Source organism: Callorhinus ursinus, unplaced genomic scaffold (genome assembly GCF_003265705.2).
Source record: "Callorhinus ursinus isolate GAN/ISIS: 27379988/994484 unplaced genomic scaffold, GSC_fseal_2.0 scaffold18, whole genome shotgun sequence".
In the NCBI taxonomy this organism is placed as follows: Eukaryota; Metazoa; Chordata; class Mammalia; order Carnivora; family Otariidae; genus Callorhinus; species Callorhinus ursinus.
The window spans coordinates 11,837,746-11,900,734 of NW_027397080.1; the positions used below are offsets into that span (position 1 = coordinate 11,837,746).

At 50.7% G+C, this 62,989-nt stretch overlaps 1 protein-coding gene across 2 annotated transcripts; it reads left to right on the forward strand.

Annotated features, from left to right (window-relative positions):
• The first annotated feature begins 31,425 nt into the window (after positions 1–31,425).
• TRIM62 (tripartite motif containing 62) lies at positions 31,426–60,148 on the forward strand. Of its 2 annotated transcripts, none has more exons than XM_025856724.2 (6): positions 31,426–31,516; positions 32,060–32,494; positions 43,633–43,728; positions 47,981–48,237; positions 49,002–49,117; positions 57,830–60,148. In XM_025856724.2, the coding sequence occupies exons 2-6, from the start codon at positions 32,087–32,089 to the stop codon at positions 58,378–58,380; spliced, it is 1,428 nt and encodes a 475-aa protein (XP_025712509.1). In that variant the 5' UTR covers positions 31,426–31,516; positions 32,060–32,086; the 3' UTR covers positions 58,381–60,148. The 2 variants fall into 2 exon arrangements, with proteins under 2 accessions (XP_025712509.1, XP_025712511.1); XM_025856726.2 differs by having other exon boundaries at positions 31,428–31,516; positions 32,083–32,494.
• Positions 60,149–62,989: the final 2,841 nt, after the last annotated feature.

Below are 62,989 nucleotides of genomic sequence, written 5' to 3' on the forward strand. Positions count from 1 at the left end.
GATCCTGAAGGGCACTGAATGCCATCACAATAAGTTTGGGTTTTATCCAGTGGGCAATGGGGACCCGAGCTGTATGGCCCTGGACAAGTCACTTTACCTGACTGTACTTCAGTTTCCTTATCCATAAATTGAGAGTAAAAGAACCTACTTTACATGCCTGTAGTTACTGAGTGGAAGAGATGAGACAATGCATTTGTAGTAGGAACCTCACAAATGTTAGTTTCCAGTCTCCACCACCCCTCAAACTAGGAGCCAAAATGTGGAAGTGCCACTGAACAACGAGATAAATGCCACAGGAGCCAGGGGCTCCATGCATGCCAATCAGGAGGCTTTGAGCAGCAAGGAACAGAAACTCCAATTAAATATGCTTTAATCCATAAGGAATTCATTTTCATACTTAACAAGGGAGAGAAGTTCTACAGTTTGGAAATTCAGTGGCTCAATGATGTCTTCAAAGAGGTGTCAACCTCCTTCCCATGTTGGTAATGTCTTGCCTCATAGTCACAAGATGGATGCAGCAGTGCCTGCCATCATGCATAGACATGATAATATTTACTGAAGAAGGCATTTCCTCCTAGGCATCTTTAAAGGTAGAAAACTTTTATTGAAAGCCTCCCTATCAGGCTTCCCCTCAGGTCCCATTGGCCAGGATTGGATCACATACTCTTCACTAAACCAATCCTGGCAAAGGGAATATAATCATCATGATTGGCCTAAGCCAGGGCTAAGAAGGGGCTTGTTCCCTGAGTGCTTGGCCTCAGTGTGACAGGACCCAAATAAAACAAGCCTTTCCTGGGGTGCCTGGTGGCTCATTCAGTTAAGCATCTGCCTTTAGCTCAGGTCATGATCCCAGGGTCCTGGGATTGAGCCCAGCATCAGGCTCCCTGCTCAAGTGGGGAGTCTGTTTCTCCCTCTCCTGCTCCCCCATGCTTGTGTGAGCTTTCTCTCTCTGTCAAATAAATAAATTAAACAACAACAACAACAACAACAAACAACAACAAGCCTTTCCGGCAAGGAAAAAGGGGGAAGAGATTTGGCCAGACCATTAGCATTATTTGTGACTCCAAGGACCTGGGTCCAAGCTCTGGGCAATAAAGATAATCCCATTTCCATACCTGCTTGGATTCAGGTGCTAAGATCCTTCTATGATCCCTGAGATCAGGACAGACTGAGCCCAATGCCCTGAGCCTTAGAAACTGCCTCAGTAGGGCTGGGGGAGCTGAGCTGCATGCCCTGTGTCCCTTGGGTTCAGCTCAGTGCCTCTGGCAGGATCAATCGTTCACTTAGCAATCCACAAATATTAATTGGGCACATACTTTGTAGTGGGGACAAACAATAAGCAAAACTCGACATGGACCCTGCCCTCACAGAGCTTACCCCCTCGCTGGAGAGGCAATGGGATAACTAGACAGGTGTGTGTGCGGCGACATCTGTGATCAGTCGTGGACAGACAGGCACTGATGCCATGAGAAGGAATAGCAGGGAGACTTGACCCAGGCAGGGAGGCGGAGGGCTTTGGATTGGTAAGTGTCATTTTGAGCCCGGGCTTCGCCATTTACTGGCTGTGTGACTCTTCAAAGGCAATTTGCTTGACATCTCTTTGCCCTGCTCTCATTGGAAACCAGCAAAAATAATGGTACCTGTGCCCTGGGATTGGTAGGCTGACGAAGTGAAATAAGGTGGCCTCTTGGACCATCCTCCAGTAACTGGGAAACCTCCCGCTCTCAACTGTCCAGTAGAGCACAGCAGCCGAGGTTTCTGGCTCAAGCCAGAGGGCACGTGCTGGGAGCCCGGCTCTGCTCCTTCTGGCTGTGTGACAATGAGCAATTGCATCATCTCTTTGTGCCTTGGTTTCCCTGTCTGCAAAATGGAGCCAATAACAAATAGAGCTGTGGTAAAGCTTAACTACAAAGCTCTTGGCACAGGACGGACATAATGTAAGCTCAATTAATGTTAGTGAAAGCTATTATTATTGTGTTGTTGTTTTGGAATTAAAACATAAAAGCACACATGAAAACGTGGTTGGGTTAGGGATCTTCAGGCTAGCGACTGCAAAGTCATTCTTCTCGCTGCTATTTCAATAATAAAGGTGTTTGTCATCGCAAAACATGTACAGCCAGGAATGTTAAACGTCCCTGAGCGTCCCTGGGCTTGATGGCATCTCGATTTTCCTCCGGAGTGCCGGTCTGTCCATTTCTATCTGTAACACACCTTGAGGAGCCACCATTGTTAGGATAAACAAAGCGAGACCCAGCCGGCGGCCGCAGCGTCGGCTGCCAGGCTGCTTTCGGCTGTCTAACCAATCGCAAGCGGCAGGATGCAAATTGCGTTGCCTAATTGATCCATCAAGCTCTGCACGGTGCTGGTTATGCGCGTGCAAACACTTAGCACCGGGCCCAGCGGACCGTTAGTGCTTGGGGAGCACTAGCGACTGTTTTTAATATCAGGCATCCCCCTAGATGGCGGGAGCCTCGGACTCCTGTAAGCTGGAGTGAGCCCTCCCCAGTTCGGCTTTCCCTTCGCTTTGTAACACCACGGAAGCTTCTTTAGCTCACCGTGGTGAGTTGGAACCACACCTACTTCAGGGGGAGGTGGTGAGGGTTACAGGAGTTAGCGCCTGTGATGCGGCTTGGCGTCTTCCTCTTCGGAATGGTGCCTGGTACAGCAGAAGCCCCCACAGCACCTGCAAGAGGGGTAGCTAACACTGGGCAGGGAGCAGGTTCACTTTCCAGATACAATCCTCACCACCTACCAGCGAGGGAGGCGTTAATATCATTCCCATTTTACAGGTGAGGCACCTGAGGGCATAGGTTAAATAGCATGCTCTAAGTTAGCCAGCAAATTTGGAACGTTATGGGCTCTGCTTGTCGGTTTTTTTCAAAGTCGGGTGTTCCTCTGGAGAGTCAGCAGAAGCACGGCTATCTGTAAAACAAAACAAAAGAAAACATAATAGCTTGTGCACAGGAGAAAAGACCCGCAGGAAAACACATCAAAATGTAAATAGTGGGGCGCCTGGGTGGCTCAGTCATTAGGTGTCTGCCTTTGGCTCAGGTCATGGTCCCAGGGTCCTGAGATCCAGCCCCGTATCATCCGGCTCCCTGGTCTCCCTCTCCCACTCCCCCTGCTTGTGTTCCCTCTCTCGCTGTCTCTCTCTCTGTCAAATAAGTAAATAAAATCTTTTTAAAAAAATGTAAATAGTGTTTGTCTCTAAATGGGAGGAATACGGGTGGGGATTTCTTCCCCCTCCTTTTTCATTGATCTGCGTCTTCTACGTTTTCCATTAGCAACATGTATTACTTTTGCACTGGGGGAAAATAATCCAATTTAATGTTTTAAACGACTGTGGCAAGAGCCTAGATGGATGAGGAGCAGAGGGAGGGAGACCAGTCAGGTCAGTAAACAATTGCAATGGTGGTTGGGGGGGAGAAGGTGAGGTCTGAACCAGGGCGTTGACTCAGGGCAGGGGAGAGGGGGGTGGGGTGGGGGTGAAGGAGGCAGCAGGTACCGACAAGCATAGAAATGACTTTGTGACTGATTGAATGTGTGTGAAGGAGGATCCATTCATCCCTTCATTCCACCGATGACTATTAAGTCATCCATTAAGAACCAGTGTTCCTGGAGCTGTTCTAGGAACCAAGGTTCCACAGGACAGGTCAATCCCTAAGCTTACAGAGCTTCCTTTCAACTGGGAAGAGACAGATGATAAGCACGTCAGTGCCTGATGAGTCAGGTGTTAAGTGTTCGCGAGAAAAGCAAAGCCAGATGAGGGGGATAGAGAACGCCAGGTTGGGATGGAGGGCAACTACAGAAGACCCCCCTCCTTTGGAAACATTTGAGCAGAGTGGAAGGAAATGAGAGAAGCAGCTCTGTGTGTATCTTGAGCAAAACCATTCCTTGCACAGGGTAGAGCCATCACAAAGGCTTTGTGACAAGAGCATCTTGGGTGTCAGAGAGGAGCAAGGAGGCCAGGGTGGCTGCAGAGAGGGAGGGAGGGAAACAGCAGTGGATGGGATTAGGGAGACAAGGGGGCCAAAGGAAGTCGCCACTGTCAGGACTTGGACTGTTGTTCTGAGTAAGATGGGAAGCCAGCGGAGGTTTCAAGCCAGTGACAGGCTTGACCTTCATTTTAAAAGGATCGCCGAGGCTGCTGTGTGAGAGATAGACACAGGCAAAGTTGAAAGCAGGGGACCAGTTAGGAGGCCTTTGCAATAATCCGGCAGCGAGATGACAGTGGCTTCGGAGTAGTAAGAGTCACACTGAGCAGGGTCGGATTCTGAATGTACTTTGAATGGGGGGGGTCAGCAAGAGGAGTCAAGAGGGAGTCCAAAATCTGTGGCCTGTGCAAGCAGAACAGAGTCTGCATTTTCTGAGAAGGGATAGGCCTCCGGGGAACCAGATTCGTGGAAGGCAACCAGGAGTTGAAGGGGGCTATGTTGGGTTCAACATGTGGGTGTCCAGTAGGCAGGGGACATACTGGAAAGAAGTTTGGAGAAGAGGTCAGGGCCAAAGACAAAAATTTAGGCGTCATCAACGTACAGGTGATATTTGAAGCCCAAGAAATGGATGAGAAGATCCAGGAGTGAGTGCAGGAAGAGAAGAATGATTTCTGGGTTTCCAGCTCCGGTTACCAGAAGGATGGTTTTCCTTCTTCAGAGATGGAGGACACGGGAGGGGGAGCTGCTTTCAAAGGGAAGGTGAAGCATTTGCTTGTGGACACAAGAGTTCAAGGTACTGTAGGACCTCCTGGAGTGACAGGGAGTGGCTTGACAGGCAGTTGGGTCTAGAGACCATGAGCTCAGAGAGAGGCCCGGGCAAGAGAGGCGGAGAGAGAGAGGCAGAGGGTAACTGAGGTTCCAGGAAATGTATGTGAAAGAAATGCAAATCTATACAAAGCAAAGCCCTTTTCCCAATTCCCGGAGACGGAGACGGGCAAACAGGTGTCAATGCAGGTGATTCAGGGATTAAAACAGGAATTGGAACCCGCAGGTGAATTCTCCAACCATGTGTAATGTGAGGGAAACACCCTCAGAGAAGAATGGGGTGAAGGGAAGGGAAAGACTCTGCCCTCCCCAGTTCTGAGAGCCATCTGTCTCTCCAGGGCACCTGGGTGAAGGACTCCTGAGAGACCCGGGAGAACAGATGGAACAGAGATAAGGATTGAACAGCTGGGGAGAGGAAGGTGACTCGGGCTATCTCTTGCTGCACAACATGCCACTCCAAATTGGTAATATAAAACAACATTTTTTATTATGCTAATGCCTGCCAGGGACCAGGAATTTGGACAGGGCGCAACAGAAATGGTTTGTATCTGCTCTACCACGTCTGGGGCCTCAAGGGGGGAGGCTACGATGGCTGGAGACTGGAATCATCTGGAGGCTCCTTTACTCACATGTCTGGCTCCTGGTCTTGAATGGCTGCAGGCCGGGGTTAACTGGGAGTGTCCCCCAGAGGGCTTATGTGTAGCCTTGCAGGGTGACTTGGCCTTCTTAACAGCACTGAGTTCTGAGTGAGAAGGTCCCAAGAACCTGTGTCTAGAGAAAGCCAAGCAGAAGCTGCTAAAAAGCCCAGGCTCAGAAGTCACATATTGCCCCTTCCATCATACACCATCGATCAAAGCGGTCGCAAGCCCATTCGGATTCAAGGGCTGGGGACCCAGACGCTGCTTTCCATGGCGGCACTTTTTATATCATTTGCAGCCATCTTTTTGGTAAGTTTTATTGAGTTATAATTTACATGTCACATGATTCACTCATTTAAAGTGTATAATTGAATAGTTTTCAGTATTTTCACCAAGTTGTACAACCTGTCACCATAATCAATTTTAGATCATTTTCATCATCCCCAAAAGAGACCCCATATCCTGTAGTGATCACTGTCCCCACCCCTCCGCCCAGGCCCTGAAAAACACTAATCTACTTGCAGTCTGCCTTGAATTGCTTTTTCTGCACGCTTCATATAAATGCAGTCACGTATGTAGTCTTTTGTGACTGGTTTCTTTTACTTAGCATCATGTTTTCCAGGTTCATCCGTGTTGAAGCATGTGTCAGAACTTCATTCATTTTTATGACCAAATCATATTTAAATTATATGGATGTGCCATATTTCGTTTATTCACCAGTTGATGAACCCTTAGGTTGATTCTACCTTTTGACTCTTATGCATAAGGCCGCTATGAACATTCATTGACAAGTTTTGCAGCCAGTTTTTTAAACCACCGCTGATCCACGGACGGGACATCCAGGGATGGTGGGTCCCAAACAGGATCTTAACGTGTCCTAGCTCTATGACCTTCAGCAAGTTACCCAACACCACTGAGCTTCATCCTCAAAATAGGATGATAAAATATCCCTGGACACATAAGGATGCGTGAGCTCAAGGATGTGAAATGACTTTCAAAATAATAATCTGACAGATGCTATGTAAAAGACCTTTGGGTTGCCCACTCAACCACACCCCTTTTCTCAGTAACAGAACCTTGATTTTGATCAAGCATGAAGAAGTCATCTGCCTCATGGGTCTGGACCCCTTCCACTATGACAGACAAATCATGATCAGTCTAAGACAATCACAATAATCCATCATCCTCTCCTGTAAATGGTCTCAGAATGGCCTGATGATGCAGTCCTGGTGATCCAGACGGGAAGGAGGTCTGCTGGGAGTACTGCAGAAAGTGAGTTTCTTAGCCTCTAAAGAAGAGGTGCAGAAAAAGCAGCTATTCTCTTCAGCAACATATTGTCATGTCTTCTCATGAAAAGGCATAGCAATCAGCCTGCAGGGTGTGATAAATGTGAAAATGGAAAGCAAATTGATGTCAGCATTGAGCTAACACTGAAGATGCTCTGCTTCTGGATGACTCCTTAGGTGAGATAATAAATATCCTCATTCTTTAAGTCACTTGTGGTTGGATTTCCTGTAACTTGCAACTGAAAACATCCATTCTTAAACATAGATCACATTCTATCATCTATCTATCTATCTATCTATCTATCTATCTATCTATCATCTATCTATCATCTATCTCCCATCTACTTTCAGAGAGGATTTGACTTATTTTACAATAAAACACAGAGGAAAAAATCAGAATAAGGGTAAACAAGGGAATTGATGAATGAAATGAGACTTCTGTCTCTGACATCATGGTGTATTAAGTACCCTTAATAGCCTTCCTGATAAAAACAGCTAGAGTTATTTTAAATATGTATTTTTAATTGATCAATCTGCTTAAATTTATTTAAGTTGAGGGAGACCAAAAATTTTTTAAAACCCAATCATAAATAAATAAAGTATAGGATATGTTAGAAGGTAGTAATGTATAATGAAAAATAATTCAGGGAAGGGGTGCCTGGGTGGCTCAGTGGGTTAAGCATCCGACTCTTGATTTCAGCTCAGGTCATGATCTCAGGGTCATGGGATCAAGCCCTGCACTGGACTCTGTGCTGGGCATGGAGCCTGTTTAAGATTCTCTCTCTCCCTTTCCCTCCGTGCCTTCCCCCTACTGCTTGCTCTCTTTCAAAAAATTAAAGTAATAAATAAATAAATAAATAAATAAATAAATAAATAAATAAAATACTTTGTAAAAAATAATTCAGGGAAGAGAGATCAAAAGTGGATACAATTTTATTTTATTTTATTTTTTTTATTTATTTATTTTTTTTAATTAATTTATTTATTTATTTGACACAGAGAGAGGGAGATAGTGAGAGAGAGAGAGCACAAGCGGGGGAGCGGCAGGCAGGCAGAAGGAGAGGGAGAAGCAGGCTCCCTGCTGAGCAAGGAGCCCGATGCGGGACTCGATCCCAGGACCCTGGGATCATGACCTGAGCTGAAGGCAGCCGCTTAACCGACTGAGCCACCCAGGCGCCCCAAAAGTGGATACAATTTTAAATAAGATGTTCAAGGTAGGCCTCATTGAAATGGTGACATTTGAGAAAAGACTTGAAAGTGATGAGGGAAATAGCTATATGAATATCTAAGAGAAAAATGAATCAAGTATAGGAAACAGCCAGTGCGAAGATCCAATGGTGTGAGTATGTCTGGAATGTTCAAGGAATGACAGAGAAGCCTGTATGACTGGAACTAAGTAAGTGAAGGGAAGATGAGAAGATGAGGGAAAGGATATAGTGATGGATACAAAATTCTAGATTGGCAGTTTTTTCTTTCAGTGATTTGAGGTTATCATTCATCCCATTGTCTTCTGGTCTCCATGGCTTCTGTGTAAAAGTTGCTGCCAGCCCTATTGTATATTCTATGAAGATAATATATCTCCCCCACCCCTGGCTGCTTTTAAGATTTTCTCTTTGTCTTTCATTTTCAGAAGTTTTGCTATTATGTGTCTGAATCTGGTTTTCTTTCTATTCATTCTGTCTAGGGTTCATAGTGCTTCACACATCCTATGACTTGATGTCTTTCTTTGGTTTTGGAAATTCTCAACTATCATCTCTTTGAATCTTGCACCTGCCCTACTTTCTCTTTCCTTTCACTCTGAGATTCCAGTTACACATAATTTGGACATTTTCACTGTGTTTCATTTGTCTCTTATATTCTTTCTGTATTTTTTTATCCTTTAGTTTCTCCTTACTTTGGTATGGATGTTTTCTTTTGGCTTATTTCCAGTCCACTAATTCTCTCTTCAGTTGCATCTAATCTGCTATCAAACTCATCTATTGAGTTCTTAATTTCAATTCTCATATTTTTTTTAAAGATTTTATTTATTTATTTGACAGAGAGACACAGCGAAAGAGGGAACACAAGCAGGGAGAGTGTGAGAGGGAGAAGCAGGCTTCCTGCAGACCAGGGACCCTGATGTAGAGCTCGATCCCAGGACCCTGGGATCATGACCTGAGACGAAGTCAGACACTTAACGACTGAGCCACCCAGGCACACCCCAATTCTCATATTTTTAAGTTATAGAATTTTTTAAAAATAATTTTCTTAGTTTCCAGTTCTCTGCCAAAATACTCCATGTTTTCATTTAATTTCTTGATCATGTTAATCACTGTTACTAAAAAGCCTGCTAATGCCAATAGCAGGGTCTCCTGTGGGTCTCTTTCTATTGTATATCTGTGTATGTTTTCTCTTTATTTTGGGGGGGTCAGTTCTTGTCTCTGTGCATGTTTGGTAACTTTTGATTAAATTTTGACATTGTGTATGAGAAATATAGAGAAAATTTGAGGTTCTGGCTCATGTTCTCTCCCTCAAGAAAGGATATACTTTTACTTTTGATGGGTAGTAGATGCAGACCACTTTAATGCAATCAGAGATTGAGCTGATTTTCAGTGTTTAAGATGGCTAGCCTATTTCTGATTCACTCAAAGTTACAAGCTATGAAAAGCACTGTGAAGGAGGTAAACAGAATGAGAGAAGAGAGAAAAACTCGGGTTGGGAATGAGAGGTGGATGCTGCTTTGGCTAGAGTGGCAAGGAAGACCTCTGTGAGAGATGACACTTGAGGCCTGACATGAATGATGAGACACAAACAGCCATGGGAAGATATAGATTCTTCCAGACAGAGTAAGCAGTAAATGCCAGTGCCCTAAGGGAGAAATGAGCTTGGCAGTTTTGTGGAATAGAAAGAAGACAGAATGACATCACAAGGGAGATAAGAGTCAGGTATTATAAGCCCTGGCAAAGGGTGTAAACTTCATTGCACATGCAGAAGGAAATTATTGAAGAATCTTACACAAGAGAGTGACACGGTCTGGTTCATATTTTTGAAAGATTACTCTGGCTGCTAAGAGAATAAATATGTAAGGGGAGGGCGAGAATCAAAGCAGAGAAACCATTGGCAAGACTATATGCAGAAATCCAGGTGAACAGTATAATGGCCTGGACTAAGGCGGCAGTCTTAGTCTACTGCAAATGAGGAAAAATAGATGGATATGAGATATATTTTGGAGGTAGGATTGACAGGGCTTTTTTCTGGGTAGATACGGGGTGAGGAGGGCTTGAACAATTGGGTGGATGGTGGAGCCATATATCAAGATGGAGAAGTATGGGAAGGCATAGGTTTGGGAGATAAAAATTGAGTTCCATTTTGAAGCCATCTGCATGCTATGCAAGTGGCATTGATTTGATGTCTTTTGGTTGCAAATGTCAAACTGGCTTAAGCAAAAGTGGGAAATTGTTGGCTGACTCTCTTGGGAAATACAGGCTCAGGGACAGCTGGATCCAGGTACTCCGCCATCAGACCACACACATTTTGTTATCTCTCTCTCTTTCTCTCTCCACCTCCACCTCTGTCTCTTCCTTCTCCTTCACTGGGATGATTTAAGCCTGGTGTGACCACAGCCACGACCCTCTCACCAAAGAAATTGTCTACCGCAGGAGAAAAGACAGCCATCGTACAGCCACTGCTCCTAACACTACAGTCTCCTGTTCTCGCTCTCATGCCCAGTGAGATTGTCTACCTACCTTTTTATCCCTCTAGGAACAGCCTGGACACCCCTTAAGGGTAAGGTTCAGATCTTATTCCCCCTGGACCCGTAGCTTAGTGAAATGAAGAATGAATTGACTTTGGGGTCACAATCCCAAATTGACTTTGGGATTCCACCAGGCTCTGACATTTGGTAGCTGTGTGACATTGGACAAATCACTTACCTGCTCTGAGACTTATTTTTCCTCATCTAGACACTAGTGATTAGAAAAGCATCATTGGGTAGGTTCTGAGGATTAAATAAGATCTTGAAGAGAAATGCCTGGTACAGCTTTAGTACTCTATGTTTTGATAAATGAGGCCATTACGAAGGCTATAGCACCCTCGCCCCCCTGCTACCCATCCCTGGGTTTGATCTTGAAGAAATGGGCGGGGAGGTGTGAAGCTGGAGAGCAGCCTGGCAGCAGTGAGGTTAGCCGGTGGGGTGGGGGCAGCAATGCCTGACAACTTGCTGCAGGGTTACCTTGGCCAGTCCCACTCCAGACCTGGCTTCAGCCCAAGCCTGTCGGGGCGGGGGGACCCTGCCCAGGTTTCCCACCCACAGCCAGGACGGGTCCTGGCCTGTACCCATCTCCTCTGCCTGCCGCTGGGGTTTACCAAAGCCACATACATTCCTGAGGGATTGATAAGATTCTGGAAGCCATGCCCACCACCCACTGCCTACCTCAGACTGGATAGGAAGGGGGCTTTGGGCCTTCCCCCTCCACACATGGGGGGCTGGCTGCCGGCAAACCCACCCTCTCAAATATGCATGTCCCTGTCCCTTTTTCACAGAACCCCGTAACAACACAGCTTTAAGGAACCCCAAAGAGTCCCCAGCACCCTCCTTCAGCAGACCCTGGCTCTGACAATCTGGTGGGGGCCCCACCCTATTCCCCACCAAGCACCCACCAGCTTCATTCCTTTCCTCCGCACAAAACCCACAGATCTTAAACCGCGCTCAGAATCCTTTGGCATTAGGGAAACCATGCCTGGAGTGACCTAGCGGTGGATGAATGTACCTGTCACCCCTCTTCACCTTGATTAGAACTCCCAGGCCTCTGGGTGCCTGGGATGCCAGGTGGAAAACCACTGGTCTTGCTGGGTGCAGGACATGGTCCAGCCATGACTGGGGGTGAGGGTGGGGGGTGGAGAACAGGGAGGGGAGTTCTTCACCCTGGGGGCAAGCACAGGGCACTGCCCTGACTCCCCGACTCCTCAGTGTGACCTGGGGCGAGCGGTGTAACTTCCTTGAGCTTCTTGTGACCTCGTCTGTAAGATGGAGACTGACAATGAGGTAAGTGAGGATTATACAGAATAATGCTTGTAAAGAGTTTAACAGTAGGCTGGGCATAGAGTAAGCAGTCTATAAAGCAGCTCTTACTGCTTTTGTCAGTAATACAGACAGGAATAAAAGTCTGTAATCCTGCCTTAGCCCCAGGACCAGGTTGGCTATAGAGGAATAATCAGAGATACCCCTCCTCCCCCTGCCCCCCACTTGTGGAGTCCCAGGACCCCACTTGCTCTCACCGGCCACCTCACCTCCCTGCGAAGCTCACAACCTAGGGGCCTGGGTCCAGCCCTCTCCTTCTGCTCACCGTCCTGTCTGCCTGCTGACTTGGATGATTCATCCCGCCTCCCGGCCATCCTCATGCCCATCAGAAACACATTTCTCTGGTTTCCCCTTCTGAGCTGGGGGCCTCGTGGGCTTTGCCTTGCTCCTAGCATAAGGGATGGGTAGGAGCCCTGAGTAGAAAAATCAGTCTTCCTCCCCTTCCCCCTTCTCCAGACCTGGAAACTAGGGGGAACTGGGAGGTAAGAGGGAAGAGCAGAGAGGAAGCAAGGAAGGAGACAATCCCCTCTCTTGGCCTGAATTAGGTCTGGAGCAGTTCTGATCCCCAGGGCAGGGAGGGATCCAGGTTTTGCTGGGTGGGGGCGGGGGTCAGGGAGGAAGGGGGAGGTCAGGCTAGAACCACGCTTTCCCACTGCTGGGAGGGTCCCGAAAGTCCCTCTAGCACCTCGAACTCAGCCCAACGTGAGCAGAACTTTTCTCCTGCACATGCCCTGGCTGTCCACGGAGCCCCTCCAGGCAGAAAACCTAGCCAGTGCATCGCCTTAGTTGCTAGGTGCTGGCCCTTCAGAATGTTTCTTGCTGGTCCCTCCCGCACACAGGTCCTTCCTCCCGCCCTGGTGTGGGTCCTCATCAGCAACCCCCACACAGCCAGCCCAAAGGGGATCTTCCCTAGCCACAGAACTGGTCAAGCGTGGGGACAAGCCTGGGAAGGAGCAAACCCAGCCGTGACAGCAGGAACCAGTGCTTCTCTCTGGTCAGCCAATGAGTGTGTGGAGGACAGGGGTTAGGGAGTGGGCTCACGATCCCTGAGCACCTACCCACACCAGGCTACATCATCCTCTGTTCACCTTTCCTTCACCATGCCCTGTGAAGGTGGGTATTGGTGGACCCATTTTACAGATGAGGAAACTGAGAGATCGGGAGGGCATGAGGGCTGCACCCAACCTACAGACAAGAGGTGACAGAGTTGGATATTAAACTCCAGGCTGGCTTCAGAGCCTCGTTCTCTCACTGCTCGGCTGTCTCTAGAGACTAAGGGGAAATCATTCTGTGTTGGGGAGCCCTTAGAGTCAGGGAACCAAGTAGTTTCCTGAGAACCTGAGAAGGTCTCTTGAAAGGTCTTTGTAGGGTGTGGTGTGTGTGTGTGCGTGCGTGTGTGTGTGCGTGTGTCTCTCCAGCTCCCAGCGGGCCTGTGTCCTGCCGGAATGTGAATCTTGCCCACTGCTGCCCTCCACTGACCAGAGGCAGAACTGCTCCTGTCTCTTGGGAATCTGATTTCACAGGGAACCACGTTGTCCAACTCTAGGGACCCTGAGAAACCAGATGGTCTGAGGTTAAATCCCTAATATGCAAAGAGCTCTTAAAAAGCAATAAGAAGCAGACAAATGTACCCAAAAGATAAGTAGACACAGGATATAAACAGGCCATTTCACAAAATAGCCAAATAGCCAATAAGCAGATGATCAATCTCCCTAAAAACCAAAGAAATGAAAATAAAAACAATGAGATGACGTGTTCACCTTTCAGATCAGAAATTGCAGATGCCCTCTGTTAGCGAGACTGTTGAGACATATTGTTGGTAGAGGTGAGAAGTGGTCCTAACTTTTTGGAGGATAGTTGGACAATATATATAAAACAATTTAATGTTCACATTTTTGACCCAACAATTTCAGATCTGGAAATTTATCCTAAAGTTGCAAAAGGGTATAGGTTTAAAGATGCTCACTGCAGCAGTATTTACGATTCATTCACTTATAGAGGAAAATAGGGAGCCACTAAAATAAAGTGGTAGCTAGGATTTGGTCATGTGGCTGCTGACGGCATTTACACATTTGTGTAAATGGAATACTTATAGGTGAGTATGTAATCAAAATAAAGATTTTTTTTTAAATCACAAGGTAAATATTTTTTTACATAGATCTTCACGACGTATCATTGAGTGAAAAACTTAGATTACAGTACAGTTAAAATACTATGATCTCATTTACACAAAGTGTGAGGGTGTCTGAAGTTTGTGTGTGGGGGGGGAACGTAGGGTGTTATCACAAAGACTACTGCCAAAATTTTAATGGTGACTACCTTTGTGTAATAGGATTAACCTGGAATTTTACTTTCTCCTTTACACTTCTGTTACTGTTTAAATTTTTAACAATAAGCCCGTATTATTTCTATAATGAGTACAATAAAGCTATTTTCATTTTGAGAGAAGAAAACAATCAGAGGGTCTTGCTTCCCCAGCTGGAGGAGCCCAGTGGTGGGGATGCAGGGATGACCCCATGAGGAGGGCATGCTAGTGGGTTGGGACATTCAGGGGGACACAAAGAGCTTGGCTGGATCTGCTGACACACTGTGAAGTTGTCTGGAGCTTGTCCTGGGCCGTCAGAGACCCGGGGGCAGGTAAGGGACCTGCTCGTCTAACACGCTCATTTTGGGGCAGGAAGGTTAGAGTAGATGGTGGCTCAGAAAGGCTAGGGACTTGGCCCAGGTTATACAGCGAGGCAGTGCTGCGTCAGGCACCAGAACCCAGGCCTTCAGACCCAAGGCCAGGGCTCTTTCCTTGCTGCTTTCACTTCATAAGGTGGATCTGAAGATCAGAAGGAGGTCACTTTTGGGGCGCCTGGGTGGCTCAGTCGTTAAGAGTCTGCCTTCGGCTCAGGTCATGATCCCAGGGTCCTGGGATCGAGCCCCACGTGGGGCTGGCTCCCTGTTCAGCGGGGAACCTGCTTCTCCCTCTGCCTCTTTGTGCACGTTCTCTCTCTCTCTCTCAAATAAATAAATAAAATCTTAAAAAAAAAAAACAAAAACAGAAGTGAGGTCACTTTTAAACAGCATGTTTCCACAGACATGGTGCTGCCACCAATTTGCTGTGAGAACAGTTCTTCTGACTCAGTTTCCTCATCACTGAGCCAGGAAGTGTGGCTCCCTCCGCTCCCTGCCCCACCCCATGCTCAGCTTTGTCACAGGGCCTTCGCTGATGCTGACCAGGAAGCTGAGGTGCGTGGGAACAGGGGGTAGCCTCTTCTCCCCGACCCCAGGCCTCCCCTCAGCCCTCCTTTCTCTGCCTCCAGGACGGACTCAGTGACCCATTCTCTATACCATCCACAAGGGTTACACTGCAAACACCACTCCCACCCTGTCACCTCTGTTTGGAAAAGCTTCCTGTGGTTCTCCACTGCCCTCATTCAAGGCCCTCAGTGATGCGACCCCGACCTCCATCGACATTCTCCCATCCCTCCCTTCCTGTCCTCTGCTGGGGTGACATCCCATGTGCTGACCTAACATGTCCTTTTATCTCCCTGTACATTTCCTCATGCAACCCCCTCTATTTATTATAACATCCCTGCCTTCTCGGGGGGGGGGGGACCTTCTGCTCATTCTTTAAAACCATCCTAAATAAGGGTCCCCTCCTCCAGGAAGCCTTCCTTGATTCCCCTCGGAATTTTTAAGGGGCTGCATTCCACTACTCTTGCCTGCTTTCCCATGACTTCAATTACCACAGACTTTTTCTTTGCTTCATTTTTCTTATTTCACATCTTCTTTTGAGCTGTTGTTGTTGTTGTTTTTTTACAAATCCCTTTTCTTTGTTCCCTCAGCCAGCGTGGAAGTTAACTATGCATAACGCACACTTAAAAAGCAAGAGTTGAATAAAAATCCCTCACCTTCTTTCTTCCGACCAATACCAAATCAGATGTTTTCGATCTATCTTTTAATTATTATCATTATTAGAGTAACCACTATTTAGTTAGATTCACTAACAATTTACCCATTTCTTTGTTCACTCTCACCTCTTGCTTCCCACCCTTTCCTTCCGGGATTTTTTCTAACACCTCTATTGAGGTATAAATGGCATATAATAACTGCATCTATTTGAAGTGAGCAGTTTTGATAATTTTGGTCATATGGACACACCCATGAAATAAATCATCATCCCTCTCAAGATAATGAACATCACCCTCAAAAGTTTCCTGGTGACTCATAATTTCTCCCTGCTTCCCGCCACTCCCTGCCCCACGCCATGCTCAGGCAACCACTGAGCTGCTTTCTGTCACTCTAGATTAATTTCATTTTCTAGAATCTTACATGAAGAGACTCACACTGTATGTGCTATTTTTTGTCTGTCTTCTTTCACTCAGCACAATTATTTTGAGATTCAGCCATGTGGTTGCATACATAGTTTATTCTTACTGCGTTGTAATTCCGTTGTACGGATATATCACCTTTTATTTATCCATTTACCTGTAGATTGGGGACATTTGAGTTATTTCCAGTTGGGGCTGTATTATAAATAAAGCAGGAATGAACATGTGTGTACAAATTTGTGTACAACAAATGCTTTCTTTTCTCTTGGGCATCTGGGAGTGGAATGGCTGGGTTGTACAATGGGTATATGTTTAACTTTATGAGAAACTGCTAAACTGCTTTTCCAGAATGGTTTTACACTTGACATTTCCACCAGCAACGTGAGAAAGGTTTCGTTGCTCCACATCCTTGACAACACTTAGCAGGGTCTTAGCCATACCTTAGGTGCAAGTAGTATCTTCCTGTGGTTTTCATTTGCATTTTAATGATGACTAATGATGCCGAACGTCTTTTTATGTGCTTATTTGCCATCCACATATCTTCTTTGGTAAGGGGCCTGTGCAAATCTTTTACCCATTTGTGGGGGAGGGGGGCTGCATGTTTTCTTATTACTGAGTTTTCAGGGTTCTTTATATTCTGGATATATGTGATTTGCAAATATTTTCTGCCAGTCTGTGGCTTGTCTTTCCATTTCTGTAACAGCGTCTTTCAAAGAATAGATTTCTCTTAATTTTGATGAAATCCAATTTATCCATTTTTCTCTTGTGCATGTGTCCAATTTTTTAAAATATCTGTGTTGTAGCCAAGAAATCTTTGCCTAACCCAAAGCCAGCAAAGAATTTCTTCTATGTTTTCTGCTGAAAGTTTTATAGTTCTCTGTTGTACATTTAAGCCTGTGATTCATTTCAAGTCCTGTCTTTGGTTTTGTGTTTTGCCTATGGATATCTAATTGCTCCAGTACTATTTCTTGAAAAGTTTATCCTTTCTCAACTGAATCGCCGTCACATCTTTTCAAAAATCAATCAACTAAATGTGGATCTATTTCTGGAATCTCTATTCTGTCCATTGATCTGTCTCTCTTGCAGCCAATGCCAAACTCTCTTGCTTACTGGAGTTTTATCTTAAGTCTTGAAGTCAAGTAGAAGTCCTTCAAATTTCCTCTTTTTTTTCAAAGTTGTTTATGCCATTTTAGGTCCTCTGAATTTTTATATAAATTTTAGATTTAGCTTGTCAATTTCTACACACACGCATGCACGCACACACGCACGCACACACAAGCCTGCTGGGGGCTTCATTAGGATTCTGTTGAATCCATGGACGAATTTTTGGAGAATTGACATCATAACAATATTGATCCTCTAATCTAAGAACATGGTATATCTTCCCATTTCTTTAGGTCCTTCTTTCATTTCTCTTAGCAAGGCTTTGTAGGGTTCAGGGTGCAGGTCTTGCACATCTTCTGTCTGATTTATCCCCAGGTATTCCATACATTTTATGCTACTGCAAATAATGTTTTTAGTTTCTGATGATCTGTTGCCAGTATAAAGAAATACTCTACTCAATGCCCCAAGAATTATATTTTCAACTCTAGTTGGTGAGAATGGCATTATTTCTGGCTACATGTGAACTGAGAATATTTCCCTCTAATCCTTCTGGGAGGTGCTTTTCCCAGCCTTGGATCATATCCCCTTGTTCATGCGCTGATCAGTACCCAGTACTGTCTGGCTCTTTCCTCTGGTACTTTGTCCTGCAAACTTCCACTTCTTGGCCTGCTTGGACTCCCAGCTGTCTCCTTATTTTATTTTTTATTTATTTATTTTTTATAACGATTTTATTTATTTATTTGAGAGAGAGAGAATGAGAGATAGAGAGCACGAGAGGGAAGAGGGTCAGAGGGAGAAGCAGACTCCCTGCTGAGCAGGGAGCCTGATGCGGGACTCGATCCTGGGACTCCAGGATCATGACCTGAGCCAAAGGCAGTCGCTTAACCAACTGAGCCACCCAGGCACCCGCTGTCTCCTTATTTTAGGGAGTCCTCTGGGCCTGCCTAGGTTCCCCCCTCTCTGCTCTATGGCCTGTAAACCTTCTCTAGGTGGTAAGCTGGAAAATTGTAGGGCTCACCTCCTCTGTTTCCCAACTTGAGGGATCACTGCCCTTTGTTGCTGGCTGTCTGATGCCTTGGGAACCACCGTCCCATATATTTTGTCCAGGTTTCTGTTGTTCCAGATAGGAGGGTGCATCTGGCTCTTGTTATTTCAGCTCAACTGCAAGAGGTCTTTCCCTTCCCAGTTTGATTTTGTTCCTGCCGAAGTTCATCCTACATAAATTCTTTGAACAAAAGTCTGAGATCAGATTGCCTTATCTCTCAGTCCGTGTGTATCTGAAAATCTCTCTGTTTCACATTCACCCTTAAATGCGGGTTAGCTGAATGGAGGATTCTAATTGTTTTTCTGATCACTCTGAAGCTATTATTCCATTGGCATCTACTGGTGCCGATGAGAAATTGGCTTCAGGCAGAATGTCATTCATTTGTAGATAATCTGTTTCCTCTCTGGTAGCTTTTCAGATTTTTTTCTTTATTGTGTTTTAATTTCTCTGCAACATGTCCAGGAATGGAATTTTTCAATCCTCCTCAGAGCTCAGTGTTTTTTGGTTTAGGGGTTCATTCTTCTCCACATATAGAAAATTCTCCATCATTCGTTCTTCCAAATGCTGCTTCTTTCCTATTTTCTCCTCTGGACCTACTCTTAGATAACTGTTGGAACCTCTCATTTTCTCCATCCTGACTTTTAACTTATCTTTCATATTTTCCATTCCTCTCTCATACTAGCTGATTTTTGCTGAGCCCTTACTGTGGGCCGGAAGAACTATAACTTGGTAAGAACTATACTCATTTAATCCTAACAGCAGGAACCAGGATACCTCAATTTTACAGATGAGAAAACGGAGACCCAGAGAGCTTTACAAACGTGCCTGAGACCTCACACCCGGAAAGTAGCGGCGCTAAAATGTCATCCCCAAGGGCGGGGGTGGGGGGTGCTCCAGAGCTCTCAAATTGTATTCCACACCGTCCATCCTGCTTTCATCCTTTTGTGCTGCTTCCTGAACTGCATTCTGGGTGGTTCCTTCAGATCAATTTTACCTGACCGACTCCTTCTCCAGCCCGGGTCTTGCCTACGTTTCGAAACACGGGTTGTGTTTCTGATCGTTCATTTCCACTCCCTTTGCTTCTTTTGCCACCAGCCCCTCTTCCTGCCCTATGCCTTCTGGTCTCCAGTGTATCCTTTTGAAGCATACTTTCCAGTTGTTCTACCACCCGAGTTTTTGGCCTGGGCACCACTCTCATCTCCCTTCGATACAAACTTGCCACTCGGCCACAAGGAGTGCCTCTCGCTGAAGACCTTGGGCTGGCTGCCTTTGGGGTGGAGGCCATGCTCTTCCTTGGCAGACCCCAAGTGGTGACCGATGATGAATAGGGTGCTAGAGTCTTGGCATTTTTTTTAAAGATTTATTTATTTATTTTAGAGAGAGAGCATGAATGAGGGGAGAGGCAGAAGGAGAGAGAGAGAAGCAGACTCCCTGCTGAGCATGGAGCCTGACACAGGGCTCAATCTCATGACCCCAAGATCATGACCTGAGTGGAAATGAACAGTCAGATGCTCAACCAATGGAGCCAGCCAGGGGCCCCTCTTGCCATTTCTACTCAACCTGGAACTCTTCTAAGCGGCACGCTTTGCTCTGTCATCGCCCTTTGGGTTAGCCAAAACTTTGTCAGACCTGCGTCTCAGCTGAGGTTCTCCTTGCGCACCCCCTTTCTCCTCTGCAGGCATCACCCCTCAATGAATGCCTTGCACTCCCAGCTCCACCCCTATTTGATGTTCTTGCCTCACTATAAGGCATGTGAATTCCCCAAGCTGTTTCGTCTTCTGACCTTGTCTCCTGGAAGTCTCTCTCTTCTCAGACTTTGTAATGTTTTGCTCATGGGAGTTGTTTTATCTGGAAGTCCCTTGTGCCCCAGATCTCGGAGAAGTGCCAGGGGGAGCATCACGAGAAGCTCCATTAGTTTAACGAGTCCCACTGACAAATGTGATTTCCATTTTTTGGCAGGGTTTCCCCCATCTACCACCACCCCCATTGTATCGTTAATGCAAACCGAGTCCTCGCGCCCACATTAGTACAGGCTGGGACTGCAATTACTCCGACTTACAGATTTTACACTCGGGTCGATATTTAAGTATACACTTGTTATAGTTTATCCATCATTTCCATTTAGAGTGGTAGCTGAAAGGGGCTTCTGTCTTCACTGTGGTATGCTGTGCTTGCTGGAAGAAGCCCAAGAACTCACATTAAGGATATATATTCTGTTAACTATATTTCCGTATGATTGGTTTCCTTGGTCATCCTACCTAATTTTTTGACTTTTGATTTTGAAATACGTATAGATCCTCAGGAAGCTGCAGAGAAGTCTCACGTCCCCTTCTCACTTTCTCCCAACCGGGAGTCTGTTTTCAGCAAGTTGTCAGAGGTAGATGCAGGTTGTTGCAGGGCCTGTCAGCTCCCTACCATATCCCCTGGACCTTTCCTGCCAACCACCAGCTGCTAGCATCCGCCCCTAAGCAGTGACTCCCACCCCAGCTCCCTCGCCCCTCTCATGGGTTATACGTTTTGTACCATTGTCTGGAGTTCCCCTGCTGGGATAAGCAAGGTCTGAGAACCACCTGCAGTAGCTGGGCTTTTAACAGTGTGCTCTTCTTGGATGCTTTGCTTTCTCTCCCCACTTCCCACTTCTCTCTCAGTGTAGTGGATGCTTCCCCAAATAAGCGAAGTTAGCTTGAATCCTTGTCACAAGGTCTCCTGAGCCAGGGCAGCTTGTACCAGAAGTGGTGTTTGGAAGCAGGTCCTTAGGACAGAATTCTAGAACTGGATCACTTGCTGGTCCATGGCAACAAGACCCCTGTTGTTGGTAGACCTTACCATGTAGAAGCCCCATTATAAGAACTCTCATTCGTGGTGACTTGGGGGCTGGGCTGCCAGTGTAAGAGGATATAATTGTTTCTACAGACTCTGCAGCATTTGGGAGGTGTGGGGGCAATGGGAATTAAAAGAACTTGTGGAGTTGGTTGGTAAGTCCCGGGATGTGATGAAAAAAGAAAATGATGAGCTCAAACAAGCCGACTACCAGTCTAGGGCATGGCATGAAAGCCAGAAAACCTCTATGACCGAAGCATCACCTGAGGCAGACAATTTGCAAGAGCACACTTGCCCTTTTCAAGACCTGCGCCCACGTTCTTTTGTGACTTCTAGGTCAATCACTAGGACCAGGTGTAAGCATGGCACCACTCTCCCTGGAGAAATGGGATTTTTATGAAAAGAACCACAGGATCTAGCTAAGAGGTGCCAAAAGAAATCTGGAGAACATGCCTGAGAATGGATTGAGGGTGTTAACTTGGGAGGGGAAAGGGAATCTAGGACTGCGCTGGGGAAGTGTTTGCTGATATGGAGGCATCTCCTGGGCCTCCTGGAAAGGAGGCCCTGGAGCTGGGACAGCTCCCTGAAACTTAAGGGGGAAAAAAAAAGATCAGGGTCTAATCAGGAGACAGAAACCACAGCACTAATTTAAGTGGAGTGAATGGAGTGTATAGTATGAAGTAGGTATAATGCTATTAACTAGGTAAGTGAAAAGGTAAACAGAGAGAGCACTAAGTTGTCACAAAGGTGGCAATTACTGAAGCAGATGACATGCCCAGGGCTGGTGAAATAAGGTAAGAGGGTAAAGTTACCAAAATTGAAAAGTTTCAAGGAGGGGTTCCAAGAAACTGAAACTCAGACCTCAAAGGAGGGGAACCAGAGCGCTGGGGAAACCTGCAGAGGGGATTCAGCTGCCGCTAAGGCAAGGCACTGCTGATGCCGGGGAGGGGGAGATGGCGGGTGGGGGGGATGCCCGCAGAAGCAAGAGGCCCCCAGGAAGCCAAGAGGAAGAGCGTGACCCTCCTCCTGCTTCAGCCTTGTCAACTCCCTCCTGTGCTCCTTGTGGGCGGGGCCTAACAGAGAGCCACTGGTGATCCTGAAATGTGATTTTCTGAGTCCCGGCTCTAGCACTGAACAACAGGGTATGGAAGGGTGGTTGTGGTGCAAAGAGGCACTAGCTTAAGAAGTGACAGAAAGAACAGCTGCAATGAACAATCGGAAACGCGTCAACTGCTAGAAGTGGAGAAGCAGCAGAATGGTTCACAGAGGAGGAGCCCACTAGAAGAAATGTATTCTCAAAAACCAAAGGACCCTCCAGCTGAGTCTGTTCCTAGTACGCTCCTTTCATTGGAGCAATAAGAAAGGAGCTGTGAAAGGGGTGTTGGCATCATGGAGTCGCTCAGTGGTGGTGGTCCTTTCTAAGCTAAGTGGACAGTAGGGGAGGCTGCTATGTGACTGGACTCCTCAGTGTGTGTTCATGGTGACGACAGGATTCCAGAAAAGCAGAGGCCAGGTGGCAGCCCTTAACCATCAGAGGCAAGGTGGAAGGAAAGTCTACCAAGGGACCCTTACCCACAGGGATCTGAGGGATAGCTAGCTATTAAACCCTGAAGTTCCAAAGGGTGAGATCAATGGACAACCAATGGTATTATTGACCCATATAATCAAAAAATACCAAGACCATGTGATCTGAAGGCTGACGTGAGCCATCACAATGAAAAATTGTTATCTCTCCCCCACTTCCCATGCCAAGGCTTGTCCTTAGACCAAGGGCCCGTTGTTGTTTTTTTTTAAAAGATTTTATTTATTCATTTGAGAGAGAGTGAGAGAGAGAGAGAGCACATGAGAGGGGAGAGGGTCAGAGGGAGAAGCAGACTCCCCGCTGAGCAGGGAGCCCAATGTGGGACTCGATTCCAGGACTCCAGGATCATGACCTGAGCCGAAGGCAGCTGCTCAACCAACTGAGCCACCCAGGCACCTGGGCCCATTGTTTTAAGAAAAGGCTTGGTTCCATTGAGAAAGGACCGTGCACTGCCAAGTAAGTATATGCAGAACTGATTTCCCCACTCTTTCCCCAAAGGGCCCTATGACCATTTATCCAAAGTAACTGTATACTGGGGAGTGAAGAATACCCAGATGTTTCTATGGTTTTGGGATACAGGGTCTGAGCTAACACTAATACCAGGGCATCCAAAATGCCACTGTGACCCTCCTGTTAAAATAAGGATTTGGAAGCAAGAGGACAAATGGAGTCTTGGCCAAAGCCCATCTCATGGTGGGTCTTTGGGTCTGCAGACCCTCCTGTGATCACTTCTCCATTCTTGAAAATTGGGAAGAATACACTTAGTAGCTGGTAGAAACCTCACACTGGTTTCTTAATCTGTACAGAAAGATCCATAATGGCAGGAAGGTTAAGAGGAAGCATCTGAAATTGCAATATGTACCCCCAGACAAGATAGTTAATTTGCACTCTGTGGTGAATGGCAGAGATAAACACTGCCCTCAAAGATTTAAATAATGAAGAGTAGTAGTCCCCATGGTATTCCCATTTAATTCAGACTGGCCACCGCAAAAATAAAAATTAAAACAAAACCAACAAATCATTGTGGGGGTTGATATACTACCATAGACTCCACAGTAGACTCGATTTTAGTTTTGGGGCCAGATGTGCTAACTTTACTAAAACAGACCAAGGTAACCTCCGGCACTTGGTATGGAGCAACTGTCCAGGCAAAAGCATTTTCCTTCCCCACCCCAGTCATTTTCAGGAAGGAAGATCAGAGACAACTTGCATTCATTTGGAATGACAGCAGTATACATTCATGGTTGTGCCCCAGGGCTATGTTAACTCTCCTACTCTGTCACAATATAGTACCTGCCTTTCCTCAGAGCCTCATACTGGTTCTGAGAAGTACTACGTTGATGAGATCATATTAATCAGACCCAGGGGAAGAGGAGATGGTAAGTCCCCTGGATGCCCTCCAAGATACATGTGCAAGAGGGTGGAAAATACCAAGATTCAGGGATTGGATATGACAATAAAAGTTTTAAGGGGGTCAGTGATCTAGGACATGCGGAGACATCCCCTCCAAAGTAACAGACAAGTAAGTGTACCTTGTATTTCTTACCACCAAGAAAGAGGCACTCGGTGGACCTCTGGATTTTGGAGACAACATGTATCTCATGTGGGACTACTGCTGCAGACCATTTATCAGATGCCTTGCTGGATAGAGGTGTTCATAGTTAGGTAAGGCCACATATGGAGCCTTGGCAAGGCCCATGGGAGGCCTCAGTGCAGACCTCGAGGAATCTGGAGCAAGAATATGCTTTCTTCAGTATTTGAAAACCAACACCTGGCATGCTACTGGGTTTTATTTATTTATTTATTTATTTATTTATTTATTTATTTGAGAGAGCACAAGCAGGGGGAAGGGGCAGAGGGAGATGGAGAAGTAGATTCCCCCGCTGAGCAGGAAGCCTGAAGCAGGGCTCGATCTCAGGACCCTAGGGTCATGACCTGAGCCCAAGGCAGACGCTCAACCAACTGAGCCACCCAGGCGCCCCTGCTACTGGGTTCTAATAGAGACTGAGCAATGACCATGGGAGACCAACTGACCGTGTGTCTGGAGCTTCCCATTTTAAGTTGCGTACTGTCAGATCCACCATGTCATAAAGTCAGACAGCTGCAACAGCAAGCCATCATGGGATGGAAATGGGGCATTCAAGACCAGGCCTGAGCAGGCCCAGAAGTCACACATGAATTCCACAAGCAGACCAGACCCCATGCTGTCACCATATTTTCACTGAAGCCTCTCCCTCCACTCACAGCTATGCCTCATGGGGAATTCCTTGTGACCGGCTGTGGAGGAGGATAAAGCTTGAGCCTGGTTTATGAACAGGTTAGCACAATGGGGCTGGTAGTAGACAAAAACAAAGCAAAACAAAACTTTTGCTGCACTGCAGCCCCACTCAGGGGGATCCTGCAGGATAGTGGAAAGGGGAGATTGTCCCAGGAGGCAAAACCTCAAGAAGTGCATTGGCTTGGTTCAAAAGGCGTAGTGGCCTGAGGAATGGACTCCAGACAGTGGTGAACGGTTTGGCTGATTCATCAGGAAACTACAAAGGGCAACACTGAAAACTGAAATTCATGAAGTCTGGAAAAGAACCCTGTGTATTGACAAAATGTATGGTTCTCTCTTATTTCAATGTCTACCAGAGAGTGCCCATTGTAGAGGAGGCACTGTTCAACCAGCTGGGGTGTGATGATTCGTCTATGATCGAAATGAATGGTCATCTTACCTCAGCCACCTCAGAGCATGCACAATGGATCTGTGAACTGAGAGGCCATGGTGGCAAGGATGAAAGCCATGCATGGCCCAACAGCATAGGCTCTCTCTCACTAAAGTGGATCAAAGTATTACTTCTACTAAATGTCCAGGCTGTTAGAGCGAAATTGATGGGAGCTCTCAATGTGGTGCCACCCCTCAAGGAGAGCACCTAGCCACATGGTATCGGGTTCATGACAGTGAACCCAACCATCACAGAGGGGCCATGATTCTTCTATGACTTCATGAGATTTATATAGGTCTGCCTTCTTCGTCCCCAATGTCATGGCTAGCATTACGCTCTGAGGGCTCCCAGAGTGTCTAATTTATCATCACGGGATTCCCCTCTTGACCATGGAGGAAGTGGGCACATGACCATATTATCCACTGGTCCTACTATATACCATTATCAACCGGAAGCAACCATACTAAAAGATGTCAGAATAATCACCTGAAGGTATAACTAAGGCATCAGCTTGAAGATAGTGTTCATGTGCTGCCTGAGGATATATTTCTATACCTTGAGCCAACAGCCATTATATATATGCTATATCCCTGCTCCGTGGGATATACAGATCCGGGAACAAAGGAAGTGGCTCTCAGTGTCCTGCTTGGTAAATTTATGCTTTCTACCCCAAACCCTTAGGCTCTGTTAGACTAGAGATCCTAGTTCTTAGAGGGTAGGGGGAGATCACTTCTACCAGAGGGCACAGTACGTCTCCAGTTGCCCTCTGTGCTAGCTGGCTTAACAGTGCAGCCTTATGGCGTGCCTCCCCCTCCCTGGGTCACTTTCCCACTCAGTAGTGTTGCTTATACTTCCCAAGTAAACTATTTTCACTCTACTCCTTATCTCAAGATCAGCTCTTGGAATAACCTATGCTAAGACACATGTGGTTCAAGGACCACGTTTTGAGTAGCAATGATTTCGAGAGTGAATTCATTTGTATTTTTTTTAAAAATCTCTCTCCCTCTCCCTTTCTCTCTCTGCCTCCTCCTCCTCCCTTGTGTGTGTGTGTGCATGTGTGCATGTGCACAGGCATGTATAATGTGAAAAAGTCTACAAGGATATAAACAAGTATTGACAATAGTTCTTTCTGGGTGGTGCAATCATGAATATTTCAAGTTTCCTTTTAATTTTTCTCTGTATTTTGTTTTTCCGCCACAGCGACTGTATATTAGCAGCTCTCTTTAATTGGCAATTAGGAGATTATTAGTGACTTCAGTGAGTGGCAGGGAGTAGAGCCAGGCTGCCGGGGTTGATGAGCTGCAGGGAGGGTGTGCAGGGGATGCTTTCAAAAGGCTGGGGTGGGGAGAGGCAAGAAATGAGGTGGGAGCCAGAGGAGAGGGGCTGCTTGCAGAAGGGTGAGCATGCTCACAGGCTGAGGGAAAGGAGCCAATGCTGAGAGAGGAAACACAAAGACACTGGAGAGGGGGACCTTTGAAGGACTTGGGTCCCAGGGGAGTTCTGAGGGGATTAGACAAGGTCCAGGTGGAGGAATTCATTCTGAACGGAAGGCACACCTCACCCTCCGGCTCGAGGAAAGGAAGTGAGGATGAATAAAGTTATAAATGCGCTGACTTCATCCATTTGTTTATATTATACTCTGCCTCATTTCACAAAGGGCTTGAAGTCTTTCTATAGCAAAGTTGATAGGCTGAAGGGGACTGGAAGTTGAGAAGCCCCCAGAGAAACGCCTCTCCTTTCTTCATGGAGGGGGAGGCAAGGTCCCCCACAGAGAAAGGAGCAGGGGTGTGTCCACGGGGCTTGAGGAGAGAGGCAAAGGTTTGGAATGGGGAGGGACGGAGACCGTTGGATAGAGCTGAGGGCCCAGATCTGGCCCAGTTCCAGGCTGCACACTGTGCAATCTCCTCCATCAGCTCAGGGTGTAGAAGCCTGTGCCTCCTCTTTGGTCTGGTGCTAGGCGAGTCATTCACCCTGCTGAGCTACAGAGTCCTTATCTGCAAGTGGGGAGAAAAACAGCAAGTCTGGAGGGTGGTTGTGAGGATTAAATTAAACCATGCCACGAAGCACCTAGCACAGTGCCTGGCACACAGGACAGGCTCAGTCAGTACTCCTTCTCCTTCCCCTCCCCTTCGGAGCAAACCTGAGCCCGTGGACCCTGGATGGAGAAGAACATGGCTGTTGGTACCTTGTAGTGGTGGATGCTATTGGATACAACAACAATTTTAAATACAGTCCACTTGTTACTCACAGTAGCTGTGTTCTATAAAGTTGCCACAAAGACTGAAATAGGAAATACTGAATCATTGCCCCTTGAGGAAATACAGCGTTCTTCTGGCCACACTTTCATCAACCTATCAATACATAACCTTGTTTTATGTGTGTTTCTGTTTAAAGACACCTTATCTAATTTTTTGTTGATTCATTAGCATTGAGCTCACGGCCAAGAGCACCATAAGTCATTCCCAGAACGAAGTTCATCTACCTCACGTGTTTTCTCCCTGAGGCTCATCCCAGGCTCCCTGCGCTTAGGAACTAGACAGCTCTTCAGTGCTACCCTTGGGGGCCCATTTAAACAGCAATAGCACCAAAAAAAAAAAAAAAAAAAGCCCCCAAGTGAGAAAAATGTGGCACTGAATAGACCATGAAAAAGACAACTTGTTTATAGTATGAGGGCTGAAACAAGGCAGAGCGTCACCTTGTTGGACCTCAGCTGGGAACATGTACATCAGGCAACTCTAAACTTTCACGACTCCGTGCATGCGTGGATCCTTGCATGACTGCAGAAGTTCCTCCAGTATTGATTTGGGGTTACAAACAGATTTACAAGTAGATGAAGGGCGCCTGGGTGGCTCAGTGGGTTAAGCATCCCACTCTTGGTTTCGGTTCAGGTCATGATCTCACGGTTGTGATTTCGAGCCCCGGGTCTGGCTCCAAGCTGGGTATGGAACTTGCTTAAGGTTCTCTCTCCCTCTCCCCCTCCCCCTGCTCTCTCTTTCTTCCCCTCTCTAAAGACAAAAAAATTATAAGTAGGTGAATTTGCAAATACGGAATCCATGAATAATGACGTTTGTGTCTTTATTTTTTCTGATTATAAAATTAAATAATAAACAGTGCTATATGCACAATGTCCCCTCCATAATCCTAGATCACAGATAAACACCGTTGGAACTGCTATTGAGTTCTGCAGATCTCTGCTAGGCAGATAATGGCTGTGTGCCTATGTGTGACTGTGTGTCCGTGTCTGAGTGTGTGTGTGTGTGTGTTTTCACTCAACAAGATCTCTTGGATAATTTTTAGAAAGAAAAATTCCTGAAGTTATTTTTTAGAGTATGGATGGAAGCAGTCAGCATGCACTGCGGTCAGGACCACCCCGTCTCAGTTCAGACCCCTTGACCCTAACCCTAACCACATCAAGTTGGGAAACAATGATCCAGGAAGAGCAATGGCTTGCCAAACCTAACTATCACCAGCAGTCTGAGTGAGTGTATGTTCCTCATCTTAGCCAAGCTGGTGTAAGGCCAGCAGAAGGACTGCTGGAAGGGTAAAAAGACTAAAAGCAGAAAACACTGCAAAAGGTCAAGAGACTGACTTACAGCCAGAGAAAACCATATTCCATACACTTGGGAAGGGGTTGGGGCTACAGAGCAAGGGGAGCTTAGCTATTTGAAAGGATTCAGACAATAGCATCACATAGTAACAGAGCTTCTTCTAAAAACAGCAGTGGGATGGCATGGGGTAGGCCAAGCTGCTGCAAGAAAGAGACCCAAAATACAACGGCTTACTGAAAATGGATGCTTATTTCTCTTTCTCTAGTCCGCGTGGGTGGGTGATTCCACTCCATGTCGTCATTCAGAGCTCAGGTTCCTTATCTTTGCTCTGTCAGCCCCTTTGAAGCATTACTGAAGCTCAGTGCCTGGCACATCTGTGTTCCAGCTCGAAGGAAGAGGAAATGGACCATGGCAGAGCAAAAGCCCAATGCCTTAAGGACTGTTTCTATTTACATTCTATTAGAAAGGACTTAGTCACAAAGCCACAGTCAGCAGTAAGAGCGACTACAAAGTGCGGTCTCTAGCAGACCAGCCATTTGGCCGGGTGCTCCATTGCCATAGAAGAGGATAGATTATATGTTGAATAAATGAAGCCTGTCCATCCATCATCAAGCCTTTTTTCATTTCTCTCCAAATGCTTCAAATTTAGACCCTCCCCTTCTTACAAAAAAAATATATTGGGGATGCATATTGGTGTGTTATATGGGATTCTTTTGGTTGCCAACTGACAGCACAGCCCTATTCAACTTGCTTAAGCAATAAGGTGGGCCACCTCATATATCCAAAAGCCTAGGCCTGCGTCAGAGCATCAGCCCTTCTTCCCTAGGACTCTCCCAGCCTCGGTCATGTGTTGGCTGCATCCTCATACTGGGAGCAAGTTTGCTGCTGCAGCTCCAACCATCACCACCAAACACATCCACGATCAGGAAAGGGGTCAGAGTTTTTGAAAGGGAAGAGATCCTTAGCAGAAGTCACCTCCCCACCAGAAGCTTGACCTCTAGGTTTTTCAGGCTGGACCTGTATCACATGTCCAAACCCAAACTATCACTGGCAAGAAAAATGCAACCATCACAATGGACTTGAGCCAAAAGGGGACTTCCTCCTAGACTGGGCTAGGGCCAGCCTTCCCTTGGTCACCTGCGGAAGGGACTCACCTAAACAAAATCAGACTCTGACTGCAAGGAAAAGTGGAGGAATGGTTTGGCATGAGTTACCAACTCGTTTCTGGCAATGATGGGGGCACGGGACCAGGTGAGGATGTGGAGAGTACGTAAACAGCCCAGAGGAGTAAACTTTGAACTGCTTCTTAAATTGAACCTCAATAAAGTTTAACTCCAGTGAAGACATGTCTGGAGAAGGCAGAAACTGGGGAGCCGTGTTCAATGTCTCTTTCTCTCTCACCCCCATATCCAATCCATTACTAAATTCCATAGCGTCTATGCTTTCAATACCCTAGCCTTCTCTCCTTCCCCAGTGTCTCGGCCCCAGAGCAGGTCCCCTGCAGGCACTATGACAACAGTGATCTAACTGGGGCCAGTCTTTCTTTCGCAGTCTCCATCTTTGTTGCTGTTACTCAGCTACACAGCTGTAATGAGTACCAAGCACTGCGCATATGCAGACATATCAGAAAGGATCCCTGCCGTCACCCTGCTGATGGGAAAAGAGCATCTCCCTGACTCCCTGAAACCCACACCAGACCAAGTCATTCCTCCGCTAGAAAAGCCCAGTGCCTCCAGGAAATCTTTTACTGTGACCCACAACACCCTCCGCTCCTTGCCTTCCCTACCCCACCCCCAACAGTATAGAACTACTTGCACTTCCCTCAAAGGGCCCTCCCCTTTCACGCCTCCGTGCTTTTGCACCGGCTGTCCCCTCTATCTAGAAATCCCTTATCCCCTCTCCATCTGGCATACAAGATAAGGTCTCCTATTACTCTCTCCTTCTCTCCTGCTCCACCGTCCCCACTCGCCAAACACATACGCACGCGCGCGCAGACACACACACACACACACACACACACACACACACACACACACACACTATAAAAACTCCGGAAATGTTTCCTGAACGGAGGCTACCTTGGGTCACACGGTAGCGGGTCTGGGCTTTCTAAACTTCTCCCCCAAGCACTCCTTAAGAAAGTGAAGTGGAAATCTTGAACTTGCCCTAAGCAAGCAGGGCATTCTTTCGAGTTTATCTTTACATTTTATGCAAAGGTTGTATTCTATACAGATTACAGGACTTATCCTTGCTTGTTTTATTAAAAAATATTTTTCCTAAATCTTCAAGTCGATGATCCATAAAGATGCTCCTTCTTTATTCCTTATCCTCTTAAATTAGCTGTCCTCACCCCCCGCAGGGACCCTAAGCGAGACGCGCACGTTGTTCCGTGTGCAGATCCTGAAGGAACAGCTGGATTTCGGTCGGGGGGGCGGGGAGTAGGGGAACGGTGGGGGCGGAGAGGGGGTCCGCAGGCTGGAGGCCTGGCCCCGCCTCTCCTCTCCCCCGCCCGCCGTAGGGGCGGAGTCGCCTGGGCCCGGCCCGCGGGGGCGGGGAGGGAGTCACTGCCGCCGGGAGCTCGCGCTCGGCTGGTTCCGGGTTGAGAGGCTGCGCTCGGACCTGAGCAGTGGCCGCTGAGCCGGCAGGGGTAAGGGGCCACGCCGGGTGGGGTCTTGGGGCCGGGATCGGGCAGCTGAGCTTGCTCGCACTCCTCCTCTCCTCTGCCACGCACAACCGCGGCGCCGCTTTGCCTGGCTTCCCCCTTCCCCAGAATTCCCCATCCCCTGCTTCTCCCCCTCCCCCCACTGCACCCATCCCGGGGTTTCAGCCCCCCCCTAAGGCCTCCGCTCCCCTCCTGGATCCTCTTCTCCGAGCACCCATCCCTTCACACTGTCCCTTACTCTAGAACCTCCTTGCCAAGAACCTCTTCCCTCAGACACCAAGGCCCCCCTCCCTCCAGCACCCATCGCTTCGAGTCATCCACTACCTCGAGACCACCTTCCTGGACTCGCGTCCCGACTAGTCTCTACCCTGTCCCTCTTCCTCGCGTCCCCCCCCTTCCCTCCCGGACAGCCCCCCTTCTTCCTTCTGTAGCTCATACTCCTGCCTCTCCCCGCCTGCTCCCCGCACCCATCCCTCGGTGCTGCCCCCGACAGCGCCGCGCTCGCTCAGCCGCCCCCCTGCATCTCAGGGCCCCCTCTCCGCCGCCCCCAGCGCCATGGCGTGCAGCCTCAAGGACGAGCTGCTCTGCTCCATCTGTCTGAGCATCTACCAGGACCCGGTGAGCCTGGGCTGCGAGCACTACTTCTGCCGCCGCTGCATCACTGAGCACTGGGTGAGGCAGGAGGCGCAGGGCGCCCGCGACTGCCCCGAGTGCCGGCGCACGTTCGCCGAGCCCGCGCTCGCGCCCAGCCTGAAGCTAGCCAACATCGTGGAGCGCTACAGCGCCTTCCCGCTGGACGCCATCCTCAACGCGCGCCGCGTCGCGCGACCCTGCCAGGCGCACGACAAGGTCAAGCTCTTCTGCCTCACGGACCGCGCGCTGCTCTGCTTCTTCTGCGACGAGCCGGCGCTGCACGAGCAGCACCAGGTCACCGGCATCGACGATGCCTTCGAGGAGTTGCAGGTGAGCTGCTGGGCCGGCCGAGGGCGGGGCCGGGGCCGGGGCCGGGGGCGGGGTCAGGGCTGGACCGTGGGGTGGGCCTAGGCAAAATTGTCACGGGGCGGGGCCGCCGGCAGGGTCAGGGCCCTATCAGAATTAGTACGGGACGGGGCGGGGCCGCGGAGAGAGGGCGGGGTGCTGGGGGCGGGGCCTAGGGGCGTCAGCGCCTGGCCGCGTCTGAGACAGACCCGAAGTGGGGGTGGGTCCTTGGTTGGGGAGGGGTCACCCATGGAGTGGCATGGCTGGCACCAGTGAGATCAGAGCTGGCCCAGGTACGGGCTTGGGGCAGGGTTGGGGCGGGGACGAATTAGAGCTGGAGGGCCACTGTCTGGGGTCAGGGGCCTGGACCTGAAGGCGGGGTCCACAAATGAATGGTTCAGGACAGAGGTGGGACAAAGACGCAGATGGAATGGGAACACTATCAAGTCTAGACAGGGGGCGGGGCCGCCGTCCGGGAATGGGTCAGGACTGTTTGGGGCAGCTGAGGGGCAGGCTTGAGGCACTATGGGGCAGGTCTCAATCAGGTGTGCATCAGGACCTAGGGGGCAGTACCAGGGCTAGATTGCACTGGGCAGGCCAGGGTGAAATCTGAGAGAGGGTCTAAGTTATGGCTATCTAAACTGCAGAGAGGGTGAGTTTGGGTGCCAAGGCCTAGGCCAAGGTGTGTGAGGGATTAAAGCTGGGATCAAGTCCAGGTACTGTAAGAAACTATTTTGGGTTTAAAGCAGAGGAGAGGCCATGTTGACTGTGGGAACAGGACTTAAGACTCAGGATTTGGAGAATAAGGCCCTGAAGTGGGGTGATTCAAGAAAAGAGAGGGGGGTGGATCTCTGGGAGTCTCCAGAGGCTTTTGATGATTCCTTGGCTCTGTCACCCTTATCAAGATCTTTGAAGACTAAATGAAACAGTATATGCAGGGTAACCTGAGCATAGTCAGCCCAGGACTATAAATGATCTCCCTTAAACATTCCCATCTTCACTGACCAACTCCTACTCAGTTCTCAAAGCCCTGCTCAAATGTCCTCTCGGTGTAAGGCTTCCCCAAGCTCCCCTGGCAAAAAAAAAAAAAAAAAAAGGCATTGGAGCTGCATTTCCTCAAATATCCTCTGTTAATAAGTGTGCTGTTTTATAAAAAGTAATGTTCCAAGATCAGCTATATTGGGGAAATACAGTATATTCTAGATAGCCCCTTGGAGGAATCTCCATGTACATTTTTCATATTAAAGGTTTGGAGAAATCTTGTAGCAAAGAAATCCATTTAATGTGTTTACTAGAATGGCACCCAAGCTTATTTCAGCCTGGAAGTCTAATCTTTACCTCCACCTAAACCATTTCAATCCACCAGTCCTGTATCTTTGGCTTTGGGATACCAGTCTAGCACAGTTTCCAAAGAGCAGAGACAGTCTGTGATTCATCATATCTATGGCCCGAAAGCCTGGCACGTCCCTACTCATCAGTAAAGTTTGAATAATGAATGAGTGAATGACCAATTCTGGCCTGAGCAGTCCCAGACTGGAGCCTTTGGAAGCAGATCTTTCATTCATTTTTTTTTAATATGCAGTGGGCTAACTTGGCAGGCAGTGAGTTCCCTGGCCCTTGAGATGCTTAAGCAGGAGCTAAATAACTACTTTCCCCTACGTTGTAGGAGGTGTCCTCCCTGCCCCCGCCCCTCCCCCCCAACCAACATGAGTCTCTGCAAGTCAGCCTGCACTTAGCAGATGTGTGGATGACCCTTGGCCCAGGAGAAATGGCCCCATGTTCACCATCTCTCCCTCCCTGCCCTTTTCATCCCGAAACCATGGCTGACTCCCTCCCAGTCTGGCTTTTTGAGGATGGAGAGCAAGAACTGGGGGCTCTGGGAGCTTGCATAGGCTGGCATCGGCCCTCCATCCCCAGAGCATTTTGTGCCGGGCCCTGGTATCCCCATCTCTCCATCTGTGAAGTCACATAAACAGGGAGGGGAGAACCTTTGACATGGCTGGGTGCAGGTGGTGAGGGTTTGAAGGGACTCTGTCTGAAACCCATCTGTCCAACCTCTTCCTAATATAGATGTGGAGACTGAGGTCCAGAGAGGTGATGGGACTTGCCCAAAGCCACACTACCCGACAATGAGAGAGCCAGGCTAGAAAGCTCTGCCTGCCCCAGGCCAGATCCCTCCTCTGCCGCTTAGCCCCTCCTCTCCCTGTCTACTTTCTAGCTAGAGAGGCCTCTGCCTTCTGAGCCTGGGTTCCCCTGAATGCAAACCAGGAAATCAGAACAATTGTGTTTTGGTTTTTTGCAATCCATTCCATATCCTGGGGAATGCAGGAGAAATTAAATGTGTATTTTCTCTAAATGTTATTGAAACACTTTTACTCTTCGGTGAAAAGAACAAGACGGCCACTCACCTACCTTCTAGTGCACTATCCTGTGGGCAGATAGACTTGGGCTCCAAACCTTCCTTCAGCCCTGTCTGTGTGACTCGGCAAGTCCCTTCATGTAAGCCTTGATGCTCTGGTGTGTAGACTGGGGTCACAATGGTTCTTTCCTCCCAGGATTTCAGGAGGCTGACCTGAGGTGAACTGCTGTTTGAGATGCTTGGCACAGGGGAGGGGCTGAGTCAGCATGCCCCCTCCCATCCTTTCTCCTTCTACCTGTGAGACCTCACATGCCCAGCTGGGCAAGTGCCCAGCCCGGCCTCTCTTGCCTGAGAGGAGACCTTGCTTTGGCTCCTCCTTTGGGCTTGGCAAGAAGGTGGCAGAGAAACATACCTTCCACCTTGGAGTGGGGAGCTCCTGGGTGAGGTTCAAGCCACTCCCCAACCCACCTGCCTCTCTCACCTTGTGGGGTAACATAATCAACAGAGCAGAGCTCATTCGCTACGTGTGCACTGGGAATGAGGCTGAGCCTGCCCAGCACACCCCCTCCTCTCCCGGATGCTGGTGGTTCCATCCCCAGGGCTCCTAGAGCCTGGGCTTGGGTCCCTCTCCTGGAGAATAACAGACTCAGAGCTGGAGAACCTTGGAGATCTTTTGGTGCAACCCTCACTTGACAGATGGGTAAGTGGCAGAGGAGGAGGAAGCGGACCTTTCCCCAGGCCCGAGGCCAGAGGAGGCTGTGCCTGGGCTCAGCTGGAGTCTCCTCACATCCCACCTACCGGTTGGCCTGCAGCTTTTACATTTATTATAAATCCTGGAGGCAGCAGAGCAGAAAGGTGAAGAACTCTGGCTTTGTACTGGGCAGCTTCAATCCTGGTGCCACCATTTTCTGGCAGTGTGGCCTTAGAAGAGTTACTTCCACCTCTGAGCTTCAAGTCCCTCATTGACGGTGATGGGGGCGGATGAAATGAGATGGCATTTGCAAGAACTTAGTACTGCACTCGGCACATAGTGAGCACTCAGTAAATGACAGCTGTAGTATGTTATCATACTGAGCGCAATTGACACTTGGGGCCAGGTGAGTCTTTGTGTGCAAGGCAATCTTGTGCACTGTAGAATGTTTAGGAGTACCCCTGGCCTCGGACTAGCGCTAACCAGCAGCGCTTCCCACTCCCCTCACCCCCTCCACCCTCCCAGCCCTCCCATCCCACCAAGCTGTGACAACCAAAAACATCTCCAGACTTCATCAAATGTCCCCTGGGGTCAGAGTCACCCCTGGTTGAGAACCTTGGCCTAGAGAAGCTCTAATGAGCTTTCCAGGCTCAGCTCAAATGTCACCTCCTCCATGAAGCTTTCCCTGACCTGCCAAGCAGAACTGCTTTGAACTTGATTCCAATACTGGGGTCAGATCCTGGCATCATCATTGATAAGCTGTGTGTCCTTGGTCAGATCACTTCACTTCTCTAAGCCTCCCCCTGCTCATCTGTAACATGGGGTTAAGATGACCTCCCTGGGAGGGGAAGAATGAAGGGGGGGACATCGGAGCGGGAGACGAACCATGAGAGACGATGGACTCTGAAAAACAAACTGAGGGTTCTAGAGGGGAGGGGGTGGGGGATGGGTTAGCCTGGTGATGGGTATTAAAGAGGGCACCTTCTGCATGGAGCACTGGGTGTTATGCACAAACAATGAATCATGGAACACTACATTAAAAACTAATGATGTATGGGGATTAACATAACAAAAAAAAATTAAAAAAAATAAATAAATAAAAGAGATGACCTCCCTGGGAAGGATGTTCTGAGGGTTAGGGATGCTGGATCAAAAGTGCCTGATACTGTGCCTGCCACTGAGTAGCACACAACAATTTTTAAGGAATTGTTTTCTGATTATAAAATTAACATAATCAACAGAGCTATGTAATATAAAAGTTAAAGTCCCCCCCCATAATCTCACCCCATAGAAAAACATGGTTAGAATTGCTTTGTGATTATTCAGAATTTTTATTGTATAAAAGCATGTGAGCGTGTGTATGCGTGTGTGTGCCTCCCCGCCTCACCTTTTTTTTTCACTGCTGAGCATTGGACCGTAGAGCCAAAGGGAGGGAGGGAGCCCCATCTCAGAAGGGTTTGGAGCTTCTCAGCCAATACCTATTGGGCCTTGGTGCATTGCCTGGGACTAGACTAAGCGCTTTTCTTGTATTACCTCATTTAATCTTCATAAAACCCTGTTGAGTGGGTCCTGTCATTTACTCCTTTTCCAGATAAAGAAACAGGCTCAGAGGAATTGAGTGCCTTGTTCAGTCACCCAGCTGGGAGGTGGCAGGGGCAGGATTAGAAGCCAGTCTGACTGGGCCACTCACAGCCTCCCAGCTACCTCTGAGGGCCAGGTAGTACCCCCCCTCCCTTTCCTCACCTCCCCCACGCTGCCTGTCTTTGTGTTTCAAGTACTCAACACAGGGTCAGGCTAAGGACACGGTCTGTGCTAGCTGATGCCCTGAGGGCAGGTGGCTGGATGTCGTCTTGGTCAGACATGCATCCCGCTCTCTGGCCTGAGACCTCAGCTTCCATGCCTCCAGAGAAGGGATCACATTCAGTCCCAGACACCCTTCCCGGGCCTTATGTGACCATTGGAGCCTTTCCCAAGGCCTCTGCCCTGCCGGGGGGAGACGGTGCTGCACTAACCTTGGGTGGGAGCCCTGATGAGCTGGGCGTGGTGACCCAGAGCTGCCGAGAGACAGCCACTTGGGGGAAAGGGCAGGGTGAGGGGACTGGGTTCAAATCCTGACTCCAGCTTCTTGCAGCTGAGCAGAAGGCACTGCCTCCTCTCAGCCTTTCCCAGCCTGGGAGATCGAAGTAACAAGACTGTCCCCTTGCTGCGTAAAGAGGGAGAGAGACTCGCTGCCCATCCAGACAGCTAATGGCTCTGAAGCTGCTTTATTCAGCGCCACAGACAGGGAGGCAGCTGGCAGTGAGTCAGACTCGGGGCTTGCTGTTGGCATCCCTACTTCCCTCCTCACAGGTGTCCGCGGGCTGCCAGGAACGTTCATCCAGGACACCTTGGCTAGGCACAGGCCACAGTGTAGGAACTTGAATTTGGGCCGCCTCGGGACCTTTATTTCACGGAAGGCAAAGGATTGGGTGGGCAGTGACAACAACAGAAAGAACAGCTCTAAGGGAACACCAGCTGCGCTCATCAGGCCCTGGCTGTGAGCTAGGTGCTGGGGCGGCCATGAAACCCTTTCTCCCTTCCCAGTTCCTTGTGTGGGACTTGCACCAGCACCATTTCGCGGATGAAGACGTCGAGGCTGAGAGGTTCAGTAACTTGCCCAAGATGGAGTGGGTGTGGGAGAGTGCAAGGCGAGTGCAGGCGGGGGCCAGAGCTGGGAGCTCAGACTCCGGTCTGTTTGGCCCAGAACTCACCGTCCTCACCAACGTCCTGACTGCCTCACGCAGCGTCCGACGGCGGAGGGGCCTCAGAAACCATGGCACAGCCTCATTTACTTTGCGGGCCCTGAGCCCTGCTTGGACACTGGGGTGGGTGTGGAGGATTTGGAGGCGGGGTCCATCCTGAATTAGGGATTCACTCAGTAATTTCTTCAGTCAGCACTACTGCTGCGGCTGGGGGGGGGCAGGCGGGGCGCTGGGCGGGGGGGAGGGCGGGGGGGGGGGGGGGGGGGAGCCAGGCCCATCAACCGTGGGCGTCATGGCCCCGGCTCCTCTGGCTGTAACTGAGAGTCATCCAGGCCTCCGTGGGGGCTGACGGCTGAGCTGAGGGCAGAGAGAGAAGGCATTGTGGACACCAGGGGTAAAGCCATTCACGGCCCCCATTGCCCGGGGGCAGGGGCAGCGCTATGGCTGACACTCTCACCGAATCCTCACGCACACCTGTGCAGTGGGTGGCATTGCCCTCTTTTGAGGAAACTGAGGCTCAGAAACTGTGCCCACTGCCATGGCACCAGTAAGTGTTGCTGGAACTGGAACTTAGGTTGTCAGCCCAGGGACAGGCCTGGAGATGAGCTGGTGGGTAATTGTGGCTGGAGGGGAGGGCATCTGGGGCCTGGCAGGAATGGGGGAGTGAGGTTGCAGGGGCCCACTCTCAAATCCCCACCCCAAGGAGCTTGGATTCATTCCTGGAGACGCTGGGGAGCCAGGACCTGGTTTGAGCCGGCAAGCGGGGCCTGGTCAGGCCTGCAGGATGGGCAGTGGGCAACTGGAGGGCTGGGAGAGCCTGGGGGCAAAGGGAGCAATGAGGAGGCCTTGCAAGAGACTGCAGGTGGTCCGGGAGGATGGTCTGGGAGGGTCCGGGAGGGGTGGGGTTCAAAGAGAGAAGACCTGCAAGAGTTCAGGCCTGTCGGGGGGAGCAGGAGCATCAGGGGTTCTGGGCGTGGGAGAGGAATGGGGGAGAGGAAGAAGGTGGGGCAATTTCAGTTGGCCATGTTGAGATTTCTGGTGTCCTTGGGTCAGAGCAGGAGAGAGAGCGCGTATCGGAGCGTGGAGAAGGGGAGGGGACCTGGGCACCTACGTGGCCCTTTCACGGGGCCATCTTATTTAGTCCCACCCCAACCCCATGGGTGACTCTGATGCCCATTTTACAGATAAGGCTCTGAGAGGTGGGCCCTGAGAGGGGAAGAGGTGATCCGCCTAAGGTCATACAGCTGGGACTCAAACCCAGAGTTCACGCTATCTGCCCGGGGCAGCACTGCTTGGTGACAGGGGTGAGAAGGGTCCCTGAAGCCTTCAGGAGATGGCTTCCTGCAGCAGCTTTGCCCTCTAGGCTGGGAGAGGGGTGGCCCCACAGGAGGGGCAGTCTGGCCTGGGGAGCATAGGAACCTTGGCTCTCTGTCCTTCCCCCCCCCCCCCCCCCCGCCCGCCGCCAGTTGCTGCCCCAGTCCTGGCCTCTCCAAACCTATGGGAGCCCCGAGCCTCTCAGCTGACATTTGCATAATTGCTACTCAGGTCTGCGCCAGCCCTAACTGTGCTCGTCTCCAAAGGAAGGGGCACAGAGCTGTGGCTCTGCCCTCTGAGGTTTGTCCCTCCCGACTCTCCCACTCCTGACATGCTCCTGCTCTGATGGGGCCGGCAGAGTCCAGCTCCCCCAAGCTGACCTTCAAGGCCTCCTCCCCCCCCTGCTCTCACCCCAGCTAACCCCACTGGCCTTTCCAGCTTGGGACTCCACCCACCTGTCCAGCCTGGCTCCCGTCATCCCCACCTGCCCCCCACTTCCTGCACACACCAGGTGTGCCCCTGCCCGACTAGTCTGTCCACCTGGGATGCTCTGGCCCCACCCAGGAGACCTGAAGGAACCCTGCGCATCCATCCATCTTCCCTGGGCTTTCCATCAGAAAAGAATTCTCTCCTGGATGCTCTGCCAGTTCTGACTCCCTGTCTCACATGTCATCGGGATGATGATGATGACCGTGACAGCAGCCAAGAGTGACTGAGTGTACCCTGGGCGTCGTGTCAGGGCATGAATTAAGTCATCAGATCCTCACAACCACAGAGCCAACACTGATATTAGCTGCACTTTACGGATTTGGAAATGGAGCTGTGTGACCTGAGGCAAGCTGTCTGACCTCTCTGAGCCTCTGTTTCCCCCTCCGTGAGATGGAGGTGTTAAAGGCACTCACCTCATGAGGTGGTTGTGAGCCTGTGAACCCAAACCTCAGCATGGCGGCCCTTCTTCAGAGCTAGCTCTGCCCCGTAGAGCTTCCTGTTTTGTGTCTCACTTCTGCCGGCCGTACATTTTCCAGTTGGTTCTCCTCTTTCAAGCTGTGTGGCCCCTGACCAGTCAGTCCCTTTTCGTGGACCTCAGTTTCCTGTTAGAGAGTTCCAGAGGGTTTGACCAGACGGTTCCTGGTGCTCCGCATCTGTGCCTTCTGAGACACTAGCCACCGGTCCCATGTGGCTCTTGAGCACTTGAAATATGCAACCCAACACCTCGGTGCCGCTGCGGAACTGAGTTTCAGTTTTATTTCATTTCAAATCATGTTAACTTTAGTAGCCGCATGTGGCTGGTGGCTGCTTTATTGGACAGTGCAGGTCTGGACCAAGAGAGGTAGTTTGGGGCCAGGGGAGAAGGCCTTGAGTGCCACGCTCAAGCTTCATGGCTGTCTTTCCAGACACCATGGAAATGCTGCAGTGGGGCACGGGGAAGAAGCATGGACAGATCTGTCCCATAGAGCAGTCACTCCAGCTGCTCTGTGGGGCACTTGGAGCGTGCAGGGGCAGAGGGGAGCCTAGGGTCACAGTCCAGAAAAGCAGGGGTGAAAACCAAACGAGGGGCAGTGGGTGTAGACAGGAGACAACTGGCGAGACAAACCTGATGACCCATTGCCCTGGTGGGTGGGCAGCGTCAAGAATGACTCCCAGATTTCTCACTTGGATGGCAGTAGGGGTGGGGGTGGCCTTCGCTGAGATGGGGACTTGGGAAGAGCAGCAAGTCTGGTGTCCCTTGACCCTATTCCAGCATTCTCTGTCATGTTAACGCATGTGTCCCTGTCTTGCCCCCCAACTCATCTGCACCCCTCCTGAGGCATCCCTCTGCCTGTTGCTGACACAGCACCGTGTGGGCCCAAGGAGACCTCCGCACGCGTTTGTGGAATGGGCAAAGGAGTGTTCTGTTGCTCCCAGAGTCCAAGAGGAAGAGGCAGGCCTGCCTTCTCGATCAGTCATCAGGGACTCCTGTTTCCCAAGGCTGGCTCCTCATCCTGCCGCTGTGTCATCTCAGGTCACGGCTCAGAGAAGAGGGGCCTTCCCTGACCACCTTCCCCCAAACTCGCCCCTATCCCGCACTGCTTTATCTTCTCTAGAGCACAGACCATAACCCAGAATCACCTGGTTCTTTTGTTGCTTTCCCTGCTCATTCTCTCTCTTCCCCACCACACTGGACGGTCCCTGTGGATAGGGACTGTCTGTCTCACTCTCTGCTGTATCCCCAGAGCCTCGGCGGTGCCCAGCACAGAGTAGTTGCTCGGTAAATATTTGTTGCATGACTAAGGGATAGTAAGCAAAGGTAATTTCTGCATGCTTCCCTTAGTGTGTCATCACGACCATCTTCCCGTGTCACTCCCTCGTCTGTAAAATTAGTTGGACCAGATGTTTTCCAAGGGTCCTCCCTGCTCTGATGAGCTCAGGGAGTAGGAGGGAGGTGAGGGTGAACAGGTAAGTCAGCTCCTGGCATCTCTCACAGCCCAGGCTGACTGGAAAACCCAGGTCCCGCTCAGAGGCTGTTTCCACAGAGCAAACTTCCTTGAGCCCCATCTTAGTGTCGGGCCGTTGATGGGTACAGGGGATAGAGAGCAGGGACTGGTAAGGGTCCGCCCTGCAGGACTCATGGGCTCATGGCGGGGGAGGGGCACTAGGGACAGACAGGAGAACTAGTTATGATACAGTGAGCTAACTGCCCAGTACGTGCAGACAGCTGGCCCTGTCACGGGGGTACCCACCTCAACACCACATTCATTCATTTGACAAATATTCATCGAGGCCCTACTGTGTGCTGGGCACTGTTCTAAACACTGGGGATCCAACAGTGAACAAGCCAGACAGGACTCCTGCCCTCATGATATTCACAGTCTGGTGGAGGAGACGAGCAGTAAACACGCTAACAAGTGAGCAAGAGCATCTCGGACAGCAGAAGGTGCTAGGAGGACCTCGAAGCAGGATGCGGGACAGAGGGTGTAGGGGATGATGCTGTACATGGGGTGGTCCGGCGAGACCTCCCCGAGGAGGTGGCATCTGAGCTGATATGTCAGTGACACAAAGGAATCACCGGAAGAAAATCTGAGTGGAGTGCACTGGCCAGAGGAAGCAGCAAGGGCAAAATCACGAGGCCAAGACAAGCCCGTGTCGGAGCAACAGGAAGAAGGCCGCTTTGGCTGCATGGGAGTGAGGGGAGAGGGCTGGTGGAGACAGGTGTGGCACGAGGGTGAGGCACAGCATTGAAGCAGGCACCCCAAAACTCAGTGGTTGAGATGGTTAATACTTAATGCAATTTTAAAAATTAAAGCAAAAAAAAAAAAAACCCATGATGAACAAAATCTCAAATTTTTAAATAAAAACAAAATCCCTAGCAGCGTCTTGCTGAGCCCTACTGGAACCTGAGGCAAAGGAAAAATCAGTAATACTGCTCGTGGCCTTACTTAAGGTTTCCATATGTTGTATAGTATGGGTTTTTGTCACTGTTTGTCATGAGTGTCATCACTGTAGAAACCATGTCACCCACCTGACGTCAAGATCATGGTCCACTTATGGTTTTACCCTTACTTGCTTGGCTGCATGCTTTGGGGCCAGTTTCATGAGCTCTCTGTACCAATTTTTCCATTGGAAAATGGAGGTATTAATAGTGCCTTCCTCTGTGTTGAGAGGATTAAATGACCCAATACAAGCACAGGACTGAGAACAGCGCCCAGCCCACTGGACGCGTGAGTCGAAGCGGAGCACAGTGGTACGGCCTTGGTACCCACCCGAGGACGCTAAGCCGGGAGTCTCCGCCCGCAAATCAGGCTGGGGCAGAATGTATGTGGAGGCGAGTTGGAGACAGGGAGACCGTAAACTCCTGGGATGGCTAGAGAGGAGGCTGTCGCAAACCTCCAGATGAAAGATGGAAAGATGAAGGCAGCCCGGGTATCTGGGAGACTGGGGGGTTTGTTGAACTGTGCGGGGAGGACGGTGTTGGGCCGGGGCGCGGGAGCGCGGCGGCGGTCTGGCCCGGGCTCCGCATCCAGGCCTTGTGTTGTTCCAGAGGGAGCTGAAGGAGCAGCTTCAGGCCCTTCAGGACAGCGAGCGGGAGCACACCGAGGCGCTTCAGCTGCTGAAGCGACAGCTGGCCGAGACCAAGGTGAGCCCGGCCCGGCGCGGGGGGCGGAGCCTGCGGAGGGGGCGGGGCCCTCCGGGAGGGGGCGGGGCTTAAAGGTGCCAGACCCATTATGAGAGGGGCGGGGCTGGGGGCAGTGGAACAGAGGCTGGAGCTTCCACGAAGGTAAATGCGACTCACTCCTAGGACTGAGGGCAAGGATTTGGGCTGGTGCCTGGGTTTAAGGGTGGGGCCCTTTCTCCCTTCCTGCTCTGGGTGGAAGGTGAGGTGGGACCAGGGACCAGTCCGGAGGAGCCAACCCTGAGCGTGTTCCCCTGAAGCCCTCCTGATGATTTGTGGCCCAGCCTTGGTATCACTCTTTTAAACGCAGACCGTGGGGATATGGACTCTACTGCAAAGTAGGGCCAATCCCTGTAGTCTCTGGCTGCAATGGTTTGAAAAGAAAGGCTTTTTCTGGACCTGAGAGGGAGGCCCTGGATTCTGATCCAGCCACTAACTGGCTGTGTGACTTTGGGTAAACTGCATCCTTTTCTGGCCCCCCAGGCTTCCCATCTGTCCACCAGAGACCCTGGCCAGGCTCCTTCCAGCCCTGAAATTCTGGATCCCGGGGCCTCCCTCTGAGTTCCCCCCACTGATGCCTCACCAACTGGACAAATTTCTGCCCTTTCTGGGACCAGGAACTGGGGACCCAGGCCCAGCTGCTAGGCTCTACGTTGATTTCAGTCTGGCCCGCCTCGCTAGCAGCAGCTGAGCTAGAGCCTTAGGAATGCTCTGGACCTCTGGGGGTCACCTGGGGCCTGGAGAGGCCATTGGAGACCCAGATCTGTGCCCAAGCTTGGCCACCAACCCGTGTGGGGTCTCAGGGAGGTCATGACAAACATTTCTTTAGAGAACATTCTGGAATGCCTTTGGGCAGGACCCTCAGCAGGCCATAGATGAGAAACAGAGGACGCTAGCCTATTTGCCTTCCACAGCCTCAGTTTCCCTATCTGCCTGGTGATTCTGCACCCTCAGGTGAAGAGAAGCAAATGGAAGCCCCTATGTGAATGAGAGCGAATATTATGGTCTAGTTTTTCCCCAGCGTTCTCTTCTCTCCACTCCCCATTGTTTTTCTCCACTGACCTTTTCCTCCCCTGCTTTCCTGTCCATCTGTCTACCTCTGGGGGGGTCCTGTGGGGCCACCTCCCCCTCCAGTTCCCCCAGCCCTGCTTCCTGTCTGGACTGGGGTGTTTATACAAGAAATGCCTATGGATGCTTTGGAGGTCATATTTCACCTGGTGCCTGACTCGGCCTTCCTGCAGCGCCTGTCCCTCCAATGGCCCGGCCTGAGGGCCTGTCTGATCTCCCTCCCTGGGCCCAATGTTTTCCTTGGTCAGTGCTGACCAAGTGACGCATTCTTGGCAGGGTGTTTTTCTGAACCAGCCCCAGTTCCTCCGAGCCCCTGTGTGTTCCCAGGGATGTGGTGGGCTGGGGTAGAGGCTGCTTTCCCAGCCACAGCACCAAAGGGGTTGGGGGTGGGGTGGGGGTGGCTCTGCCCTAGAAAACACTAGAATAAATGGGGCATGCCAGGTGAGCTGGTAACTGTGTTTCCCCTTCGTTGTCTCACTGAACCCCACAGAATGTCGCCCCATGACAGCAGGACTCCCCAGAACCTAGCACAGTGCCTCCCACATAATGAATAGTTGTAGAACAGATGAGTGTATGTGTGATGTGAGGGGGACACCTTCTGAGGCAGGAATGTTATCTCTATTTTATTGGCAAGGAAACTGGGGCACAGAGTTGTTGAGAAACCAGCCTAAGGCCCCACAGCTAGTGAGTGGTTAACTGGGAGCTTACGGTCCAATTTTGTCAGAACCTAGTGCATATCCCAGCCCCAGGCTGGGAGGTCCTCATCCAGATCTGTGGCTTTGTGGTCAGCAAGACAGGCACACTGGGAAGACCTTTTAGGGACATACTTGAAGCCCCTGTGATTGGCTGTCAGTCTGATGTTCCACTATTGAGCTGCCCTCCCCCTGCCTCTCCCCCTTTTCCTACCCATCCTCTTTTGTCCTGGAGACACTAGACCCCCATCCTGAAAAGGAGATGGAGTCTGCACCCACCTCTGCAGAGCAGTTTTTGGCAAGACTCTTCCCTCCTTCACCTCTCAAGCAGATTCTGACGACCAGCTTTGTGCCAGGCCCTGGGATGGGCACGGGAAGTGCAAGGCTGGGAAAGACGTCATTCTTACCCCTGGAGGTTTGTCCACTAGCTGGAGCCACATTTTATGTGAGACTGTGTATTAGGAATATTTACAAAATGCTCTGGAGACATTTAACTATTTCACTGCCTGAAAAAGTTAGGGAGGATGACACAGAGGAGGTAGCTTTCAATCTGGGTCTTGCAGGTCGAGTAGGAGTTTGCCTGTTGAATAGAGTTTGTTTTGGGGGTGGTCCATTCTAGGCAGGTGGAATAGCAGCACAATGGCACTAGAGAGGTAAGCTGGGATCAGACTAAGGACTCTGATTGCTGGGCTAAGGAATTTAGTCTTTTACTAGTTATCAAGGAGCCAAGAAAGGTTCCTAAACAGCATTGGCTTTGACCCACTTGGCACATTAGAAGGGTCACTGTGGCGTTGAGTTTGTTGCCAAAGACACAGAGTTGACTTACGGACCAAGAGAGTTGGATGGCCTGTGGGATCCCAGGAGTCTGTGGTTGAGGCAGGTGGAAAGATGAATGTGGTGCTCAGGAGACACGCAAGGCCACGGATAAGGACATGGGAGCCATCCTCAAAGCAGTGGGGGTGGAACATCTAGGAGGGCATGTAGGTGAGAACGGAAGGAGCCGGCCCAGAGGGAGCAGCCACAGAGGTGGGAGGCAAACCAGTACATGCAGCTGGTAGAGGGTGGCCAGTGCGCCAAACACTGCCATGGAGGGGTCGAGAAGGAGCCGGAAGGGGTGGCTGTGGGATTTGGGCGTCCTTGGAGGGCAGCGGCAGATGGTGCAGGGAGAGCAGGCCCCGTCTTCTCCACCTGTGACCCGCACAGAAGCCTGAGGGATCAGGGAGGGGCTCAGGGAGGCCACAGGCAGCCTGGCTCTTCGTCCCCAGCCTCTCCTCCACCCCCTTTGTCTGCCTGGCGCTCTGGGTGGGCATGCGCGGGGAGGCTGGCCCGCTGCCAGCAGTTCTTCCTGCCGCCGCTACAGGAGGGAACTGGCCCTAATTGAGCCTTTGTCAAGCCTCCCACAGAGTCCTGGGCACTGAACACAGCGGGGTCTCTGACTCTGTGAACTCCCAGCCAGAATCCCACAAAGTAAAATTGCAGAGGCAGGTCCCGTACACTGCTGCAGCCTGGACACACTTCTGTACCCGTGTTGTCCCGCCATGCGATGCTCCCCGCATCCCCCGCTGACTTGCTGCCTGTCCTGCAGGCCCCGGCTCAGAGACCATCTCTCTGTAATCAGGCTCTTTCTCCGCACCTCAAACAATGCCATGCCTTTTGCAAACAAGCCCCTGCTTAATCTTCCCCAGACCCCTGCGCTGTGGTTGTGCTACTCCTCTCACAGATAAGAAAACAGGCTCAGAGACATTAGGCAACTGAAGTCGCCACAGCTAGAGACCCAGAGCCAGGATTCTCACCTGGGCTGTTGGGCACTAAAGCCTGGGCCCTTCACCACACAGGCCCCTCCTGGGCCCGGCAGTGCCCGCGGGAGCAGAGAAGTAGGCAAATCCAGTCTTGTCTCCTGCGATCATGGCTTTAACCTCCAGCTCTGGTTTCTCGCCTGGGGGGGTGGGTCTCAAGGGCGGCAGGACAGGGCGGGTGACCACCAAGGTTTGCCCGGCACCTTGCGGTTTATAAAGCTCTCTGATATCTGTGATCTCCTTGTCACCTTTGCTTGAGCCCCACGAGTGATTTTTTCTTTTTTTTACAAATAAAGACCTCACTGTATCCTAGACTGACCTCAGCCTCTTCTCCCCCCCCACCCCCTCTCCCCCAGCTTCCCTGTCCCTCCCACCCCCAAGCCAGAAAGCTGGGCATCATCCTCACACCTTTCCTGGCTCTGTCCCTCCAGCCAGCCCGTCGGGCACCAGGGCTGAAGAGGCTGCCCCCAGATGTCTTTCAAGCCACAGCCCCTCTAGTTCAAGCCTCAGTGGGTTTCCTAAAGGGCACGTGGAATCATGTGCTGTCTGGGGCGATGCCAGCCAGTCCTGCCACCGGGCTTTTCCACGTGCCCCTCCCCACCCTTTCCTCTCCCCCCCATCCGCTCCCCCTGGCCTAACCCCTGATGACTGTCCCCACAGTCTTCCACCAAAAGCTTGCGGACCACCATTGGGGAGGCGTTCGAGCGGCTGCACCGGCTGCTGCGTGAGCGGCAGAAAGCGATGCTGGAGGAGTTGGAGGCCGACACGGCGCGCACGCTCACAGACATCGAGCAGAAAGTCCAGCGTTACAGCCAGCAGCTGCGCAAGGTGCAGGAGGGGGCCCAGATCCTGCAGGAGCGGCTGGCCGAGACCGACCGCCACACCTTTCTGGCCGGGGTGGCCTCGCTGTCTGAGCGGTAAGTGAGGCGCAGGGGGTGGCTCGCAGAGAACGCCATCAGCCCCATCCTCATCACACAGTTCCGGGGCATGTGCTCTGTGCCAGAGCCTGGGCTAACAAGGCTTTCTGCGTTCATAGTTGTTCTCTATGTAATAAGCAGAATCATATAGAATATTACTTAGAGTGCAACGTTATTTATATTACAAACGTATATCATATTGTTTATAACATTGATATTGTAGGTAGTAAATAATATTTATATTATTATAATCTTCTTAGCTCCCTTGGAGATAAGTTACTGCCGCCGTCCCCTTTTCACACCTGTAGGAACAGGCACAGAGAAGCTAGATTACTTGGCCAAGGCCCCTCATCAAGTATTTGGCAGAGACAGGGTTCAGCTGCACGTCTCTCTGGTCCCAGAGCCACCTTTCATAATGATAACACTTCATTATTGGTCTGTTGATGATCAAGTCTGATAGCTAACATCATGTATTCGGCGTTGACCGTGAGCCAAGCACTGTGGTAAGCATTTTACATACATTATGCCGCGTCATCCTCACAAGACTGAAAGGCAGGTGCTATCTCAGTACCCATTTTAAAGTTGAAGAAAATGAGGCTAGAGAAGTAGGAAGTGGCATAAGCAGGCACTTGACTCTGGGGCTGGCAGACTTGACATACATGACCTCGCCCTTCATCAGCTGCGCCGAAGGTGGCTGTAGGGCCCCCAGTGTTGGGACCAAACTCCAGCCCCCAATGCAACCTGCTGTCCTGCTTTCCTTCCAGGCTTAAAGGGAAAATCCATGAGACCAATCTGACTTATGAAGACTTCCCAACCTCCAAGTACACGGGCCCCCTGCAGTACACCATCTGGAAGTCCCTGTTCCAGGACATCCACCCAGGTAAGGCCCTTCCTGCCCGTCCCCAGGAGCACCCAGGAAGAGGCAAGGGTTAGCACGGGCAGGAGCTAGGGGCTATGTCCCTGCCCAGCTGCCTGCTCTGAATACAGCATGGGGGCAGGGCAGAGGGAGGAGGAGAGTTTCTTGCCAAGCACCTGCTGTCTTCCAGGGCCTGTCCCGCATGATCACTCAGCTCAGTGAATCCTCATACAGCCATCGTGAGGCCATTAGTATGTCCATTCTCCGATGAAGAGACTGAGGCCTTGGGCAGTTCATTCATCCATCCTACAACACATATCACACCATGCACTATTCGAGGTATTGGAGACATAGCAGTGAGCAAAACAGGCAAAAGTCTCTGCCCTCATGGATCTTACATCATAGGGAGAGAGAAAATGAAAGTAAATAAGTGAAATCCATAGTTCATTAGAGAAAGATAAAAGATAAGGAAGGGAGCTAGGGGGTGTTAGGTCAGATAGTGATTTTAGGTAGAAGGTCCAGTTAGAGGATCTCACCAGAAAGGAAGCATAGAAGTAAAGGCCTGAAGGAAGAAGGAGAGTGTCTTCCCTCAGAAACCATGCAGGTTTCTGAGGGAAGAGTGTCTCTCGCAGTGGGGATAGCAAGCGCAAAGGCCCTGAGGCAGGAGCAAGCCTGGCATATTCAAGGAACAGTGAGGAGGCTGGTGTGGCTAGAGTGGAAGAGAGTAGAAGGTGAGGTCAGGGAGGTGGCAGTGGCCAGACCCTGAGGGCCTGCGGGCCAGGGTGAGAACTTGAAATCTGAAGTTTCACTCAGATCACTCAGATTTCATGCTGAGTGAGATGGGAGCCATTGGAGGGCTTGGGGACATGCAGTGGCATGTGCTTAAGTTCCTCGAGGCTCCCTCTCGCTGCTGGGTTGAGAACAGACCGAAGTGGGTGAAGGGTGGAGGCTGGGACACTGGGTAGGAGGTTTCCACAATACTCCAGGCGAGCGATGGTGGCTTGGAGTAGGGTGATGGCAGTGGAGGTAGAGAGAAGTGATCAGATTTAGGATATACTTTGAAGGGAGAGCCAACAGGATTTGCTAATGAATCGGATCTCAAGTGTGAGAGAAAGAAGACAAGGACACTACAACGATGCAGGCCGAGGTGCCTGGAAGGACAGAGCTGTAAGCACGTGAGGTCTGCCATACGGATGAGATGTCTTAGTGAAGGCAGATGGAATGACTAGTACTGTAGAGGCCAAGGGTCAGGGCCGGCGATGTCAGCGTGTGGACTGTATTTAATGAGCCTGGATGACATCACCTAGGAAGTGAAAGAAGAGAGACAGGGCTGCTCTCAACTTTGAAGCCCTGGGGCACTCCCCAGATCATAGGGACAGGAGGGAGACCCAGCCAAGGGGACCGGGAAGGAATAGCCAGAGAAGTGGGGTGGGGAACCCGGGTATGTCCTGGAAGCCAAGTAGGGAGAGTGGCTGAGGGCAGCAAAGGCCACTAGGCCAGGTGGGAGAACCCAAACTGACCGTTCTCCAGCAACATGCAGGTCTTCGGTGATGAGAACTTAGTGGAGCCGCAGGGGCGTAAGCTGGATAGGAGGCCAGCCAAGAGCGAGTGGGAGGAGAGCGAGTGGAGACAGTGCTTTCTATTTCTAAGGCAGGCGTTTGATTTAAGGGACGGAGAGAGAAGGTGGCAGAGGCCGTTGAAGGTGAAAGAAGTAACAGTCTATTTGTGGATGATGGGAAAGACCCGGTGGAAGGAGGGCAGAGCTGAGGGCGAAGGGCAGAGAGAGTGGCCAGGGAGACAGCCAGGAGGGGGGTCTGCTGCGGCGTCTGCTGGGAGCCCAGACAGCTCATCTTCGGGAGCCCAGAGGAGGGGGAGTAAATGGGCAGGGGTGGGAGCTTGAGAGGATTCTCTTCTGAGGACCTCCCCTTTCCCAGTGAGGTAGGAAGCAAGGCTGCCGACTGGATGATGATGGACAAGAGCAGGTGATGGGAGGTTTGCAGAGAGAGAAGGTGTGAACAGGTTTCTAGTGGAGGGAGTAGACCCTGGGACCCGAAATCATACAACCTACAAAGGCACCATGTCCTTTAAAGGTGAGACAAGGATATAAAGGGGAATTCTCCCTAAGAGGTAGGCACTATTATCCTCATTTCTTCAGTTGAAGAAAGAGGCACAGAACCATTAGGAACTTGTCCATGATCACAACCTGGAAGTGCTACAGTCAGGATTTGCACTCAGACCTCTCAGAGCCCAGAGCCTGTGCCCTTACCTACTAAGCCAACCAGGCATCCTCTGGCCTCACGCCAACCCAGGAAGACAGGGTGGGAGACTGAGGCTCAGAGAGGCTCACTGATTTCCCATAGTCACACAGCAGTCAGAGCTCTGTCCCCGTGCCTGGATTCATTCTTTCGACCCACAGACACTGAAAGTCCTTCCAGGCATTTTCAGGGGTCAGGAGAAACAGATGGTCAAACAGACCCTTCCAGACCCTGACAGCCCAGCGGGACAAACTATGACGAGGGACTCACACAGGGCTGGGGAAACCCGGAGGGGGAAACAGGAGGCTCTGGATGGCACAGGGCAGGGGCCAGGAGAAGCCCTCAACAGATGATGTTTGAACTGAGCACTGAAGGCTGAGGCTTTTGCGACTCGGGGAAGGGTGGGGCCTGGTGGGCCTCCAGATTGTCCCTCCTGTGGGGAACTGCACCAGCAAAGGCCATGGGGACGGCAGGAGCATGAGAGATCCCAGGATGTTCATGATGGGGCCTTCCAGGGAGGGATGGAGAGGGCAGAAGACATCACTGGGGGCATGAATGCTGGACAGAGATGGGGCTCCCCTGTAGGTGACCGAAAGCCACATCTGATACATCATTACCAATTTCCCAGAAGCGAAGGGACAGCACCTAGTACTCTTAAATCTGGATCTGTGGCCTCATTGCCAAAAGGGGCAGCAGTTTGGGGAAGGGCCCGTTTTCCAGCAGACTGGGTGGGACTCTGGGCTGTCCTCCTGGGGTACTCCTTGCCTCTCTGTGCTCCTAGACTTGGAGGGACCGCCACCCTGGGGCCCAGCAGGGGGAAGGCCACATGTGGGTGAAGCAGAATAACTCAAGGAGGCAAGAAGCACGTCCCCAGCTGCTGACCCAGGGAAGCCCCTCAGGCAGATGGTCTCAAGAGCTCTCTTTGTCTTGGCTGCCACTGGCTGGATCCTTGTCACAGCTCAGAGAGGCACTCCAGGCACCTCAGCCTGACAGTCAAGGTCCTACAAGACCTGGGCCCTGCCTGCCCTTCTCTCATCCTCCTCCCCACCCCCCACCCCCATAATACTCGGCGACACTGATCCATCTCCAGGTCTTAAATGAGCCGTATTCTTCCTCCTCTACTTTCACACATGCTGCTCCCTTTGCCTAGAACCCTCTCCACAAACCTCAGTTTTTGATGACAAACTCCTACTCCCCTTCACGTCCTCGTTTATAAACACCTCCTCTGAGAAGCCTTCCAGGATTTCTTTAGGTAGCCCTGGGCTTTCCTGGTCTCACTGTTTTGTCAATGTCTGTGTAGCTGTCTGTCTCACTAGACCATGAGCTCTGAGAGGTCAGGGCTGGGTCTAATTCATCCCTCTATATCCCTAGAAGCCCACACAGCAAATGTTTGTTGATATGTAAATAAAGAAATGAATGAGTCCTAGGCTCAGTTCTGCTACTGGAATAGTGCCATAAAGTAAGTACTCAGTAAATATTTTTGAGTGGAACTTGCCACACATCCTTGAACAAGTCACTTTCTCCTCTGAGCCTCAGATTCCTCCTCTGTAAAATCGGGATGCTAGTTCCTTCTCGAGTCCCTTGCAAGGGAGCTCATGGATGTGGGAACTTGCTGGTTGCCCCAGGGCAGGGTTTCTATTGACCTTTGAGGCTGGATAATTTCTTGTTGTAGGGGGCTGTCCTGTGCATGGTAGGGTGTGTAGCAGCATTCCTGGTCTTTACCCAACCAGATGCCCCCCTCCCCAGTTTTGACACCCCAAAATGTCTCCAGACATTGCCCGATGATCCCTGCGAGGAAAATCGCCCCAGTTGAGAATCACTGGCCCAGAGAAAACTTGTCTGTGGAAGAGGGGCTGAGGGAGCAGTAGGTGTGCCCTGAACATCCGGCCAAGGACACAGGTCCCTGGGGAGTTCAGAGAACAGTGACCTGCTTAGCCAGGCCCCTTCCTTTGTCTGTAGGGCCTGTGAAGTCACTCTGAAACCAAGGCCCTTTATGGGAGGGGCAGGCGCCCCCAGGGACCCAGCCCCTGGATTCTAGCAGCTTCCTGCCTGCCCGCCTTCCAGCGAGGGCTTCCTATTGGGTCACCTGAGAACTCCATTTAGCACTGGTCACTCCCCTTGCTTCCGAACCTCCCGTCTTTACCACCACCCACCTCCTGTCCCACCCTTCAGCTGACATTGGAAACCCTCCTCCAGGCGCCTGGCCAGATTGTTCCAGCCCCCCAGCACAAACTTCCTCCCCAGCCAGACCCGAGAACACCAGACACTGCCTTCTGTGCTTCTGCCACCTCCCTCCCCTGGGCTGCTCGCTCCTTCCCCCTACTCGCCTCAATCCAATCATTTCGGCTTCCAGGGTGTTCATCTCCTAGCTGTGTACCCCAGGGCAAATCACTGCCCTCTCTGAGCCAGTTTTCTCCTCTGTAAAACAGGGATGGGGAAGATGTGATTGATCTCCCAGGGTAGGTATAAGAATGAAATAAAATGATCTATTTGTGATAATAATCCTGGAACTTAGTAAGTACGTGATACCTGTTTATGATGATGATGGTCATGACTCATCAGATGGTTCCTCAGTCTTGCTGAGCAGGCTTTCTGGGGCCACGTTAAGGAAAGAACATGGTGTAAAAAGACCTTAGCTCAAGTTCCAACTGTACTTCCACCCCGAGTGGCAGCTCGGGCAGGCCACTTAACTCCGAGAAGTGTCCCTGGAGCCTCAGTTTCCTCTTCTGACAAATGGTACGGTGATTTGCATTCCTGGGGCTGCTGCAGCATTCCCAAGAGCTAGTGGGTGTGAGCATCTTTCTCGAATGCCAGCACGATGACCTGGAGGGCCCAAATAGGTGGGAAGCCTGAGGCAGCAGATTTTGTAAGAGCTGGTAGTATCTCCTGTCCTGTCAGGCTTTGAAGGGTCAAGCCACTGTCCTTGGGAACAGAGAGGCACCAGCCACCGGCTGCCAAGTGATGGTGCTGGACTAGGGGGTTTCTCTGCTACCTGGGCCATGTGGGGTCGGTTGACGATGGCCAGCAGACTGTCCATGTCCCTCCCTCAATGCCTTTGACCTCAAGGTCTCAGGCTTTAGTGGACAGAGAAAACACCTGGAGACCAGACGGGCTGCTTCAACAGCTGCTTTTTGTTTGTCTCTGGACCTAGAAAAGAGCTCTGACCTGTAACCTAGTGAGCTCCAGGGGACTGGTTTGTTTCGCTGGGGTTTGGCAGCTCTCCCACGGATAAAGGATGGGTGGAGGGATTGCCAGTCCCCATCCAGCGACTGACATCTCATAGGGGGAAAAGGTGTTGCCATGCCCCCTTCTGGGTCTTTCTCTGGTCTGAAGACTGTTACTTCTGCCACCCCTAGCCTCACGGAGGGTGGGAAGGGGGCCTGGGAAGACAGAACCTCTATTTATGATGAGATGGGAGACCCTGGAGGTGGACCCCAGCCTACCCTTTGGGGGTGTCAAAGCCCCTTAAGAAGCAGGCCACGCCCTGTGCCTAATGAGAACACCGGGCCCCGCCCCTAGCCCTGCCCCTGGGAGGTTGGGCCCAGAACACAGTTACCGGTCCCCACCCCTGGTCCCGCCTCCGCTGCCAGCGCTGTCCAATGACCAGCAGACTCCGCCCCCAGGCCCACCCAATGAGTGGCAGGCCCTCCCCTTATCCAGTCCCCGGGGCTTCAAAGTAGTGAGGGTCCACACCCGGGAGTTGGCTCTCAGTGCAGTCAGGATTTTCTCTGTACTGCAGCCTCATCTCTGTGGGCCCAATCTCAGAGCCACTGAGAGCCCATTTGGCTGCCTCCTCGGGCGCCCTCCCCACTCATCGGTGGCACTGGAAGTGGCCACATGACTCTCCATGAGGCTTAAGAGCCTGGGGCTGAGCCCTCCTCTCCGTGTGCTGGTATCTGCCTCCAGCCCCTGTCCTAATGCCCTGCGCTGCAATTTCTGCCTGTTGCTGACCTCCTCAGTCATCCTGAGCACCCCGGGTTCCCGCGTGGCACTCAGGACGGCGCTGCCCACACCTTGGCTTTGTGCCTTCTCTGCCCCGCTGCCACAGACGCCTGAGTGTGACCCACATTCCACAGCCAGTAGGAGTGGCCCGTCTGTGTCTAATTAGATTCTTCTTGCTTCCCTAGCCTCCCCTTCACACACACTTCCTACACCTCCCTCCAGCTCTCACCTCCTGACGCCACTGTGGGGATTCCCACATTCCATGTGGCAGGAGCTTCTGGTTTCGGCAGGCTGCACTGTGACCACTCGGACAACAGGGTGGAACATTCAGCCACTGATTCAGTGTCTTCCTTCTCATTGCTCCCCCTCTTCAGTGTCCCTGGATAGAGAGCTGTGTTTCCATTGACCCCTCTATTCATAGGCCTAATTGTTCCCATTCAGCCCTCTGAGTTCTGAGAACAGGAAAGGAGAATGTAAAATGCAAAACTAAACTGACTCCTAACAGAGCTCGTGGAAGGAGCCTGATACAAGTCAAAGGTGAGTGTTGTTAGTGGATGTGTGAAGGGGAGCGCAGTTCAGAAACTGGTTCTTGCTCCCTGTTGGGGACCGTTGCCACCGCTGAGGTGCTTTATTTCTGTGCACGCATGCAGCCAACGGGGGTGACAGAGGCAGGGGGTAATGCTGCAGCCAAGTGGAATCATGCTCTTGCTCCCCCAGATAAGGGAAGGGCCAGAGAGCAACATGAAGAAATCCTTTGCTCCTAGGAACTGGTGGCAGGATTCTTCTCCTCACCCTTCTTCGCCTCTGTCTCACTCTGGCCTGGAAATGGTCATCCAGGCTCAGGAGGGCCACTTCCAGGTTCTCGCATCTTCTGGCTGAACATTAGCTCCCTCACAGAGGAAAGAGTAAACAGAGACTCTGAGAGCCAGACCTGCTAAGCCAGTATGGCCAGCCCTGCTAAGCCAGTGTGGCCAGCCCTGAGCAGGATGACCCAGCCTGTGCTGCCTGCCCAAGAGCAACACAAACAGGGTTGGTTTAATTTGGTGAGCCTTTCTGGAAACCTTCACCATGCCTGGCTCTGTGCTGGGCACCGGACACACGAAGGAGAGCCTAGTTGGATGGTACACAGCTCTTGCCCTTCTGGTGCAAATGGGCGTAAGATGTGGGCACAGGAGACTGTACCCCTTATAGAATCAGGAGAGGACACGAAGTTAAGGAAGCTCAGAAGAAAGAGTCAGCACACCTGCTGGGCAACTAAGAAGGCTTCCCAGAGGATGGTCCGAGCCAGATGCAGGGGTGATTACAAGCGGAGAGGAGTCAATGGAGGAACAGTCTGAGTGGAGGCTTTGGGGCTGAGTGAGGTTGGGTGGCATGTGACAGGGAGGCTGGAGGAGAGGGCTGGGGCCAGATTGCACATGGCCTTGATTAGTCCTCACTCTGCCACTAGGTGCTGGGTGACCTGAGATTAGTCCACTCTCCTCTCTGGGTCTCATTTTCCCCATCTGTCAAATGGAAGAGTTGGCTCAGAATTAATGGTTTACAGCCCTTTCAGACCTGTCACCTACATTTCCTAACATAACTTGTAATGTCTCAAAGATATATATATATATATATATACACTTGAAATTGTATATATCCACACTCTGATGATAATATAAAGGAAAAATACACAGAAATGATTTATAAGAAAATATTGCACATGACAATCTTTGGTGCTCACTATAACCACACCGGAAAACATAATGAAGTAGTCAGGTGCTCACACCATAGGTAAAACACCATTCTACCTCAAATGTGGCCCCAAACAGGTAGATTTTATGAGTCAGTGGCATTTTTCTTAACAGATGTATTTTCCCCAAAAGTGAACAATTCTCAATGAAGTTCTAAAACAACACAAATTCAGTCTCCCCTCAGTTTCCATGGTAGTAGTGTTCCAAACTACTCAGTATATTAAAACTGTACAAAAATTATATCCTGTTCATACATAAAATGGAGTTAATATGTAATTTTAGGTCATTGTAAAAAAGTTTTTCATGAATGAAATGAATGTCTGGTTGAGCATTTGGAAATTTATGGGTGGCAAGGGGGTCGTGGGACTACCCCGTGCATTTCATTCAGGGCGTTTAGATGCACGGATCCCATCTATTGAGAAACCCAAACACCCCCACACGTGTCCTTATCCCCACCAGGGTGATTACCAGCACCTGGAGAATCTTTAAGCTCTCTCAGCTCTGAAGTTCCCTAATTCTGGATTTCATTGCAGTTTACCGAACAAACTTTTGTGGAGCACCCACTGTGTTCCATGCCCCAGGCAGTCACAGTCCCTGCTCTGCTGCAGCCAGGTTTAAATCTGGAAGGACCTTGGCCGTCACCCTTCCATTTTACAGAGGAGGGAGCTGAGGACCAGTGAGGGCAGGCTAGGATTCAGCATCACACAGCCTCCTGGGGACCAACCAGAACGCAGCCCTCAGGGAGGATGGCAGAGTGGGTCCACAGCCTTCTCTCCACTCACCTCCTCTCCCTCCTCCGTCCCCTGCAGTGCCCGCCGCCCTGACCTTGGACCCGGGCACTGCCCACCAGCGCCTGATCCTGTCTGACGACTGCACCATCGTGGCCTATGGCAACCTGCACCCACAGCCGCTGCAGGACTCCCCGAAGCGCTTCGACGTGGAAGTGTCGGTGCTGGGCTCCGAGGCCTTCAGCAGCGGCGTCCACTACTGGGAGGTGGTGGTGGCGGAGAAGACCCAGTGGGTGATCGGGCTGGCCCACGAGGCAGCCAGCCGCAAGGGCAGCATCCAGATCCAGCCCAGCCGCGGCTTCTATTGCATCGTCATGCACGACGGCAACCAGTACAGCGCCTGCACCGAGCCCTGGACCCGGCTCAACGTCCGCGACAAGCTTGACAAGGTGGGCGTGTTCCTGGACTACGATCAGGGCCTGCTCATCTTCTACAATGCTGACGACATGTCCTGGCTCTACACTTTCCGCGAGAAGTTCCCGGGCAAGCTCTGCTCCTACTTCAGCCCCGGGCAGAGCCACGCCAATGGCAAGAACGTGCAGCCATTGAGGATCAATACCGTGCGCATCTAGGGCAGCGGAGGGAGCCCCAGACGCCGCCTGCGCCGCGGCCACCCGCAGGAGCGCGGCCCAGGGGAGGAGAGGCCTGGACTCCGGTCCAGCATGGCCACCGTGAGGTCTCAGACCGCTTGTTTACCCTTCAGCCTCCGTTGCCCTGTCTGTAAAATGGAGGTCATGCTCCATGATTCCTAAACTCTATCAGCATTGATGTCCTGTAGTTCTGACCTTGATGGGGAGGCAGCTTTGGTCCGAGGATGTGACGTGGCTTCTCCTTGGGGCAGCCTCTGCCCAGCCCTCATCCCCATCCTCTGGGGGTGGGGGGCAGGGGGACCACCTCCCTATGTCTCCCTCCTGCCCACACGCCCTGATCTCAGGATGTGTCAGAGTGTTGCCAGCATTCGGCAGCCCGAAAGATACACAGGAACCCTCTCATGCTCCCACGTCTAAGACTTGCCCCTCACTAAGCCATGGACCATGTTACCCTTGACCCCAGCCCACAGTGGACACAGGCAGTAGCTGGTCCTAGGGTTGCCCGAGAACCACCTCTTCTACCTCCAGACCAAGAGCTTTATGGTTCCTGTTTCTCCTACTGACCTGCAGGTAGAGATGATGTTGTGACCGATGGGAGGCACCGGTCAATGAGCCCACATGTTACAGTCACTGTGCCACCACCTTCCAGCCCACGGGTGGAAAAGCAGGATGATGGCATGCCCCGGGCCCGAGGCAGAGACCAGTAGCCTAAAGGCAGCTGCAGGCCAAGCATCACTGGGTGATGGAGGTCCCCAGAAGCTTGGATAAGGGTCCATCCGGGCCTCTGTGACCAGGCTAGGGTGCAGGGAGCCGCATCTCGTTCAGGACCTGAGCACTGGGACAGGCTATTGGCCGGGACCTCCCATCAGGCTTGGCATCTGTCTCCATTCGGATCCTGTTGCAAATAACAAGAGCTGCTTTAGCTGGTTTAATTAGACAGGATTTATTATCACATCCCTGATGGCTTTGCAGAATCATTGGAAGGACTGGAGGAGCAGACTCTGCTGGATTTCCAGGAATAACTCCCAGCCACCAGATTCATCATGCCTGTCCTGATCAGAAACGCTGCTCCCATCTGCAGGAAGCCACCGAATCAGGAAGCCGAGGACCACAGAGCTGTGCTCCCTCCACTGCTGGCCATGCCAGCAAATGGATGTCATGAGGCCCGCCTCTCTCCCACTCAATTTAATTCCCAAATCCCAATCTGGATGAGGGGCACTATTGGGGAAACACAAACCTGGCCCAGAACTTTGGCTGCAAGGGTGTCTGGGAAATGGATTCTTCTTTCCGGGCCCAGCCACACAAAAAGGGCGCAGAAGGAAGTGAGAGCGGATGCTGAACAAGCCGGTGCACAGGGGTTCACCTCCAGGTCTTGGCTTTGAAGCAGCAGAGCCTCCAGCTGTCCTGCTCCCTGGCTCTGGCCCTGCCCAGGGGTGACAGCCCCAGGAGGTGGATCTGTAGGCGCAGCCGAAATGTCTCAAGCCTCAGCTTTGTTTTCTCGGGCAGAGCCTAGATTTGGAGCTCGTGGGGTCCCTGACCACACTCATCCCAAAGGAGCCAGACTAGCTGAACTTGGGGGGCTCCCCTTGCAACTGCTGCCCATTGGCATCCCTCTCAGGTGGGAGGAATCCTCAATCTCGTCCCGCCCCTACATCTACCAGAATCTGGGCCACCCCCAGCAGTATTTTTATTTTAAATGTTGCCCATTTTGTGAGTTATGATGAATTTGTATTAAAGTTACAGAATGTCAGTGGTCAGTTCCATTTATTTTGAAAAAGGCCCACCTTTTCTCTCCCAGGCAGTATACGTATACGTATATTAACATGGCTAATCCACAAAGCAGCCCTACTGAGTATGTAATAATATTATGCCCATTTTACAGAGGTAGAAAATGAGGCTCAGAGAGAAGATGTGACATACCCATGTCCCACGCTGGTAAGGGGCCAAGCTTGGATTAGAACTAAGTTCTAAAGCCAGCACTTACATTACAACTTAGTAGTCAGGGAAGACTGGCAGCCTGCCTGGAGGAGGGGTTAGTTGTAGCCTTGGGAGCAAAGGGGAGCTCATGAGACAGTGTCATGATCTCCTGAATTCCACAAACCTGGGCCTGAACCCAGGCTCCATTACTGTATGACTTTAGAGAAATGACTTAACCTCTCTGGGCCTCAGCTTTTCCACAAGAAAAATGGGGATAATAACACCCATCTCACGATTTATTGGTAAGCTGCAAAGTGCAGTGCACTTAGGGAAGTCCTACCTCTCACTCCAGCTGCCTCCCAGAGTCAGTGCCCTAAGGAGTCTGACCTTAAGGAGTCTATCTTCGTCCTTAGGCCTTGTGTGGAGAGTGGGACCACCTCAGCCGGTAATGTCCCCAGGTCTGCTGTAGAGAAGGCGGTCCATCCTACCTCTGACTAGTGGGGAAGGAGTCTGGCCAGGAGTCCGGCAGGGGCCTGAATATGGACAGATGAGCCGTGCACACTGTAAGTGCAAGGCTCTGGGACCCCACAGCTGCACAGCGCAGCAACCTGGGAAACAGGAGTCCTGAGCCTCATCTTAGTTCTGTGTTGACTCTTTCTGTACCCTCAAGCCCCTCTCCTCATCACCTTACCTGCAAATGAGGGAGGTCACACTGGATGCCCCCCGAGGCCTCAGACCTCTTCACTTATACCTGGAAGTAGGGAGAGCAGAGAGGGAATCATCATAGTCATTGAATTGTTTGGAGTTCTAGAAAGAGGGGCATGAACAAAGATTGGGGAAATTAGCAGGAAAAGAGGGAAAGGTCTCTGATTGGTTGATGGAGAGCACCCAGTCTGAGGGAAGGTGATTTTGAGACTAGAGTATCCCCAAGCCCCCTACCCCAGCTGAGGCTCTCAAATCTCTGTGGCTCCCCCAAAGCCATGCCCCTCCATCTTTGCTCAGTGGATCTCTCTTCTGGGGGAGAAGCACCCCCTCCACAGTCCTTCCTACCCTTCCCCCACTCAGCCTCAGCATGAGGTCCAAGAAGTGCTGGCCACATTCCAGTCTTCACTTCCCATTTCCCAGTGTCTGGGAGTAACTGTAGGGGCCAAATTTGCACACCCAACTCAGGACTCTGGGAAATCAGGGCATCTCCAAAGGCATGAAGTTTCCAAAAAATTCCTGAATGGAAGAATCTGGGGTTTCAGGCTGATACCAGGAATCCCCCATTTAACACAGGCAAGCAAAGAGGGGAGGCAAAGGCATCACAGTCTGGGGGAGGAAGAGGGATCAGCAAAGATCTTACCCAGAGCAGGAGAGAACTGTATCCCTATTTGGATCCCAGTTTGCGGTCAGCAGACAAAGTGCTGGTACTTATCTAACATCAAGACAAGCTTGGGAGGTTGGTATCATTTTCTCAGTGTTTGAGTGGAGAAACATCACCTCCCAGGGGACCCACAACCAGTACTCAACAGAGCTGGAAATCAGACCCAGGCCCATCCAAAGCTAAAGCCAAACTCTTCACTGGACCTCCCTGGGAATGCCTCTCAACTTTGAGGACTACTTCAGTGACAGGCAGCAGAAGCAGAACTGGGTCCCCCTGGGATTCAAAGTGGGACCTTAACCCTCCCTCCACACCATTGTGCATTTGTGCAACTGTGAGTCAAGACTCAACTTCGAGCCAAGACTCTTGTGTCTCTCAGGGTCAGGGGTAGATTCAAGAAGGTACTATGTGACCCTAAGCAAGTGCCTCTCTCTCCCTGGGCCTCAGTGTCCCCATCACTTTTGGTGAGGGGCTAGGGATTCAGTTAATTGATTGCCAAGGTTCTGGCTCTGATTGTCCAGGATTCTGTAAATCTAATGCAGGGTTTGTCCTGCTCAGAACCTAACAAGGCCATTAGTTCTGGGTCTTTCTCTCTGGGGTGGCAGCAGGAATAGAAAACAACAGAGATAAAGTCTCTTGGCAGCATAGAGCTCAGCTGGAGTGGTCGTCCCAGGAGCCTGACTGTGAGCACACCTGGGCAGTATTCCTGGCTTCCTCTCATCCTGCCTGGGTCCTGACTCTGTTCACCATCCCGAAACACTCCATCAAGAGGTCAGTTGCAAAGGGCCATGTCATAGGCTTAAATGAAGGGGGCTTGAAGAGGCAAGGTGGGGGAATGGTGGGTGCTGGCCAAGGTGCTGAATCATAATTGCCCACCAGGGTGTGGTTATTTTCTCCTTACTCTGGGACACCCATGATTCTACTGTGTCTCTCCGGGAATCCTGAACCACCCCCAAAGATGGGGTGATGGGAAGCAGAGCAGAAACAGAGAAAGAAAGAAAGAAAGAAAGAAAGAAAGAAAGAAAGAAAGAAAGAAAGAAAGAAAGAAAGAAAGAAAGAAAGGAAGGAAGGAAGGAAGGAAGGAAGGAAGGAAGGAAGGAAGGAAGGAAGGAAGGAAGGAAAAAGAAGGAAGGAAGGAAGGAAGGAAAGAAAAAGAAGGAAGGAAGGAAGGAAGAGAAAGAAAGAAAGAAAGAAAGAAAGAAAGAAAGAAAGAAAGAAAGAAAAGAAGAAAGAAAGAAAGAAAGAAAGAAAGAAAAGAAAGAAGAAAGAAGAAAGAAAGAAAAGAAAGAATAAAGAAGAAAGAAAGAAAGA

Excerpts from the sequence above, each read along its gene's own strand:
- TRIM62 (XM_025856724.2), top strand. The coding sequence starts at position 32,087 with ATGGCGTGCAGCCTCAAGGACGAGCTGCTCTGCTCCATCTGTCTGAGC. Across the intron at positions 43,729-47,980 it reads GACAGCTGGCCGAGACCAAG|TCTTCCACCAAAAGCTTGCG; the intron begins GTGAGCCCGGCC and ends CTGTCCCCACAG. Across the intron at positions 49,118-57,829 it reads GTTCCAGGACATCCACCCAG|TGCCCGCCGCCCTGACCTTG; the intron begins GTAAGGCCCTTC and ends CGTCCCCTGCAG.